Source organism: Pinus tabuliformis, chromosome 9 (assembly GCF_031772625.1).
Source record: "Pinus tabuliformis cultivar Carrire ecotype Pingquan chromosome 9, CPIR1, whole genome shotgun sequence".
Classification (NCBI taxonomy): domain Eukaryota; kingdom Viridiplantae; phylum Streptophyta; class Pinopsida; order Pinales; family Pinaceae; genus Pinus; species Pinus tabuliformis.
This window is the reverse complement of record NC_142307.1, coordinates 40,629,131-40,701,219: the sequence shown is the minus strand read 5'-3', so window position 1 is coordinate 40,701,219 and position 72,089 is coordinate 40,629,131. Positions and strand designations below refer to the sequence as shown.

The following is a 72,089-nucleotide window of genomic DNA, read 5'->3' as shown; positions in this document are numbered from 1 at the left end:
ACCTTGTCTGCATCACAAGCGTCCTTGAAAAGGTCTCGCTTTCATCTCCTTCACCTTTGTTCTTCAGAGCCTTAAGCGATGAGCCGACACTTGCAACCTTTGCAAACTATAGTACATTGTTTTTGCAAATTACATGCTTGACTTTCATGACCAACTAATGCCCCAAGCATCCCACACTTGCCATGAGTTTATAACACATACTCGGTGGTCAAGTTTACATCAAGATGGACACAATACCCCAACTACGACAACAAGGCCGAAATATCATTGTTGCTTCAAAAAGTGATGGAAAACACATCATCACCACAACACATGATTGACAAAAATAAGGCCAAACACTATTTTTGCTTTGAAAAGTGATGGAAACATGACATCACTTTCACAGTTTATCATGCAACTCAACATAAGACCAGACATCATTGTTGCTTAACAAGTGATGGAACACACATCATCACTTTTACATCTTAAAATGCAACAAGTGATTTACAAAAGCATGACCATGACAAGATAACATATCTAGAAACCATTTCTCACTTATAAATGTGAATGGGTCATCCCCTTGTGGTGGTTTTGCTTGTCGAACAATTGTTTCACCTGGTTTATGCACCGACACTTTGTCTTTAAGGTGCTGCTTTGGATGGAGCCTCCAACAAGTGGCTCTTTGATGTCCACCTCTATTGCAATGACTGCAATCCATTTTCTTCCTCCAGATCTGCTTAACATGTTTCTTTTCCTGCTGTTGAGAGGGTCTTTCACGCCTCATCCTTTTGTGTTCTGCCATTCTTTTCCAACACTTAGAAAATGTATGGTTATCTAATCCACAGAAAGTACCTGTCTTTCGATTCCATGATTTATGTCCATCATTAACAACATGATTGTAATTGAAATGAACATTCAAATATCGAAATTGGTTATACCTTTCCTTGCCGTCTTCGATGTCACTATGGTGATAAGAGCTTGCTTCGACTCTTTCCCTGCAATGGAAACTACCATGGAATGATGGGGATGTTTTCCCATTATTCTATGTCCTTGATAATTTCAACGATGTCTCAGAAGAATCTGACACCTTCGAGCATTCTCCCTCAGTGTATCTCAAGCTTGCAAATTGAGGTCTCTACACAACCTCCAATGGTTGAGTTATGCCTTGGTTATTAACACCAAGTTTTTTTTCCTCCTTGCACCTCATCCTAGTAAGAAGCCTCATGTTTGTCCCCGTAATTGGTATCTCCACATCTCCAACATAAATCATACTATGTGAAGATGAAACCGAAAGGAAATCAACATCTTTTACCTCCTCTGTCGAGTTGGAAAGAACTGATGAGGGCTTCTCATCATCTATTGTTGGTGGTTCGCTAGCTGTCTCAGCACATTCCCCAACTTCCTTTCCAACATACCCAAGTCCTGCCTGACGGGGTAATTCTTATACTTTGATGGGGTTGACAATGCCTTGGCCATTAATGCCCAAGCCTTTTCCTTCATAACCCATTTTCTTCAACAGTTTGGAGCCAATTCTTGTGGTATTATTTTCAAAAACAACGAAATCATCATCAGGACACATACATGAATTCAGAGAATTACTTTTTACCTCACATGGGTCACGCTGCAACTTTTCCAAGGCCTCGTCCTTTGCTTGCAACTGTCATAGCAAACTATGTTTCTCTTCTTTCTCTTCATGTAGAAGCATCTTCAATTCAACGTTCTCTGTTTGAAGATTTTGGTTGTTGTTCTTTAGTTCTTCCAAGGCCTCTTCCGTGGCTTGCAACTGAAGTTGTAATCGCTCCTTTTCCTCTATCTCTTTTTGTAGAGTTTCATACATTATTTCCACCCTTTTGGAAATTTTGAGCATGGTCTCGTACATCGTTTTTTCATCCTCTGTTTCTGCACGTTCCATTGTTCACACTTGCAATTCACATTCATGCAAAGACCGCTCTGATACCAAACTTGATCTGAGTTGATTCAACTCCCGGATTTAACCAAGATCTGTTACTTTCATGATGTGATTATAATTGCATTTAAAATAGCATAAAGGAATAGATATTCATGCTGTAAAGAAGAAGAAACATGACAATAATCAGCAACATAAAACACAAGACGTTGATAACGGAGTTCATTTAGGAGGGACTACATCTCCGGGCCCCGATGTCAAGATGGTGTAGGCCGTTGCATTAAGTGCTGGAAAGAGTGATGATGTACATGCATGTGTTTTCTCTATCATACAAGGAATATACCCTCATGCAGGAGTGGATCCAAGAGATGTTCCGCTGCAGGAACTCTCATTCAAAAAGGAATCCTATCAGTATGACATAATTTAACATGTGACAATAATGATTATCCCGCCAACATGGCATCAAAGGGATTTCAATTCAGACATACATGACTACAACATGAGTATTCCGTCAACATGATGACAAAGGGATCTCAATAACAACATGACAAAAAAGCACATCTCACAGATGATTCCATGTCACATCAAGCAGGAATCATGAAAACAAGTAAGAAGACAAGATCCCATATCAAACATCAAACAGGGATCTATGCAGCACAATGCATCTCATAACAAAAAGAAGTACATGAACACATTGCATATACCTCACATCCTGGGGCCATCTGAAGAAGAGGATGTCAAACTGCTGAAGCTGGTCGTACCATCAATCTCGCGGTGTCGAATCTCATGGAATGACTGCTCGCATGTTGAATGCTGACACCTATAATCCACTTTGAAAAGTGGCCGAAAAATAGAATGAGCAAATGGAAAATCTAAATGCACCATCAGATTTGTGGCGTCAAATAGTGTAAATTGGCTGTCAAATTTCTGAATTCTGAGAAAGTGGAAATCTAGGGCTTAAGGAATCTTTTAGATTCCCCCTAAATTCCTCAAAGATTCCCTCATCCGAGTCATCTACAAATTGGCTGCTCTGATCAGGAAACTGATTGCGCCATCAGATTTGTGTCGCTGAGAGGTGTAAGATTGCCATAAAATTTGTCCAATTTGGACACTGCAAAAATTTTACCCTCTTGGATATTTCGCTGAATCATGGTTCTACCTACAATAAATTAATTAAAAATTATCTCGATTTCCATGCACACTCCTCTGCTCCTCCATGCTGCTTGGCGCATTGACAAAAATATGGGTTTATATAAATTTTTGGTGGGTGAATATTTAAATGAGGTCAGTTGGGCAGATTGGTAAGGATCCCGAATTATAAGGAGGAGGTGGGGTGGTCAAACCCTGACCCCTCCATATTAAAACCTTTCTTGTTTTAAAAAAAATGCAAACATATTTGTTTTGGGGGTCGGGTCTGCATTAGGCGGCTCACCCCATAACCTCCGCAGATTTGGTTCGCTGTTTTTGGAATGGGCGTTGGGCGCATTAATGGTTTGTACATGGGTTGACCATTACATTACATGGGGCCACCTGGTGGGGGCTGGCCCACCTGGGCCGGGCGGGTTCAATCCCCACCAGCCCCGTATAAACTGTGCATACATTTTAGTGTTGGGGTGTGGGCCGGGTCTATCGGAGGTGGCCCGCCCACCCCTTATAACATATGTTATGTGGTTACGGTTGGGGTGTGGAAGGGTTCGGCGGGGTAATGGTCGCCGACCCAAATATAATATTATGTTTTGGAGGGTGGGGTTGGACTTGCGGGGGTCATGGCCCATCGGTCCTTTTTTTAATATAAATTATTTTTTGGTATGTAGTTTGGGGGTGGCGGGGGTGGTGGCCTGCCACCTCATTTATAATTTTTTTTTTTATTTATATTTATAAAACATATTTTTAAAATTTGTCTAATATAGGGGATATTATACAAATTAACAATCCAACGAATTCGCCCTCTTTCAAGAGCTAGGTTTCATGCCCTGGGGTCGGTCAAATTGTAGGACACTTAAACCTGGCCCACAGTCCACTTTGACCAAAACTTTGATTGACTCGTTCTCCCTCATACGAGCTTGGATTGACGAACCGTTCACACCGCCGCAATCAGGACGACAAGATCTACGCTTTGGTCCTAGTTCGAAACCATTCTAATAACTTTGATTTTCAAGCTTCCATAAGCCCTCTTTGTCCTCTGTGTGTCTCTGGAGCCACCTGGATCAGTAAGGCAGATACGTTAATAGCTCCAAGAACCTGCTAGTGTACTCATCATCTATCATCGATCCCATCTTTAGCTCATAGAATTCTTTTGCCCTGTCATCAAAGTATCTCTCTAATCGATATTTCTTCTCTAATAGCCATTCAAACTCATTCCAATTCAAGTCCTCTTCATGAATACATCTGAAATTCTTCACATCTTCCCACCAAATATTTTCTTTACCTTTGAGACTGAATGTAGCCACTCTAGCTTTCATGTTCTCTGAATAGTCATATAACCTGAAGAACTTACTCATGCCAAACAAAAATGCCTCTGCATCCTGTGGTTTCTTCATCTCTCCATCAAAAGTAGGTGGCTTTTCTTTCTTAAAATCATTTGGAAAGTATCCCCTATCACTCCTCATGTAAGAATGTGTTGTAGCGGCTACAACCACCCTCCAAAATTTTGCCTTAGCTTGTTTTGGAGCCTCCATACCAACCTTCACAAAAACTTGCCTTTCTTCGTCAAGTCCTCAAGCTTCATTGTCTTTCTTGCTCAAAGGAAGCTTGTCGATCACAATTTGATATTTTCTTTTCGCAGGCTTCTCACCCAGACTTGGTCTAGCTATAGGCTGGGCAACTTCCCCTTGAAAATTGTGCATTTCTGGAGGGCAACGAGCCTTCCCTCCAGAAATTGCGCAATCCTCTCTAACAGACTGTTGGGCTCCAAGATTGCCCAATCCTACCAGCCAACCTTCCCAGCATGATTTGCGCAAATTTTCCCAGCAGCAGCTGTTTAGCCCAGGATTTGCGTAAATCCAGGCAGCAGTCATTTTCTCTGCCCATAAATTGTGCAAATCTCCTGGGCAGCTAGCCCATCTCCCAACTAGAAATGCACATGTTTCTCCAGCAGTCGAGCAGTCTCTTGCATGTGCAGTTGAGTTCACTGGTTCTCTCCGGGATTGAGAAAAACAGACTTGCATGCATCGGTTGCTTCTCCCAAGGCAGCAGGCTGAGCAACTTCCCCTTGAAAATTGTGCATTTCTGGAGGGCAACCAGCCTTCCCTCCAGAAATTGCGCAATCTTCTCTAACAGCCTGTTGGGCTCCAGGATTGCCCAATCCTACCAGCCAACCTTCCCAGCAGGATTTGCGCAAATTTTCCCAGCAGTAGGCTGTTTAGCCCAGGATTTGTGCAAATCTAGGCAACAATCATTTTCTCTGCCCAGAAATTGTGCAAATCTCCTAGGCAGCTAGCCCATCTCCCAGCCAGAAATTCACATGTTTCTCCAGCAGTCGAGCAGTCTCTTGAATGTGTAGTTGAGTTAACCAGTTCCCTCTGGGACTGAGAAAAATAGACTTGCATGCATCGGTTGCTTCTCCCAAGGCGACATGCAAATGCATCCCTTGTTTCAGGGATCTATGTTTAGCAATTGGAGGTTACATGCAAGGAGCAATTCAGAAACCTTCCACCAAGTGTTGCTTCCCCTAGATTTGTGGCATGCGCGTCACAACCTCGATGTTATAAAAAATCATCAAACAGACACTGCAGAGCTCATTCCTCACATCAACCTTGCAGCTCTGACATCCCACATCACATCTAGGAGCAGTCGACACATTTAGCTCAGTTGTTTTGGGGCCATGCCTTGTGTTGCATTTCTGTCGCATTTTGGGTTTTCGCTTGTATGAGTACTATTTGCTTGATTTCTTTGAATGCTTGCTTTCATTTACATGTATACTAGCTTGTTCTAGCTCTGTTTTAGTTTTCATTGCTATTTCACTATTGTCGCATGCATGAAACTATTTTATACGGACGTTCGCCCAACCGACGAACTGCGTCACCCACATGCATGTTGATTTGTTTGCTGAATCTTTTATTCAAGTATCGCATGCACTGTTAATCACTTCTGCTATCACTTAGTGTTGCCATGCATTCATTGACTTACTTTCTTTCAGTTGCCCGTCGGCGAGTCGGGCCAACCTTGGCCCGAGCTCTGCCTTCACCAAGGTTTCATTACGCAATCTGGGAAACGAAGGCTCACCTTCCTCTCCAGATTTTCACATTCCTTTCCAAAACTAGCCTCCAAGACTGTTTTTCGTATTTTTGGAGGACAGTGGCTGCTTGGCCCAAGAAATTGTGCAAATTTGTCCCTGGGCCAGTAGTCCTTCCTAGCTGGAATTGGGCATTGCGCAATCCCAGTAGTCAGCAGCCAGCTTGGACTGTGCATTGCATAGTTTCAGCAGTCAACCAGTCTCGTAGCAGCCCATACTGTGCCTTGAGAAGTCTTGGCAGTCGATCTCTCGACCTCCCAGCCGAAATTGTGCAACCTTCATGATCATTCAACCAGGTATGTTGCAAGTCAAGTCTTATGTTCCTTTTGGTTTTCGGCTGATAGAATGCTTGCTATGAGTGTTGCAATGTCCCTAGGTATCACAAGTGTTCATCTGCCTCTCAACAATACAAGTACAATGGTTCCCAGGAGAGCAGAGACAAAGATACCGTTTAGAGCATGCTTGGGGATGCAGTCAATCAAGTGTCTATGATCTTGCCTACTCACGAAAACATCAAGTTGTTCATACAAAAGGACATCAAGCAGCAACATCACAGCAAGCATCATCATGAATAGAAGCTAAAGGCATCGTACCGAATGCAGCGAATGCAACGAATGAAAGAGGAAGGTTGTGGACAACACAGAGGCGGAACAAAGTTGCAAGATCAAGCAGGTCCATTGATGATGAAAGCAACTTTGGAGACTCCGGATATGAAGTAACGACGCGAATGAAGATCGTGCGAAGGTAGAATATGGAACAAATAAGGAGTTTCATGTGCTGAAGCAGCAACTCAGGAAGAACATGAAGCTGCATAGATAGACAAATGAGTTGCAACAGGAACAGGAACAGCAGTGGGTGCAACGTGCAGTCACAGATGAAACTGCACTCGGATAAGTTAGAGATCCATCCGAGTAGCTACCACAGAGCAGACATGGTGAGTAGTGTGGTTGATCGCATGCAAGGGATTCAACAACATGCATGTCATTGTGCACACACATGCAATCTAACCCATTCAATACACTCACCAAGGCGAAGAGAAGAATCAAGTCCAACTGGAGTTGAACGAGTACTTTGGCAAGTTGATGTGCATGACCACAAGCACACACTTGAAGATCAACACAGACACTATGCATCAGTGTGTTTCCAGTTCAGCCGCACCTAAGAAGACCATGCGCATGTTAGCAGATGAGTTGGATGAAGGGGCCAAACCAATGCACCGGTTGCAATGAAGCAGAGTTCGCTTCAGCAAGATGTCACCATGAGGTGCATGCACACCATCATGGATGACCAAGATTTGCATCAGCTCACTAGCTCCACCATCACAAGCATGTCAAAGAGTTGGTCTCACCACAAAGGACCGAGTGTCAGTGATGTCTTGCAAGGCTTAATCAAGCGATGTTGTCTCACATGAGTACATGTGCATTGTAATGTTGAGTCATGTCAAGTGTCAACAGTTGGATGTAATAGTCATAGAGTAGGTGAAGAGTCACGAGGGTAGTTGAATTGTCACAAAGGGTAATGTCAAGGGTCACTCCACCCTTTGCTATAAATAGTCCCTCATAACTCATTGTATAGGCTTTTGGTCAACCAAGCTTCTATTAAGACTATTTTGAAGAAGGCTTAGACAATATTGTAACGTGCCTTGGCTTCTCCACTGCATGGGGCTAGTATATCTCTTTGGAGGAGCAGGTGGATGTGGTTGTAAAGTTCCACTGTTGGGACTCCTACACCAAGGTCAAGGCATTACCTTACGACCCACTATTGGGACTCCTACACCAAACGGTCTAAGGTCTAATTGGGACTTCTTACTGGGGAGATCCCCTTGACATGTTGGCGGGTCTAGCACCGTCAACATTTCTGGTGCTAGAAGGAGGGCCTAATGACAAGTAGTGTCCTCTCTTCCAATTTTGAACCTTTGCATATATTTCATGGAGTCTTGCATTCTTCTTCCCCCGAGGTGTTTTCGAATCGTGAAGATGTCTCCACCTCGGGGAAGCTTTTTGATCTCTTGTCCACTCACACGTATGATGGTGAAGGTAAAGTGGCCTGGTCTGAGCACTTACATAACTTTCTTTCCATGATTTATGAGGAAGATGTGTTTACTGATGAACAGGTCGGTCTGCTACTTGCATTCACACTTCGCGAATCTCCATTTCGTTGGGTGCTCAGCCTATCAGCTGACACCGTGCACTCATTTGAGCAATTCTGTGATCTTACTGAAGACAAGTTCTATCATTTTGATCCATACCATATTGACCTGAAACTGTTACAACAACCGAAGGCTTCGCATGAATCCATTATTGATTTTTGGCAGCGCTTCCATGACTTGCAGTTTCACGCTCCGAGGAGCTAGATGAAGTTTGCTTATCTTTGGGATTGGTTAGAGTACTATCTTAAGAAATATTCCCGTCCCAAGAGAAAGCTTGATGTCAAGCCTCACTCAACCTTCTTCGTTGGTGGAACTGCGCAATCGCATGAGGGAGCATGCACTGTCTCAACGGACTATCCGCCCCCCTCTCATTCAACAATTCCACCATCGCTCAGTGATGCTGAGGATCATGTTCGCACATTTCTTCATCCTTCATACCCTCCCAACATCACTCCAGTCAATTTTCACGTAGATTTGGTTCTGATTCCTTCGAGTTCGCATGTGCATTCTTTTCTTTGACCTCCATCTTCACACTCAGGTGTTCCTGCGGATGATGATGTCTTGTGTTCATCCATTCTGGACTCTTCACTTGTTGTGAATGAGGAACAACCCATTGACAAAGTTGGTGTTGCACAACCAACATGAGATTCCATTCATGAAGAGTATGAGTGGGAGCTTGAACATCAACACTCGATGAAGGATGACTCCATTTCATCTGAGCCCCCTCCGTTCTTTCCTAGCCTCTTTGGTGAACCTACCATCCATGATTTTTCATGTGTGTCTTCATCCACGGATGCACCCATTGTTGATCACTCACAAGACTCACCAAATGTTAGTCCATAATTCGACAATGGAGAGGATAAGTTATTCATTGAAGATCCACTTGATCCTTCATCTGTCTTTTCCGGAAACATAGAGGATGAGTTTGTTTGCTTTTCATCTACCCCTCTATTTGATTTATCTAATCATGAGGATGCCGAAGAATTAATTGATTTTTATAATCGTGGCGGTCATGATCCATTTTCTTCCATTTTGGATCACGGTCATGAATCTATCGCAGTTGATCTTTCGAAGCCAGTGGTTTATGATGATCCATGTGATGATGAAGTTGAGACAGCAAAGACTCTCAGGCACTGCAGCTCGAGCTGATGGTTATGTCAGGCCCTCGTTCATGCCTGATGACCTCGACCTAATGTATCGAGTACCTCAAGTAAAATAGAACCCCGACAATACTTATTTTTGAGAAATTTATAGCAAAATAATGCACACCATATAAATTGGAAATGTGTAGATTGATTGAGGAATGGTGGTAGGATGAGAATAAGTTTCATCTTGAAGCTTCCAATTTATATTTTACTCAATCTTATAAAATCCCTACCATCATGGCAACTTCATTATAATGTAAGTTTTTTGGTGAAAAAGGCTCAAACCATTTCAAAACTTAATGGGTCCCCATCATGCACAAGATTATTGATGGGGGCACCATTTTTAATTGGTCAACAAGTAGTTTAATTTTAGTTTCACCTCCAATAATTTATTCACAGTTTGCAAGCATTCAAACATGACATACTCAAGCATATCAACCTTTTGTTGATCAAATTTAGTGGAAGAATTGCTATCTGAAAATATTATTATCGAGAGAGTTCAGTTACAAGTTGAAAAACTTATGGAAGACAAATTACAGTTAAAATGGGATTTACTTGAAAAAACCCATAGTGAACAAGCCCAACTATAGAAGACAAGGCATAAATTTTTGTTGTGCCTATTTAAGATGAAGAATGAGAAGAAACTACAACAAAGTAGTTTCATGAAGATAGCTCTCAGTGTGTAAGTATTTTACATCAACATAATCCTAGTTAAGAAATTAATACTCCTCCTTTGAAGGAAACACAGATGATAAGGCTAAGGAGAAAACGAGTATTGTAACTATGGAGATTATATCAAAAACACCTATCTCTTCTTTTCCCAATATCACTTCCCCTATAATTACATATGCTAACTCATTAGATCCTCTCCTTCTCACTATTCTACATGCCATTTTGGTTATGGAGGAGGAACATGTGCTATTTCGTACAAATGCAACATGGTCAATCTGAATTATAAGCCAATAAGAGAGATGTGAGATTTCCCATGCGAATCGAGGAAAATGAATCAAGAGTGGGGGCATTCTAACCTACAGTTGAGGTGTTCTGCAAAGGGGCGGGCACATGATGGTGCTCTTCAAGTTTGGTGTGTTGTTCCATTCTATAGTGACCAAGGTTGTTGCTTTAGCCATTATGGTTTTAAGGATGGTATTCATTTTGTGGTGCATGACTCATTGCCACAATGTTAGAGTATATAACTCCTACTTGCTTGATGAGTGTGATCATTTTTATTATTATTTAAATTTATTGTTCCTTATTGGTGGAGTTACAAACTCTAAAAGAAGGAGTTTGTTCCTGTTAGTTAGGAGTTTGTTTAGGCCTAGTGGGTTGAGAGATTCCCTCCAACTAGTTAGTCTCATAGATTGATGTATAGTTGAGATATTTACTCAACCAAGAGACTGCATCTTGAAACATAATTTAATGTTTTAATACGTGTAGAATTGCATTGTTTAATGTAGAGATCTCCATACATGTTTGTGTGTAATAATGATCTATTCTCCACCATCTTAGCATGGTACGAGGAGCACTAGACCGCTACTTTGCATGAGGGTTAAGGACATGTGAAGAGTAGAGTAGATTTCCTGTGATATGTTTTTTTGTTTATCCACCAAATTATGTATAGAGGGAGCCTCACGCTGGAAGAAAATAGAGTTTCCCATCCTACACCTGTCAGTGTATAGACAACCACATGAAGGAGAAGAGCTTGTATACTGATCTATATGGCTCGTAGAAGAAAAGAGGAATTTCTAGTGTGGAGAGAAATTCACAAAGAAAGTAAAAGGGACTAATGCTGTGTAGATATATGTGGATCATGTCGAAAAAATACATCATGGAAGCAGTGAGAAAATCCTTGGAAAAGGTGTTTGGACATGGTATCTTGCTACAATCAAGTTTCAAATCAATGAAGAGATGGGTAAGCTAGAGATTGACTGCAATGGAGTCGATGTAGTTCTCTTCGAGGCACATACTATCGTGACCCTAGAAGATCTTGAGATAGCCTAAAATTACAAGCCATTTTATGAGAAATTGGTTCCTCGCCTCTATTCAACATCATAACTAGACAATCTATTGCTAAAGTCGCTTGTGGTTGCTCAAAATTCATGGGAAAAGAATCCCCTTTGGAAATGGGTAAAGATTTTGCACCATGTGGTTGCATTGTTGAAAGAATAGAAGAATCCCACAACATAATGTCTTGTCAAAGAAACTTTCAAACTTACAAATAAATAATTTACAACTTGCGAGTATGTGTTGGAGTTTCAGTGTGGTTTAGGATCTTGGTTGTCTCGGTGTTATTGAAATTTATTAATGTCTCACTTTGGAGGAAGTGGCGTTGGGTGTGGAGCGTGATTATCTTCTTGAATCAAGGGTCTCAACCGCGTTGGACCCCAGTTCCTAAACGTGGCGGCAACGCCGCCTATATGATATCCGCTAGGGGGGGCGTCAACTAATTTTAAAGAGCCCCCCCTTGGCAGGGGTTCGGGGACTGCACCCTCGAAGCTAAAAATAGATAAAAATTGCCTTGTAAATTATTGTAATTTCATAGTCAATCTGGGCCTTTCATTAAGTGAATCATCTTACAGTAGAAGTTATGTTAATTTAGGATTTTTTTCCCTAGAAGTCAACCCTTGGTTTATATGAGGGAATCGTATTATGGTTTTGGATGGTTATTCTGAGAGATAGAGAGGAGGTTGTGTGAGAGCGAAGAGGAAACTACAACGAATTTGTTGTAGGTTGTATCTCTTCATTTTGATGGATAATATAAAAGGAAGGACTAGTTGTTTCTGCGTGGATGTAGCCCAAATTGGGTGAACCACATATATCTGTTTCTCTCTTGTTTTATGCGTTTTTGTATTTGTGTTTTTGAAATATTTTATTTGTTCCATTGCTCTGTAATATATAATTTTCTAACAAACGGGAATAAGTGCTACATGATCTAGAGGTTAAAGCAAATGGATAAATTTATCGAAGGAAGAGTATATCAAGCAAGACGATTTTGTTTCAAATTATGAGGCTAGAACAACCAAGTTTGGAGAATCCTAGTGCCTAAGTGAACCCATCTAATGAACCCATGTAATGCTTTTAGATTGAAGAGTAGGAGACGCCATTATAAAAAATCACATGTTGTCAAAGTGAGAAAGAGAAGCATGACAAGTGCATGGAGCAGCTCGAGGACGATAGAAGGAACACACACAGACACTAATGAAGACAACGTAAAAAAAAACTTGGGCCATATTTCTTGTCAATAAATAGTTTTTACCATGTATAGAGAAATTTCTAGAATTATCTAGCTCTGTGAAATTCTAGAGATATCTAGAATTAATTAACTCTAAAAAGATTGGTTATCTAAAAATAGTTTGGACTGATAACTAAGTGTCCCACTAGAGTTAACATGTAACTACTTATTCACTCTAGTTAACAGGGGAGATTGCTATACTTTAACACTCTCCCTTAGTCTAAATTGTTACATTTACTTACAATACCTAAGTTTTGTCTTTGAAACTCAAAAACATTTCTTCCCAATGGACTAGTGAAGATATTTTCTAGTTGATCTCTGGATCCACAAAATTGAAGAGATATATCGCCATTGTTGACAAGATCATGAACGAAGTGATATATGGTATCAATGTATTTACTTTCGTGGTGAACACATGATTTTTGGAAAGTGAAATCGCTGAATTATTATCACAGGAAATAGGAGTTGGCTCCTTTTTATTTTTAGACTCAAGATCACTTATTAATCTTCTTAACCTAACTGCCTGGCATGTTAAGCTTCTGTTGCTACGTACTCTGCTTCTGCTGATGAAATGTTGACCATGGGTTGCTTCTTGGATGCCCATTAAATCAACCATGAACATAAGTGAAACACATAACTTAAGGTACTATTTTTGTCATCAATACTTCATGTAAAGTTACCTTTCCTTTCCCATCTACTCAACCTTATTCTAATCTTATATTTATTGCTTGTTCTCCTTTCTTGTTCTTCTTTGTGATTCTTTTATCATGATGACAAATCATGTTACCTGATTCGAAATGTTGTCCAAAAACATACCTATTGTGGAGTCTACTCTGGAAGATCACAACATCATTACCCATTCCCACAAAAATCTTAGATCAACCATCTAAATGTCCCACTGGGGTTCACTAAATAGAGGCGCAAGGGGAAGTTGGTGTTGGAGTCATAAGCAAAGATCACCAAAGTATTTGTTCAATGGCATGAGGACCTTCTCGATGGTTGTGGCTTCCAGTTGCACAAAGATTCGAAGGGTAGATGTTCACGACTGCCGATCCTTCATAAGTGTGAAGTTGCACAACAAGTTTAAATGAAGAGGTTAACTAGTTGAGAGTGCATTGAGTTTTTGGTTCAAGATTGTGGACTGCATTAATGAGTTAGGCAATATTATTATTATGTGTGTCACTTTCCCTTGTCAATTGTGTAGTAGTGGATGTTGTTGTTATGAATACAAAGCTTTGGAAATGCTCTAGTGGTTGTTGTGAGTATGCTAGTAGAGATTACTAGTAATGAAGGTATCTAGGTGGAAAGAAGCATTTAGTTTGTAGTGAAATTGTGTTCTTGAAATTTCACGAGGTTTGTGAATAAAAACATGTTGAGCCTAGTCAACTAAACATGCGGGTGCATGGTTGTTATAATCAACTACTCTAACAATTGCTCTGTGAAGAAACTTCAATATGGTGATTGAACCATAATAACTAGCATGTTATATAACTCCAAAGACTTCAAGTATGTCTATGAATGTAAAAGAAGATGGTATTCCTATTATGTGTATATCTTGTTGATATATTTCATGCTGCAATATTTTTTTTATGTAAAGTCATTCTTGAGTTTTCATAGTGAAGAAGTAATGTGGAATGTTCCAACGACAAATTTTGCTTCATGAACTGTTTGTCAAATAGTGCACTTTAAGTCCTAATTTGCATGTACATAAAAAATCATAAGATTGAGATGGATGCATCATGCATCTAGATTACTTACCCATATAAATAGCAAGTACAACAGGAGGCATCCATGTATCTTGGTAAATGGAACTAAGTCCATAGGATGGCCAATTACTTAATCTTCATGGTTAGATTGGTGTTAGGCCCTATAGTATAGCAGGTTTTGGGTCGATCTAAGGTATAAATGGCACTTTGGTTTCCAATTAGTACATGATGACAATTCTTTAGGTGAAGGGAGAAGCATGCAAACTTTCTAAGATGGAACTAAGTTGCATTGTTCTCGTTGGAGAAGCAAAGATTACAAGCAATTTTTTTTGGAGTGGAATGATATGGTTGCAATAGAGAGGACGTAGAGGTCTTGGTTAAAACAAAGAGATATTTTGAAATTTGGTCCTAAGAATGTAGGAAATGATACTTGTGGCAGAATCAATGCTTATTGAAGCATGATGGGGGCAGAGGAGGATGGTTGGAGCAATAATCGAGGTTAGACAGTGGTGGAAAAAGAAAGTAAATATTTGTGTAAGTCATCTTGAATAAAGCATACTCATGACCATGTTGTTATGTGAGTCACACATCGTAGTTATAGAAAGTCTATATGTTGTTTTGACGTAGTGGTCCTTGAAAAGTTTTGTATCAAGTATCTTTATGAGATGGAGTGTGTGTTGTACCCGTATCTATGTAACATGAAAAGGGCATATCACTGTAAGACCTGGAGAGGCATGCATACCCATCTATCATGTGTCCCTGATGATTTAGATGTCTTTGTCTAGTTTACTAGCATTTGTTAGTGAGTTATTTAACACTTTGAAGAGTGGGCCATGTGTTGGTCAGATGCATTTCAATGAGCGATATGTTAGTTGTAGACTTTGAGAGGTGAAATTATGTATCAAGTATCTTTATGAGATGGAGTGTGTGTTGTACTCATATCTATGTAACAGGAAAATGACATATCAGTGTAAGACCTTAAGAGGCATGCATACCCATCTATCACGTGCCCTGATGACTTAGATGTCTTTGTCTAGTTTAGTAGCATTTGTTAGTGAGTTCTTTAACACTTTGAAGAGTGGGCAATGTGTTGGTCACATGCATTTTAATGAGCCATATGTTAGTTGTAGACTCTGAGAGGTGAAGTTTCACTTTTAGGGAGAGTTCATCAAGGAGTTGAATGATCCATGTACACAAAGATACATCCAAGTAGACTTGTGCCTGTAGCAATTAGGTACTCATGCATTCAGGTGGATGGTTGTTCCTTTGTATGGACATTGACAATTTCGTGATGTGTGCATGATCAAAGTACGTGATGATAGTACTATGATGGACCATATATTTAATTTGTTGACCAAGAGGTTCTTCAATGTCTATTGGAGTGTCTACTACAAAGAAGATGTAGACATCAATTGATAAGATTAAGACAAGTATTTGCTAAGGGGGAGTGTTGGACCTACTTTTCAATTTTTTATGAGATGATGATAAATACCTTGGATCAGTTTACAGTGCATGCTTAGTGAGCTTGAATTTGTGTCCTTACTTGGGATTTGTAAAAGATACATATCCAGCCAGGTCAACTCAATATCTAAATGCATTTTTTTAGAATTGATTATTCTAACAACTACATGGTGAAGTTGGGAAGATTCAAGATTAAGGCACCAAGTCTATGCATTTTTGTCATTACATTCTAGCTATGAGTTTTTTGGACCATATATTATTTATCAATGCTGCACTCTAAGCCCATTTAAGCATTTGTATAGAAAATGTAGGTTTGAGATGGATACATGCCATATCCAAACTACTTTTCTAGAAAACTAGTGAATACAATGGATGGCAATCGTATATCTCGATAGATGAAAGTAGGTCCATACGATGGTCCTAGAGTACAACAAGTTGTCAGTTAATTTGAGGTATCAATGGTATGATTAGTTTCCAACAAGTACATGATAACAATTTTTTAGGTGAAGGGAGGACCATGGACACTTTTTGAGGTGGAAGCAAGTTAACTTGTTTTCATTTGAGAAACAAAGATTAGCACAAAGCTGATTTTTTTGGAGTGGAATGATGAGTTTACAATGAGGAAAAAGATCTTGGATATAAGATAGATATCTTTGGAGTTTGGTCCAAGAGAAATAGGTGATAGTTCTTTTGGAAGGATTATGGCAATAGAGTATATTGGTTTGAGCAGCAACAATAGATGTTGGATGGTGATGGAAAATCTAAGGTATATTTGCATGAGTTGAATAATAACAAACTCTTGACTATATTATTATGATATATATACATTGTACTCATTACAAGTCTATGATGTTTTGATGTTTTTATCCTTAAAGAATTTTATACCAAGCATCTCCATGAGATGGAGTGTGTACCTGTATATGTAGCATGTAAAGGGCATATTGTTCTAATACCTAGAGAGCCATGCATAGTCATTTATCATGTGATCTTGATGATGACATATATATATTTTCTAGTTTAGTTCAATAGGCTATGTTAGGAAGCTCTTTACCACTTAAGAATGGGCCATGTGTTGAATAGATGCTTTTTGAGTGGACCATATTGTTGTTGTAAACTCTGAGAAGTGGAGTTTTACATTCGAAGGGGAGTTTGTCAAGAGGTTAAATGAACCATTATACAAAGGAACATCCTACTAAACATGTAGTTGCAACAATTAGGTACCCATGCATTCCAATAAATGGTTATTCCTTTATATGAACACCCAATAGTTTGGTGATGTTGCACTTTGTTAATAAGGAAGATCTTCAAGTCATAGTGAAAAAATGTTATAGAGAAAAGATTAAGAGGAAATATCTTATGTGGAATCCTATTTAATTATTAATACTATTATTTATTATTAGGTAAAGTTTATATTACTAGTTTCTATGGAGTGTATTTTCGTATAAAAATAATACATATAAAATTTTAATTTATGTCCTCGAGATAAATTTGAATACGACATAATAAATCAAAATAATTAATTTAGTTTGTAAATTTATATAAGTTTAATAATCATTAATATATAAGAATATTAATTTAGAGATATTTTTAACACACTCAAGTTCTTAGATTAATAAAGTCGAAGCACATATGACTAATACATTTTAGAACCAATTAAAATAAAATACACTTAATCGAAATTTAATTTATTCAAAGTTTGATGAGAGAAAAGATAATGTTTAAAAGTTTGTCAATCATGAACATATCAACGTAAGAACCTCAGCTGTAGTACCATCTTGCGTAGCTCCTCTACTGTAACAGCCATTGGATTTGCAATTTCCTCCATCTGATTTCTGTTTAGTTTCAAAAATGACTCGATTAAATCACCATCAATGAACTTCTTCGCATCTCTGGTGTACTTTTCATTACTGAATGACCGCCATTGCTCATGGCTTAAGCCCCCTATTCCTTTGATTACCTTGACAAGATTCATTTGCAATTTTTCGAGAATTTGATATTGCTCAAGTGAAAGAGGTGCAATAACACCAATCATACCGTTTATTGTCCCAAATATAACTGTAGCAATGTTGCTGCCCTCCGAGCCCAACGCAGGCAGAGCAAGAGATCCATGCCTGAACCTGTTCACAATATCTCCAAGATGGTATTCACCTTCAACTTCCAATTTTCGTTCCCCTTCAGAATCAGTTGCAAAACCGCTATTTTTTCTCACTGTGAAAATGTTGAAATCGTTCTCTGCGCCCAGGTATATGTCACCACTCAGAATTTCAACAGCCCTCATCCACTTTACACTATTATCACGAGCCCTCTCTTCCAACACAGCTCCCTGCTCCCCATCACTGTTGTATTCCAACAAGTATATAGATTTCATATGATCCCCAACTACGATAAAATCTCCACTACACTGAACATGCTGTGAGAGTATATGACCATGATGTCCACATCCATACTTCAACGTTCGCGAAGCATGCATCCATTGGTACACCTCAATTGTTTCGTTGATTCCTGCGACTAATTTTCCATTGAATGCAGTGAGATTGTAAACAGCTCCGTTTGTCCTGATCTCACTAACCAGTTGCAGTTGCCCATCTTCAAACTTAAATACCAAAATTCTGCCCCTGCGAGATTCACTGTCCACACGATAAACACACGCTGTCCCGACACAAATATAGAGATTGTTGTCATCTGCAAATGAACAACTCAGAATGCAAGATCCATGTTCATCAGTGCCAAGGGCAAATGATGAAATAATATCAAATGTTTTATCATTTAACAGATGCACGAAGCACTTTACTGTTTCTGTCATCATCTTGTATCTGTGATCATATTCATACTTCTCACTGCAAATGGCAAATGTTTGAGACACATCTTGATGGCAAATACGATAAGCACGTTCCCTAAGAGATCTTGAGGAGGAGAGAAATAACTGAAAGTCATCAATAGACCCAATAGTAAGCATATCTTTCTTGACAATTGCAACATTGCCAGGAAATGAAATTGAATTGAAAGAACACATATGATTAACATCTTCCAAATTGACATTACTATACACCAAACTCCCGTTGCTACTGGTAATAACTGCAGGCCTGTCCGATGCTGCGAACACTTGAGTTATCATCTTATTGCGAAGAGTCGTGAGAGTAACTGCTTTTGTACCCAATGAAATCTTGTTCCCATGATCAGAAAACTCTCCGTTGTTAATATTCAATGCAGGAAAGTAATATAAATGCCCATCAGCAAGACCACATAGCAAGTATGAAATCCCCTCAAAATCACAAAGGAGAACAGATCGGGGTGGAACGTTTTCCACAAAGTGGATCCTTTTAATGCACTCCAGACTAGGAAGAGAGTAAAGCCTAATGCTAAAGTCTTTCCACAGTCCAACAACTGCCAATTCACTCCGGTTAGGATTTTCACCAATAGGACGTATATCCAGGCAAGATACATCAAACTCAACGGCCAAACGTTTCACTTCTGTTAATCCTCTTTCTTCAATTTCCAAGTAGACAAGCTGACTCCCTCCAATGGCCAAAAAAATCTGAGTAGCATTAGCTGTAGCTACAATTATAGATAATCCAGTGGGTGCTCTCCATTCATACAAAAAAATTCTATACAATCCACTTACCAATCTCACAGAACCTGCTGTTACCTGAATAAGCTGGTCATGAATAGCAACTTGACAAAATAAGGAGTGAGCATCAGAGACAAATCCTTGTATTTCTGTTTCTTCTAGCTCATCTTTTGAGTTAAATGCAAGTATACGGGTCTCACTGACGAAGCTCACCACCAAAAAATTATCAAAACTGTCGAGAGTTGAGGATCTAAAGACCATATTCCTTTTATGCCTGAAATCTCTGCAGATGCCTCCTCTGTTGAATTTGTAATTTCAACCACGCTCGTACTACTCCAAAACCACCACAGTGAAACCACAAACCGCCCAGAGCATATCGCACCGCTTTTGTGTAAAAGCTGTTTCCGTATTTTTGGCTCCGATGCGATTTGGTGCAGACGAGTGTCTCTCACCTGACATCAACATCTCTCACATATCTGGAGGTAAAATTCAGCATTAAAGTGGGTTCCGATATCTTTCTCCACCGTCGGATCTGCTCCCGTGTTCTCCGTCGTTGATCGATTGAAGCTGCATACAAACCAACGTCAAATCAAATTGCGTGAAGAGTTTGAATTTTGTTGTTGACCCCCGAGAAGGGAATTAAATGTCTTTAATGTTTTTCGTAGTTTTTGGTGGAGGCCTTTAATTTTGGTTATGGGCATATGTCCCATAGGGTATACGTTATATGTTTTTACACGGCACGTAAAGTTTTTTTATGGGTGTTCGTTGTATGTTTTAATAAGTTATGTTTTGTATTAAGTTTTATATATATATATGAACCATGTGAAAGTGTGTTTAAGGTCGTAGCGTTGACCATTAAAAAAAAAGGGGAACGATGGAGCAGTAAAAATATAGTGTGCTCTGTATTATTTTGTATGGCACACGGGAGGTAAAGAAAAACAATATAGATATACTTTGTAATGTTCAGTTTTACTTTTGTAATGGAACGGTGAAAACGCAAGGTGAAATGAGAATGTTTTATGTGCTGAAGGTTTTGTAATATCCATGAGCGCATTTGTTTTGGATGCAAATGTAATTTGTTTTTGATTTACAACGTGTAAAAAGAGTTTTACACCAGTAAATGTGAATGGAGGTTTTACAGCAGTAAATGTTAATGGGAATTTTTCCAGCAGTGTAAATTCTCATATGGAGACAGAGTGAATGTTTTTTTTGTTTTAATGAATAGAAATCTTTTATGGTGGTGAAATACTCTGTTTCTCAGTGAAATTTTTTTTAAGCTTCTCTGTGCACAAAAGGATCCTGTGGAGGTAAAACAGAGCATTGCCTCTGTGTGTTTGAATCTTGGTTTTTGGTATTTTTCCCATCAAAAATATCCAACATTGGTATGAGAGCAGGTTTAGGCTCTTTGAAGGTGACAAAGAAGCTGAAGGGAGGAGTCTTTTGTTGCAGCAGTAGATCTTCTCCAGCAGAGTAAAGTCTCAGGCAAAGGATTCAGGTATCCCAAAAGTTTTTTTTATGTGTTGCTGAAGAAGCAGTGATTTGTTTTAAACATACAGTCAAGGATTTAGAGGCATAGATCAGAATGCAAGGAATGGCCAACACAAGCACTGGTATGGGTATGTTTAACACCCAACTCCCACAGTTTAATGGGAAAAACTATGACTATTGGGCAATAACCATGACAACCCTGTTTGCCTCTCAAGGTTTATGGGAAACAATTGAATCTGGGTTTGAAGAACCAGCAGATGAAAATGAGTTCAATGCATTAACTCAGGGAGAGAGAGATCAGCTGAAGAGCAATAGGAAGAAGGATTCAAAAGCCCGTATGTTTTTGTATCTAGCGGTAGACCAGAGTGTGTTTCCAAGGTTAGCAGCAGCTAAGACAACAAATGAAGCATGGCAAACCCTCAAGACAACCTATCAAGGCATGGAGAGAGTGAAGACAGCAAAATTACAATTGCTGAGAAAAGATTTTGAGAATCTGTGCATGAAGGAGTCAGATAACATTGACTCATTCTTCACTCATGTGATTGGTGTAATCACACAAATGAGAACTCATGGAGAAACCATTGAAGATAGAAGGATTGTGGAGAAAATATTGAGGGTCTTACCCTCAAGGTTTGATGCCATAGTCACCACCATTGAAGAGACAAAGGATCTCTCAAACTATTCAGTTGATGAGCTACATGCATCACTGATAACACATGAGCAGAGGTTGAGTAGGAATGAAAACTCATCTCTTGAGCAAGCCTTCAAGACCCAGATGTCCTTTGGAAGAGGAAGAGGTCAAGGAAGAGGAAACCGAAGAGGAAGAGGCAGAAGCCAGAACAGAGGTGGAAGGAACAGCCCATCAAATGCACAAGGAAGAGGCAGCAATCCAAATCAGAACCAAGGTCAAGGCAGCAGCCAACAAAGAGATCAGTATCAGGCTCAAGGACAAAGGTATGATAAATCTAATGTTCAATGCTATTATTGCAAAAAGTATGGACATTATGCTAGTGATTGTAGAAAGAAACAACATGATAAGAACAACAGACAAAATGCAAATGTTACAAGAGAAAACAACAGTCAAGAAAATGTCCTGTTAGCTTGTAACATGGCTGAAACACATAGCGAGGACATATGGTTTTTAGACTCAGGTTAAAGCAACCATATGACAGGAAACATAGCCTTCTTTTCTGCCCTAGATAAAAATGTGAAATCAGAAGTCACACTAGGAACTGATAGTAAAGTGTCTGTTATGGGAAAAGGAGAAGTAAAAATATTTTCAAAGCAAGGAGAAAGGAAAACCATAGCAGATGTATACTATGTCCCCGGAATGAGATGTAATCTCTTGAGTATTGGACAACTTGTCCATAAGGGGTACAATGTTTTCTTTAAAAATGATGTATGCACCATCATGGATATACCACCCAGCAAAAGATGCATTGTTGAAGTGAAGATGACAAGGAACAGGATGTTCCCTCTCCGGATCAGGGCAGACATGAAGAACAAAAGGGAAATGGCAGCAGTCACCCAAGAGGCCTTCCAAAGCGTGCCAAAGGATGAGAACTGGTTATGGCACTTGAGATTCGGGCATCTAAATTTTGGAGGTCTAAACTTATTGAGCAGAAAAGGAATGGTAAAGGGATTACCATTGATAGAGAAACCGGACAGCCTATGTGAAGGTTGCATTTTGGGAAAACAACACAGAGAAAGTTTTCCATCAGGGAAGAGCATAAGGGCAAAGACACCCTTAGAGATTATCCACTCAGATTTGTGTGGACCAATGCAAGCTCCATCATTAGCTGGCAGCCTATATTTCTTGACATTCATTGATGATTTTACAAGAAAGACTTGGATATATTTCTTCAAGAACAAAAGTGAAGTGTTTGAGAAATTCCAAAACTTCAAGGCATTTGTGGAAAACCAAAGCGGGCTGCATATAAAAGTTTTGAGAACTGATAGAGGAGGTGAGTATATCTCAAATGAATTCCTAAAGTTTTGTAGAGAAAATGGAATACATAAACAATTCACAACTCGGTACACTCTGCAGCAAAATGGAGTTGCTGAAAGGAAAAACAGAACCATCATGGAGATGTCAAGGAGCATGTTGAAGGCAAAGCATTTGCCAAATGAGTATTGGGCTGAAGCTGTACATTGTGCAGTTTATATATTGAACAGGTGTCCTACAAAAGCAGTCTTGAACAAAGTGCCAGAAGAGGCATGGAGTGGGAGAAAGCAAGGAGTCACCCACATGAGAGTTTTTGGGTGTGTGGCCTATGCACACATACCAGATCAACTAAGGAGGAAGTTGGACAGCAAAGGGAAGAAATGTATCTTCATTGGATACAGTGATGAATCCAAAGCCTACAGGCTGTACATCCCATCTACCAAGAAGTTTTTTGTCAGCAGAGATGTTTAATTCATTGAAGAGGAAGCTTGGGATGGAAGCATAGAGAAAACAGTGAATGTTAAAAACTGTTTGTCTCATGATGAAGATGATGAGGAGGTGGCTGAAATGCATCCCCAAACAGCAGCGCCAACACAAGGACAGCAAGGGACACCATTGAGGATAAATGAAAGTGCTTCTCCAAGCACACCACAAGGAGGAAATTCAAGTGCATCTTCAAGCACTTGCACACCAAATGAACGAGGTAAGAAGTTTAGAAATCTAAGTGATATTTATGATGAGGGAATGAATTCCTTATTTGCCTTGTATTGTCATGTTGATGATCCTATTCATTTCGAGGATGCAATTAAAGATAGGAAATGGATAGAAGCTATGGATGAGGAGATGAATGCCATAGAGAGAAACAAAACATGGGATTTGGTTGAGTTACCAAAAGGCAAAGAAGTCATTGGTGTGAAATGGGTCTATAAGACCAAGAGCAATGCTGAAGGCAAGATAGAAAGGCACAAGGCAAGGCTGGTTGTCAAAGGGTACAAGCAGTAGTATGGTAGAGATTATGAGGAGACTTTCGCCCCGGTTGCAAGAATGGAAACCGTGAGAGCAGTGCTGTCCATAGCAGCACAAAACAAATGGAAAGTCTACCAAATGGACGTGAAGTCAGCATTTCTAAATGAAGTGTTAATGGAAGAGGTCTATGTGGAACAGCCTCTCGGATATGAGAAGAAAGGTGAAGAGCACAAAGTGTGCAAATTGAAGAAAGCTCTTTATGGGCTGAAGCAAGCGCCAAGAGCATGGTACAGCAGGATAGATTCATATCTATTGGATAATGAATTTGACAAATGTGAAGGAGAGCCCACAGTCTACATCAAGGAAAAGGATGGTAAAATTTTAATTGTTGTCTTGTATGTAGATGATGTTATTTTCACTGGAAATGATATTTATCTTATTGAGAATTTTAAATCAGTCATGAAGGAAGAATTTGAAATGACTGACATGGGTTTGTTGAGATACTTCTTAGGCATAGAAGTAGATCAAAATGAAAAAGGAATTTTTATATCTCAAGCAAGATATGTAAATCAAGTTCTGGGCAGATTTAACATGCAAGAATGCAAGGCAGCCATCACTCCCACAGTGATGGGATTAAAACTCAGCAGAGAGGACAGCAGCAAGGATTTTGATCCTAGCTTGTATAAAAGCATTGTGGGCAGCCTTATGTATTTAACAACAACTAGGCCTGATTTAATGTATGCTGTTAGTTTGATTTCCAGATTTATGGAGAGGCCAAAGGAGGCACATTGGCAGGCAGCAAAGAGAATTTTGAGGTATGTCAAAGGTACCAAAATGTTTGGAATTTTATATCATGCCTCAGAACATTCAGATTTGGTTGGATACACTGATAGCGATTGGGCTGGAAGTGTAGATGATCGGAAGAGCACCTCCGGTTATGTTTTTCATATGGGTTCAGGAGCCATTTCATGGGCTTCTAAGAAGCAGTCCATTGTAGCATTGTCTACAGCAGAGGCTGAATATGTGACAGCTGCAGCAGCAGCATGTCAAGCAGTCTGGATGAGAAGGATGTTGAAGAGCTTAGGCCAAGAGCAGGCAAAAGCGACAGTGATCTTTTGTGACAATAGCTCAGCTATTGCATTGTCAAAGAATTCAGTGTTTCATAAGAGAACGAAACACATTGATACAAGGTTCCACTACATCAGAGAATTGGTGAACAATGGAGAAATTATCTTAGAACATTGCAGGACTCAGGAACAGGTTGCAGACATCTTGACAAAGCCATTGGATCAGAAAAGCTTTGAATTTTTGAGGAAGTGTTTGGGTATGACCGAATGCCCAGCAGTTGAAATTAAAGGGGAGTGTTGAATTTGTAATTTCAACCACGCTCGTACTACTCCAAAACCACCACAGTGAAACCACAAACCGCCCAGAGCATATCGCACCGCTTTTGTGTAAAAGTTGTTTCCGTATTTTTGGCTCCGATGCGATTTGGTGCAGACGCGTGTCTCTCACCTGACATCAGCATCTCTGACATATCGGGAGGTAAAGCTCAGCATGAAAGTGGCTTCCTATATCTTTCTCCACCGTCGGATCTGCTCCCGTGTTCTCCGCCGTTGATCGATTGAAGCTGCATACAAACCAACGTCAAATCAAATTGCGTGAAGAGTTTGATTTTTGTTTTTGACCACCGAGAAGGGAATTAAATGTCTTTAATGTTTTTCGTAGTTTTTGGTGGAGGCCTTTAATTTTGGTTATGGGCATATGTCCCATATGGTATACGTTATATGTTTTTACACGGCACGTAAAGTTTTTTATGGGTGTTCGTTGTATGTTTTAATAAGTTATGTTTTGTATTAAGTTATATATATATATATATATGAACCATGTGAAAGTGTGCTTAAGGTCGTAGCGTTGACCATTAAAAAAAAGGGGAACGATGGAGCAGTAAAAATATAGTTTGCTCTGTATTATTTTGTATGGCACACGGGAGGTAAAGACAATGTGTGTTCGCAGCAGCGAAAAGGAACCAGAGATGTATGCACAGCAGTGCACAAGATATACTTTGTAATGTTCAGTTTTACTTTTGTAATGGAACGGTGAAAACGCAAGGTGAAATGAGAATGTTTTATGTGCTGAAGGTTTTGTAATATCCATGAGCGCATTTGTTTTGGATGCAAATGTAATTTGTTTTTGATTTACAGCAGTGTGTAAAAAGAGTTTTACACCAGTAAATGTGAATGGATGTTTTACAGCAGTAAATGTTAATGGGAATTTTTCCAGCAGTGTAAATTCTCATATGGAGACAGAGTGAATGTTTTTTTTTTGTTTTAATGAATAGAAATCTTTTATGGTGGTGAAATACTCTGTTTCTCATTGAAATTTTTTTTTAAGCTTCTCTGTGCACAAAAGGATCCTGTGGAGGTAAAATAGAGCATTGCCTCTGTGTGTTTGAATCTTGGTTTTTGGTATTTTTCCCATCAAAAATATCCAACATCCTCGTTGATTCTTACACCATGTTTGAGCACGCGAAGAGAACCGTCTTTGAATCCTCCAGAACAAGTCACAATGTATTCCTCACGTTCAACAACACAGAAGTCCACAATTGGACCAATGTTAACAAATGTTTGCAAAACTTTCACATGTGAACCTCTTTCATCAGGCTGCAGATCCAGTTTAATAAGTTGTGAATCTCCATAGCTTGATCCAATGTACACAGCTCCATTATCCAAATAGGAAATTGTTGAAGCAGCAGATGTTGACCCCAGATGATATAGTTTGAGACCAGTAGCCCCAACTTGTTAAATTCTAATTTTGAACAGCGCGGCGGCTTCAGGAAAACCACCCCGGTTTCCCCGCACCACCTTTCGGCAAAGGCGGTTTCCGTAGCGGGGGTGCCTCCGCAATCACACTCCGCCACGCGTCCCTAGTACGACGCTGAAAACCGCCCTCTCCCCGACTGCTAAAGGTCTTTTTGTTTGCACGACCTTGACGTGCGAATTGCGTTGGATCGGGTCAGGAAGCTCGGATCTGCACGAAGCTGCGCGGACTTTAACGACCGGGCCCGACGAATGAGGTGGCGACACATGGCACCGAAGTGACATCAGCCGACCCCGTCCGCGTCAAAATGAAATTTTTTTTGGTTGACCGCCGCGGAAGAAAGGTCATGAAATTTAATGTGTCTACGTAGAATTAGGTGGCGGCTTTTAATGTGGTGATGGGCATACGTCCCATATGTTATTTTTATATATGTTTTTATATATATGTTATGTAAGTGGTGTGCGGTAGTAGTTCTGTGTAGTTTTTTTTTTTTTGTTGTGAGTGGTGGCTACGCACGATAGTGCGATTTTCTTTTGTAAATGCACAACAGTGCGATATAGAAATTGGAATGTAATGTCTTGATTTAGCCATTGAAGAACAGAGGGCTGTTTATGTAACATCCACAGCAGTGGAAAACAAAAGAGAAAGAGACAGAGTTTGTTTTGTAAATCCCTCTCTGCACAGAGGATGAAATATGTATCAGTCTTTTTGTTTTAAATCAATAGAAATGTGTTGTGACTGTGTAATGGACTGTGTTCTGAGTTAATTTTTTTTAAAAGAGGTTCTCTGCAAAAGATCCTGGACAAAAGAAACAGAGCATTGCCTCTGTGGTGGTTATTTTTATTTGGTTTTGGTATTTTCCCATCAAAAATACCCAACAGTGGTATCAGAGCAGGTCCAGGCTCTTTAAAGAAGTTAAAGAAGCTGAAGGGAGAAGGTTGTTGCTGCAGCAAAACTTCTCAGGCAGACAGAAGACTCAGACAACGAAGGATTCAGGTATTTTTCATAGCTATCTTGTTTGTTACTGAAGAGATAGTCAGTGTTTTAAATACACAGTCAAGGAATGGCTAGCACAAGCACTGGTATGGGTATGTTTAATACCCAGCTCCCACAGTTTAATGGGAAGAACTATGACTACTGGTCAATAACTATGAAAGCCTTGTTTGCTTCCCAAGACTTATGGGAAATAGTTGAGGAAGGTTTTGAAGAACCAGCAGATGAAACTGAGTTCAATGCATTAACTCAGGGAGAGAAGGATCTGCTGAAGAGCAATAGGAAGAAGGATTCAAAAGCTCATATGTTGTTGTATCTAGCAGTGGACTAGAGTGTGTTTCCAAGGTTAGCAGCAGCTAAGACAGCAAATGAAGCATGGCAAACCCTCAAGACAGCCTATCAAGGCATGGAGAGAGTGAAGACAACAAAACTACAATTGCTGAGAAAGGATTTTGAGAACTTGAGCATGAAGGAGTCAGATAACATTGACTCATTCTTCACTCATGTGATTGGTGTAATCACATAAATGAGAACTCATGGAGAAACCATTGAAGATAGAAGGATTGTGGAGAAAATATTGAGGGTCTTACCCTCAAAGTTTGATGCCATAGTCACCACCATTGAAGAGACAAAGGATCTCTCAAACTATTCAATTGATGAGCTACATGCATCACTGATAACACATGAGCAGAGGTTGAGTAGGAATGAAAACTCATCTCTTGAGCAAGCCTTCAAGACCCAGATGTCCTTTGGAAGAGGAAGAGGTCAAGGAAGAGGAAACCGAAGAGGAAGAGGCAGAAGCCAGAACAGAGGTGGAAGGAACAACCCATCAAATGCACAAGGAAGAGGCAACAATACAAATCAGAACCAAGGCCAAGGCAGCAGCCAACAAAGAGAACAGTATCATGCTCAAGGACAAAGGTATGATAAATCTAATGTTCAATGCTATTATTGCAAAAAGTATGGACATTATGCAAGTGATTGTAGAAAGAAACAGGATGATATGAACAGTAGACAAAATGCAAATGTTACAAGAGAAAACAACAGTCATGAAAATGTCTTGTTAGCTTGTAACATGGCTGAAACACATAGTGAGGACATATGGTTTTTAGACTCAGGTTGCAGCAACCATATGACAGGGAACATAGCCTTCTTTTCTGCCCTAGATAAAAATGTGAAATCAGAAGTCACACTAGGAACTGATAGCAAAGTCTCTGTTATGGGAAAAGGGGAGGTAAAAATATTTACAAAGCAAGGAGAAAGGAAAACCATAGCAGATGTCTATTATGTCCCCGGAATGAGATGTAACCTCTTGAGTATTGGACAACTTGTCCATAAGGGGTACAATGTTTTCTTTAAAAATGATGTATGCACCATCATGGATATAACACCCAGCAAAAGATGCATTGCTGAAGTAAAAATGACCAGGAACAGGATGTTCCCTATCCGGATCAGGGCAGACTTGAAGAACAAGAAGGAAATGACAGCAGTCACCCAAGAGGCCTTCCAAAGCATGCCAAAGGATGAAAATTGGTTATGGCACTTGAGATTCGGGCATCTAAATTTTGGAGGTCTAAACCTATTAAGCAGAAAAGGAATGGTAAAAGGATTACCATTGATAGAGAAGCCGGACAACCTTTGTGAAGGTTGTATATTGGGCAAACAACATAGAGAAAGTTTTCCATCAGGGAAAAGCATAAGGGCAAAGGCACCCTTAGAGATCATCCACTCATATTTATGTGGACCGATGCAAGCTCCATCATTAGCAGGCAGCCTATATTTCTTAACATTCATTGATGACTTTACAAGAAAAACTTGGGCATATTTCCTTAAAAACAAAAGTGAAGTGTTTGAGAAATTCCAAAATTTCAAAGCACTTGTGGAGAACCAAAGCGGGCTGCATATAAAAGTTTTGAGAACCGATAGAGGAGGTGAGTATATCTCCAATGAATTCCTAAAGTTTTGTAGAGAAAATGGAATTCATAAACAGTTTACAACTCAGTACACCCCACAACAAAATGGAGTTGCTAAAAGGAAGAACAGAACCATCATGGAGATGGCAAGGAGCATGTTGAAGGCAAAGCATTTGCCAAATGAGTATTGGGCTGAAGCTGTACATTGTGCAGTTTATATTTTGAACAGGTGTCCTACAAAAGCAGTCATGAACAAAGTGCCAGAAGAGGCATGGAGTGGGAGAAAGCAAGGAGTCACCCACATGAGAGTTTTTGGATGTGTGGCCTATGCACACATTCCAGATCAGCTAAGGAGGAAGTTGGACAGCAAAGGGGAGAAGTGTATCCTTGTTGGATATAGTGATGAATCCAAAGCCTACAGGCTGTATATCCCATCTACCAAGAAATTTTTTGTAAGCAGGGATGTTCAATTCATTGAGGAAGAAGCTTGGGATGGAAGCATAGAGAAAACAGTGAACATTAAAAACTGTTTGTCTCATGATGAGGATGAAGAGGAGGTGGCTGAAATGAATCCCCAAACAGCAGCACCAACACAAGAACAACAAGGTACACCATTGAGGATCAATGAGAGTGCTTCTCCAAGCACACCACAAGGAGGAAATTCAAGTGCATCTTCAAGCACTTGCACACCAAGTGAACGAGGTAAGAAGTTTAGAAATCTAAGTGAAATTTATGAAGAAGGAATGAATTCCTTATTTGCCTTGTTTTGTCATGTTGATGATCCTATTCATTTCGAAGATGCTATTAAAGATAAGAAATGGATAGAAGCTATGGATGAGGAGATGAATGCCATAGAGAGAAACAAAACATGGGATTTGGTTGAGTTACCAAAAGGCAAAGAAGTCATTGGTGTGAAATGGGTCTACAAGACCAAGAGCAATGCTGAAGGCAAGATTGAAAGGCATAAATCAAGCCTGGTTGTCAAAGGCTACAAGCAGCAGTATGGGAGAGATTATGAGGATACTTTCGCCCCGGTTGCAAGAATGGAAACCGTGAGAACAGTGTTGTCCATAGCAGCACAAAACAAATGGAAAGTCTACCAAATGGACGTGAAGTCAGCATTCCTAAATGGAGTGTTAATGGAAGAGGTTTATGTGGAACAACCTCTCGGATATGAGAAGAAAGGTGAAGAGCACAAAGTGTGCAAATTGAAGAAAGCTCTTTATGGGCTGAAGCAAGCGCCAAGAGCATGGTACAGCAGGATAGATTCATATCTATTGGATAATGAATTTGACAAATGTGAAGGAGAACCCACAGTCTACATCAAAGAAAAAGATGGTAAAATTTTAATTGTTGTCTTGTATGTAGATGATGTTATTTTCACTGGAAATGATATCTATCTTATTGAGAATTTTAAATCAGTCATGAAGGATGAATTTGAAATGACTGACATGGGTTTGTTGAGATACTTCTTAGGCATAGAAGTAGATCAAAATGAAAAAGGAATTTTTATATCTCAAGCAAGATATGTAAATCAAGTTTTGGGCAGATTTAACATGCAAGAATGCAAGGCAGCCATCACTCCCACAGTGATGGGATTAAAGCTCAGCAGAGAGGACAGCAGCAAGGATTTTGATCCTAGCTTGTATAAAAGCATTGTGGGCAGCCTTATGTATTTAACAGCAACTAGGCCTGATTTAATGTATGCTGTTAGTTTGATTTCCAGATTTATGGAGAGGCCAAAGGAGGCACATTGGCAGGCAGCAAAGAGAATTTTGAGGTATGTCAAAGGTACCAAAATGTTTGGAATTTTATATCATGCCTCAGAACATTCAGATTTGGTTGGATACACTGATAGCGATTGGGCTGGAAGTGTAGATGATCGGAAGAGCACTTCCGGTTATGTTTTTAATATGGGTTCAAGAGCCATTTCATGGGCTTCTAAAAAGCAATCCATTGTAGCATTATCTACAGCAGAGGCAGAATATGTGGCAGCGACAGCAGCAGCATGTCAGGCAGTATGGATGAGAAGGATGTTGAGAAGCTTAGGCCAAGAGCAGGCAAAAGCAACAGTGGCCTTTTGTGACAATAGCTCTGCTATTTCTTTGTCAAAGAATTCAATGTTTCATAAGAGAACGAAACACATCGATACAAGGTTTCACTACATCAGAGAATTAGTGAACAATGGAGAAATTGTCCTAGAACATTGCAGGACCCAGGAACAGGTTGCAGACATCTTGACAAAGCCACTGGTTCAGAAGAGTTTCGAATTTTTGAGAAAATGCTTGGGAATGACCGAACGTGCGGCTGTTAAAATTAAAGGGGAGTGTTAAATTCTAATTTTGAACAGCGCGGCGGCTTCAGGAAAACCACCCCGATCTCCCCGCACCACCTTTCGGCGAAGGCGGTTTCTGTAGCGGGGGTGCCGCCACAATCACACTCCGCCACGCGTCCCTAGTACGACGCCAAAAACTGCCCTCTCCCCGGCCGCTAAAGGTCGTTTTGTTTGCACGACCTTGACATGCGAATTGCGTTGGATCAGGTCAGGAGGCTCGGATCTGCACGAAGCTGTGCGGACTTTAACGATCGGGCCCGACGAATGAGGTGGCGACACGTGGCACCGAAGTGACATCAGCTGACCCCGTCCGCGTCAAAAATGAATTTTTTTTTGGTTGACCGCCGCGGAAGAAAGGTCATGAAATTTAATGTGTCTACGTAGAATTAGGTGGCGGCTTTTAATGTGGTGATGGGCATACGTCCCATATGTTATTTTTATATATGTTTTTATATATATGTTATGTAAGTGGTGTGTGGTAGTAGTTCTGTGTAGTTTTTTTTTTTGTTGTGAGTGGTGGCTACGCACGATAGTGCGATTTTCTTTTGTAAATGCACAACAGTGCGATATAGAAATTGGAATGTAATGTCTTGATTTAGCCATTGAAGAACAGAGGGCTGTTTATGTAACATCCACAGCAGTGGAAAACAAAAGAGAAAGAGACAGAGTTTGTTTTGTAAATCCTTCTCTGCACAGAGGATGAAATATGTATCAGTATTTTTGTTTTAAATCAATAGAAATGTGTTGTGACTGTGTAATGGACTGTGTTCTGAGTTAATTTCTTTTAAAAGAGGTTCTCTGCAAAAGATCCTGGACAGAAGAAACAGAGCATTGCCTCTGTGGTGGTTATTTTTATTTGGTTTTGGTATTTTCCCATAAAAAATACCCAACACAACTCCGTACTGATGGGCGATGGCCAGCAAATGAAGGGAGCCCATGTGGTCACCTAGCAGGAATCGAAAACCATCAACTCTGCCATAAGCTCTAGTTATAGTCATAGAGTTTGATCTTATTGGAATTGATCTTACTGGAATTGATCCAGAGTTACTGCAATAGAGAATTCTTTGCTCACCAATTATAATAAGCCCTCCTAAAGGCATGGGAACGGGTATTAACATACAAGCACCATCATCCACATTGGCCTGTGACCAAGGCCCCTCGTTAAAACCCTTGCCGTTTAGATCAACCTCATATGTCTTCACATGCCGTTGATCATTATGAATATTATCTTGGTATTGGTACAAAACCGCAATTGTAGGCTTTGAACAACCATACAAGAATTTCATATCCAAAATTTCAAGTTTCTGATTAAAACTGATATCGAAAGCTTCTTGAAATTGTCCAGTATTGTCCATTGGTATAACTTTGAATAGCCCATCATAGAGGTGGAGTCCTATGACCCTACGATCCGGATCTATGTTACCAATCTGCCCATGCTCTGGAGGACGCCCAGCACCATTTGAGACATCTCCCATTGTTCTCGTAATGAGCTCACCAACCTCGTTATCCCACTGAAGAACACAGAACTTGCGCTTTTCTGTGGAAACAAAAAGAGAATCCTGCTGCTCCCCAAGAGGTCGAAAAACCTCCAGCGTTGCGATTCGGCCATAAATGGGTACATCAAGAATTTGTTGCAAACGTCCAGAGGAGAGAGAATGGATCTCAATCCAGGTGCTTTTTGCAATGATGAGATTAATGTCGCGAGGACCAGTAAAGTTGCCCACGCAACAATGAGTCACAGCAGTGGGTTTGTGAGCCGTGACAACGTAGTTCCAGATACTCATTTTCTTCCCCCTCGGAGACTTGAAAATCCTATGTTCTGTTTTTAATTTACATCCACAAACAAGCCGTCAAACTCAAAGTCTCTCAAACACCAGCAACCGGGGAGACTTATATATATGATATAAAATGGGTATAATCTTTACACACATTCATCTATAGATAGAATGCGTGGGTTTGATGGGTGAGAAATCCCATAATTTTGGCCTTACACAGCCCAAAATTATTATGTAAATTAAAAGTCAACCTATGTATAATAATAATAATGGTCTTCAAATTGGCATTTGGTGCCAATAAGCAAGTTGGTATTGAAATTTATTGTAACGAAGTTGGTACAATTTATTTGGTATTGAAATTTACTGTAACGAAGTTGGTAATGTAGGGTAAACATAGTATTTTGGAGAGACTTATTATGAAATTGGCTTAGATTTATTTTCATTTGAATCCAATGATCAAATTTCTTGATATGTAAATTATTTTTAAAATGAAAATAAATTTGATCCCTGTAGATCTAGAGTTAAGATGGATCTAGATTGGTTTAATTTTTCTTTTAAATCAACTATATTCCACCAAAATACTATGAGTTCCCAATACCAAGGACCATTTTTATTATTATTTTTTATTTTAAAATGTTTAGTTTACATGACATTACGTGTAGATCTAGAGTTAAGATGGATCTAGATTGGTTTAATTTCCCTTTTAAATCAACTATATTCCACCAAAATACCATGGGTCAATACCATGAGTTCTCAATACCAAGGACCATTTTTATTATTATTTTTTATTTTAAAATGTTTAGTTTACATGACATTAATCTTTTTATTTATTTTTACTTTTATGTAATTTGACTTAGTCAAAATGTTAAACATTACTTTATATCATATACATTCGGTAATAAACAATCACAATGATCAAATTCCTTGAGATGCAAACCATTTTTAGAGTGAAAATAGATTTGATCCGTTTAGATCCGAAGTTAAGATGGATCTAGATTGGTTTAATTCCCCCCTTTAAATTGGCTATATTTCATAAAAATACCACGAATTCTCAATACCACGGGCCATTTTTATTATTATTTTAAAATGTTTAGTTTACATTACATTAATATTTTTATTTATTAATGTTAAACATTACTTTATAACATATACCTTGGTAATAAACAATCACAATTATAATTCATTGCAATTGTGAAACAAAAGTGTTCTCAATACCATGGGTCATTTTTATTATACATTACTTAATTACATATACCTTTGGTAATAAAGAGCCACAATCATAATTCACTGCAATTGTGAAACAAAACTTTTCGTAGACTTATACTTTCACCAAGAATGTACAAAGCTCAATTGACGCCCTTTGGGATAGTTTAATCCCCCCAAAGGTAGTGGATATTTTTACGCTGATAAATGTGTATATTTTAGAATTGGAAGAGAATTTATAAATTAAACAATGAATATGCATTCAATCATCGTACTCTTTTTTAATCCTTATTGTCCACTTTTAAAATTGTGGAAAAATTAACAACCCCACTCTCACCTAGGTTCTCTTCCCACATTCATGCCAAGAACCCTCTGGCACATTAGGAAAAGGCCACGCTCAATTGGTGTAGTAATCTTGGTTAGAGTCATTTGAGATTTAAGAGTAGCGATTCAATTTCTAGGATATTTGGACTAGACACACTTAGGGTCAATGGCACATTGAGTATAAAATAATATGAGCTTTGATGAAATATATATCTGAAAACTTTGTGTTTGAAATTCGCTTCGAATGCTTTATTTCTAGAGTGAGTTTCAGTTTATAAAACTAAGGCGCAAATACCATGATCCAGGTGGATATTGGTGGCCACCTACCAAGTCCACCTGGACCCCCACCGTTGTTTCTCTCAGCATTTTCAGTTTCCTTAATTGTAGCACAACTTACTATTTTTAGCAGTTTTTCGGGTCCTGAACTTCTGGAACCGTTTTGAGGCCCTAAACGACATTTTTTGGGAAATCTGGGGGCAACATGGGTCCATGGACCGATGTTGCCTTTCCCAAAGTGGTAGTGCTCGGATAGATATTTCTAACGAGCTATTGTACGCGTCAAACGGAGATCGTATGCCAAAGTTACGACCCCAGGAAGTTGATGTACCAATTTACCCAAACGGGGCCCACAGTTTGGCGTTTCATCTCCTAGGGTTAGGTTTTGGAATGTTAAGGGTTTTACATTGTTTCTCAACAATAAATAGGCCTTCGAGCCTCATTGTAACACAGTTCAGAGGCATGTAGCCACCACATCTCTTCTCAGAGATAAGCTACCATCGCCCTAGCTAGTTTATTTCCATTTCTGGTTGTAAGCATATTTCAGTATTTTCCATTAATGAAATGAAGTATTATTTCCGGTGCATCTTTGTGTATATGGTTATCTCTGTAGTTTGTTGCGTTCCTATTTAAATCCGGATCAGTGGTATCAGAGCGGTCTGCTTTTTCTCTGTTTTTCTTTGCATGTCCCCAACAAGGTCGGGATATAAGGAGTTAGGGCTTGAACTGGTTGAACCTTTGCAAGACCAGTCTCGTAAATCCCGACGGCCTCCCATGGCGGATGAGAAGAAAGACGAGGGGGCAGGAGATCCCATCAAAATCTTGCTCGAAGAAGCTCTCGAGCGACAACAGAACGCGATGATGGACAGCTTTGCCCAGATCCTTCAGCGGCTACCCAGAAGCGACGCATCGGCTTCTAGCAGCTACTCTGGAAATGCCACACCCTTTAAGGTACAAGTCAATTTTGAAATCCCCATATTCGAGGGTCAGATAGACGCAGATGCCGTAGATAAATGGTTAAATCTGCTAGAGGGTTATTTTTCTGTTCATGAATTTTCGAGTCGGGAAAAGATTGTTTTCGCTCTTCTCAAAGCAGCCCCCCACGTCAAGGACTGGTGGGAAACCTACTGCGAGCAGAAGGATGAAAGTACTGGCTCACTATTTTCAGCCGCACCCACCTGGAATTTATTCCGGGATGCCATCAAGGAGCAGTACTACCCTGTCGGAAGCTATGAGGATGAATACATAAAGTGGACCACACTGCGGCAGGGAAGGGACCAAGACGTGCCGGAGTTCACCAATCTTTTTCATACCCTTCGCACAAAGTTGGGTATCAAGGATTCAGAGCAACATTTGATACTCAAATACCGTGGCTGCCTGCATAAGTACATCCAGGAAGAAATACAATTCTTGAACATCTCCTTGCTCGGCGCAGCATACCGATATGCCGTCAAGGTCGAGCAGAAGTTTAAACAAAAGAAGCGAGACTTTATATCTGCGAATCCAAAGCACGGGCAAGGTGCCCCTAAACCACAGAACAAAGGACAAAGCCAAGGCGGGACAGCCCAAGACAACCCGCCGAAGCTGCAAGCAAAGAACAGCATCGCGAAGCCGAAAAAGGACACTGGAAAATGGTGTGAGTTCCATAAGAGCTCCACTCACAACACAAGTGAGTGTCGGGCCAAGCAGTCACTGGTGGCTGAGCTAAAGGTTTCAGAATTAGATGCATGTTCCGACTCTGAGTCAGAACCCGATAAGGGGAATGAAAAAGGAAAGCAGATCATTGATGCGGATCCCAACGCCACTGTTGCTACCGCCAAGATCCAGAAAAATGAACCCGAAGATCCAGAGGAGGAGGAGCGTCTCTTCCACTCCCAGATGTGGGTAAAGGGCTCCCCGATACAGTTCATTGTTGATAGCGGGAGTCAAAAGAACCTCATTTCGACAGAGGTCGTGAAGCGGTTGGGCTTACCAACCACAGCACATCCACAACCATACACCATTGGGTGGCTTCACCAAGGACGAGATCTTCGCGTGAGCCAGCAGTGTCGCCTTCCATACAACATCAAGCCCTTCACGGATGAGGTATTATGTGACATTGCTCCCCTTGAAGTTTGTGATGTATTATTAGGACAACCATACTTGTGGAAGCGACATGCTGTGTATGAATCAAGGCCCCGTGCTGTTATTATTACATTGGGAAATAAGTTGTACAGGATACCAGAGGTAGCGCCACCTACCGCCATCTCTTTGATTACTGCAAAACAATGCAGTAAGATCATTTCCAAAACTAGGAAATTTGTTTTCCTGATGATACGCCCTCAAGGAAAGAAGAAGACGGTGGTCGCGGCCTCCAGACGGGGTCCCTCTGCACGACAACTACAGATGGACAAGGTTGTGGAGGAGTACGAGGACATCTTCACCTCCCCTGCAGGGGTTCCTCTGCACTGTCAGCTCAAGCACTCCATCGATCTGACCCCAGGTGCGCCGCTACCCAATGGACCAATTTATCGGCGCTCCATTCTGGAGAACAATGAAATCAAGAGGCAGATTCAGGAACTCCTGCAGAAAGGTCACATCCGTCCGAGTTCATCGCCTTGTGGGAGCCCGATCGTGTTGGTACAGAAGAAGGATGGGACGTGGAGACTCTGTATTGACTATCGCTGAACAAGATCACTGTCCATAATAGGTACCCAATCCCGCGGATCGATGACCTCCTGGACCAACTAAAGGGGGTGAAATATTTCGGCAAGATCGACCTGAAGTCAGGATATCACCAGGTACCAATCGAACCCTCTGATGTGTGGAAGACTGCCTTCAAATCCAAGGAGGGCCTTTTCGAATGGTTGGTTATGCCTTTCGGAATGACGAATGCTCCTGCAACCTTCATGAGGCTAATGGATGACATCTTGCGGCCATTCACCAACTCCTTTGTAGTAGTATACTTGGATGACATTCTGATCTTCAGCCAGAGTTGGGAAGAGCACCTCCACCACATCCGACAGGTTCTCCAAACACTGCGGCAACACAAGCTATGTGCCAATTTGGAGAAATGCACTTTTGGCATGACCCAGGTTCAGTATCTGGGATACATCATTGATGAACAGGGGGTGCATGTCGATCCAGCCAAGATCCAAGTCATTCGGGATTAGCCCTCTCCAACCACTCTAACAGAGCTCCGCAACTTTCTAGCTCTTGCCAACTTCTTCCGCAGGTTCGTGTTGGGGTTTTCTCATATTACTTGGCCCTTGAGTCAAGTCACCAAGGGAGGGGCGAAAGCAAAATTCTTTTGGTCTGAATCTCAACAGAAGGCATTCATGGAGTTGAAGGATCGCCTCTGCACGGCACCAGTGCTCGCGTTACCAGATTTACAACAACCATTTGAGGTCGAGACAGATGCCTCTGACTATGCTATTGGGGCAGTCCTTACTCAACATGGACAGCCAGTGGCATATCACAGTGAAACACTTTCAGACACAGTCCGGAAGTACCCCACTTATGATAAAGAGATGTATTCCATTGTACAGGCCTGCCGACAATGGAAGCATTACATTTTGGGGAAGGAAACGGTCATCCACACAGACCACCGACCCCTGCAGTTCATACAGACCCAAGGGAAATTGCAGAATGATCGCCATCAGAAGTGGTCTACATACCTGCAACAGTTCCACTTGAATATCAAGTATAAGAAGGGCAGCACCAATAATGTTGCAGATTGCCTCAGTCGACCACCGATCATGGCGTTAACCACCGTGCTCAACTCTTGTGGGCACGTGACTTCTGATTGGCCACTTCTCTACAAAAGCGACCCAGAATTCGGCCACACATACTAGACACTCTTGGAGGGTCGGCATGTTCCAGATTTTCACCTCCAGGATGCCCTGTTATGCCACCTGGGTCACCTTTGTGTTCCTTCAAGCGAGCGTGCCAAGATGATTTGGGAAGCACACTACAGTCGGGTTGCTGGGCATTTCGGGGTCGAGAAAACAGTGGCAGTACTGCAAAATTATTTCTATTGGCCGAATCTTCGACAGGATGTTGGGAAGTACATCAGATCATGTACTGCCTGTGCCATTGCCAAACCAACCATTAAGAAGCACGACCTCTATACCCCGTTGCCTACCCCTAGTCGACCTTGGGAATCCATCTCCATGGATTACATGTCAGGCCTTCCTTCCACTAAGCATGGAAATGACTGTGTTTTTGTGGTCGTCGACAGGTTCTCGAAGATGGCCATTATGGTGGCCTGCAAGAAGAATATCACAGCAGAAGCCACTGCTAAACTCTTCTTTGAACGAGTGTGGGTGCACTTTGGGATCCCACAGTCTATCATCTCAGATCGGGACAGTCGGTTTCTCAGCACATTTTGGTCCAGTCTCTGGTCAATGCTGGACACCAAACTCACGAAGTCCACAGCCTTCCATCCTCAAACTGATGGCCAAACATAGGTTGTCAATAGGATGATTGTGCACATTCTGCGCATGTATAACTCAAAGCATCCACGCACATGGGACGAGAGCCTCCCCTATGTTCAGCACAGCTACAATTGAGCTCTTCACAGCTCCACTGGCCATAGCCCTTTTCAGGTGGGTTTGGGATTCCAGCCACTATGCCCCATTGATGTGGCCATGCCACTTGCAGCTACTCACATAAATTCATCTCATGTCCAGTCCGAAACAGATAAGGCCACCAGCTTCATTGAGCGCATCCAACATATTCGCCAGCAGGTCCATGACATTCTTGAGAAATCAAATGCCAAGTACAAGCAGCGACATGATCAACATCAAGTGCCACACAAGTTTCAGGTGGGCGACAAATTCTGGTTGCATTTGCAAAAGGAACGCCTTACTGGAGCCTATCGGAAATTGAGACCACTCCGATATGGTCCTTACGCCATTACTAAGGCTATGGGGGACAATGCATTTGAGCTCAGCATTCCCCCATTCCTTGGCCTGCACCCAGTGTTCAATGTGGACCGCCTTCGGCCATACTTTCCACCATTGCTAGACACATCCGACATTGCAGAACAGCTCAAACCCACGGAATTAAATCCAAATTGCATGGAACAAGCTGCAACTGATCGGATCATGGACACACAGATCAAGAACACTCGCCAACAGAATATCCAACTGTATCGAGTTGTTAAAGCAGGCCAACTCCTTCAGCAGGGCAAGTGACTCACCAGGGAACAAGTTCAGCAAAAGTTTCCTCATCTCATGGAGGAGCTCAACGCAATGGGGACCATTGCTTCCTAAGAGGGGAGGAATGATCCAAGTGGATATTGGTGTCCACCTGCCAAGTCCACCTGGACCCCCACCATTGTTTCTCTCAGCATTTTCAGTTTCCTTAATTGTAGCACAACTTACTATTTTTAGCAGTTTTTCGGGTCCTGAACTTCTGGAGCCGTTTTGAGGCCCTAAACGACGTTTTTTGGGAAATCTGGGGGCAACATGGGTCTATGGATTGATGTTGCCCTTCCCGAAGTGGTAGTGCTCGGATAGATCTTTCTAACGAGCTATTGTACGCGTCAAACGGAGATCGTATGCCAAAGTTACGACCCCGGGAAGTTGATGTACCAATTTACCCAAACGGGGCCCACAGTTTGGAATTTCATCTCCTAGGGTTAGGTTTTGGAATGTTAAGGGTTTTCCATTGTTTCTCAACAATAAATAGGCCTTCGAGCCTCATTGTAACACAGTTCAGAGGCATGTAGACTCCACATCTCTTCTCAGAATTAAGCTACCAACGCCCTAGCTAGTTTATTTCCATTTCTGGTTGTAAGCATATTTCAGTATTTTCCATTAATGAAATGAAGTATTATTTCCGCTGCATCTTTGTGTATATGGTTATCTATGTAGTTTGTTGCGTTCCTGTTTAAATTTGGATCAGTGGTATCAGAGCAGTCTGCTTTTTCTCTGTTTTTCTTTACATGTCCCCAACAAGGTCGGGATATAAGGAGTTAGGGCTTGAACTGGTTGAACCTTTGCAAGACCAGTCTCGTAAATCCCGACGGCCTCCCATGGCGGATGAGAAGAAAGAAGAGGGGGCAGAAGATCCCATCAAAATCTTGCTCGAAGAAGCTCTCGAGCGACAACAGAACGCGATGATGGACAACTTTGCCCAGATCCTTCAGCGGCTACCCAGAAGCGACGCATCGGCTTCCAGCAGCTACTCTGGAAACGCCACACCCTTTAAGGTACAAGTCAATTTTGAAATCCCCATATTCGAGGGTCAGATAGACGCAGATGCCATAGATAAATGGTTAAATCTGCTAGAGGATTATTTTTCTGTTCATGAATTTTCGAGTCGGGAAAAGATTGTTTTCGCTCTTCTCAAAGCAGCCCCCACGTCAAGCACTGGTGGGAAACCTACTGCGAGCAGAAGGATGAAAGTACTGGCTCACTATTTTCAGCCGCACCCACCTAGAATTCATTTCGGGATGCCATCAAGGAGCAGTACTACCCTGTCGGAAGCTATGAGGATGAATACATAAAGTGGACCACGCTGCGGCAGGGAAGGGACCAAGACGTGCCGTAGTTCACCAATCTTTTTCATACCCTTCGCACAAAGTTGGGTATCAAGGATTCGGAGCAACATTTGATACTCAAATACCGTGGCTACCTGCACAAGTACATCCAGGAAGAAATACAATTCTTGAACATCTCCTTGCTCGGCGCAGCATACCGATATGCCGTCAAGGTCGAGCAGAAGTTTAAACAAAAGAAGCGAGACATTAGATCTGCGAATCCAAAGCAGGGGAAAGGTGCCCATAAACCACAGAACAAAGGACAAAGGCAAGGCGGGACAGCCCAATACAACCCGCCGAAGCTGCAAGCAAAGAACAGCATCGCGAAGCCGAAAAAGGACACTGGAAAATGGTGTGAGTTCCATAAGAGCTCCACTCACAACACAAGTGAGTGTCGGGCCAAGCAGTCACTGGTGGCTGAGCTAAAGGTTTCAGAATCAGATGCATGTTCCGACTCTGAGTCAGAACCCGATAAGGGGAATGAAAAAGGAAAGCAGATCATTGATGCGGATCCCAACGCCACTGTTGCTACCGCCAAGATCCAGAAAAATGAACCCGAAGATCCAGAGGAGGAGGAGCATCTCTTCCACTCCCAAATGTGGGTAAAGGGCTCCCCGATACAGTTCATTGTTGATAGCGGGAGTCAAAAGAACCTCATTTCGACAGAGGTCGTGAAGCGGTTGGGCTTACCGACCACAACACATCCACAACCATACACCATTGGGTGGCTTCACCAAGGACGAGATCTTCGCGTGAGCCAGCAGTGTCGCCTTCCATACAACATCAAGCCCTTCACGGATGAGGTATTATGTGACATTGCTCCCCTTGAAGTTTGTGATGTATTATTAGGACAACCATACTTGTGGAAGCGACATGCTGTGTATGAATCAAGGCTCCGTGCTGTTATTATTACATTGGGAAATAAGTTGTACAGGATACCAGAGGTAGCGCCACCTACCACCATCTCTTTGATTACTGCAAAACAATGCAGTAAGATCATTTCCAAAACCAGGAAATTTGTTTTCCTGATGATACGCCCTCAAGGAAAGAAGAAGACAGTGGTCGCGGCCTCCAGACGGGGTCCCTCTGCACGAAAACTACAGATGGACAAGGTTGTGGAGGAGTACGAGGACATCTTCACCTCTCCTGCAGGGGTTCCTCTGCACTGTCAGCTCAAGCACTCCATCGATCTGACCCCAGGTGCGCCGCTACCCAATGGACCAATTTATCGGCGCTCCGTTCTGGAGAACAATGAAATCAAGAGGCAGCTTCAGGATCTCCTGCAGAAAGGTCACATCTGTCCGAGTTCATCGCCTTGTGGGAGCCCGATCGTGTTGGTACAGAAGAAGGATGGGACGTGGATACTCTGTATTGACTATCGGGCACTGAACAAGATCATTGTCCGTAATAGGTACCTGATCCTCCGGATCGATGACCTCCGGGACCAACTAAAGGGGGCGAAATATTTCAGCAAGATCGACCTGAAGTCAGGATATCACCAGGTACCAATCGAACCCTCTGATGTGTGGAAGACTGCCTTCAAATCCAAGGAGGGCCTTTTCGAATGGTTGGTTATGCCTTTCGGAATGACGAATGCTCCCGCAACCTTCATGAGGCTAATGGATGACATCTTGCGGCCATTCACCAACTCCTTTGTAGTAGTATACTTGGATGACATTCTGATCTTCAGCCAGAGTTGGGAAGAGCACCTCCACCACATCCGACAGGTTCTCCAAACACTGCAGCAACACAAGCTATGTGCCAATTTGGAGAAATGCACTTTTGGCATGACCCAGGTTCAGTATCTGGGATACATCATTGATGAACAGGGGGTGCATGTCGATCCAACCAAGATCCAAGTCATTCGGGATTGGCCCTCTCCAACCACTCTAATAGAGCTCCGCAGCTTTCTAGCTCTTGCCAACTTCTACCGCAGGTTCGTGTTGGGGTTTTCTCATATTACTTGGCCCTTGAGTCAAGTCACCAAGGGAGGGGCGAAAGCAAAATTCTTTTGGTCTGAATCTCAACAGAAGGCATTCATGGAGTTGAAGGATCGCCTCTGCACGGCACCAGTGCTCGCGTTACCAGATTTACAACAACCATTTGAGGTCGAGACAGATGCCTCTGACTATGCTATTGGGGCAGTCCTTACTCAACATGGACAACCAGTGGCATATCACAGTGAAACACTTTCAGACACAGTCCGGAAGTACCCCACTTATGATAAAGAGATGTATTCCATTGTACAGGCCTGCCGACAATGGAAGCATTACATTTTGGGGAAGGAAACGGTCATCCACACAGACCACCGACCCCTGCAGTTCATACAGACCCAAGGGAAATTGCAGAATGATCGCCATCAGAAGTGGTCTACATACCTGCAACAGTTCCACTTGAATATCAAGTATAAGAAGGGTAGCACCAATAATGTTGCAGATTGCCTCAGTCGACCACCGATCATGGCGTTAACCACCGTGCTCAACTCTTGTGGGCACGAGACTTCTGATTGGCCACTTCTCTACAAAAGCGACCCAGAATTCGGCCACACATACCAGACACTCTTGGAGGGTCGGCATGTTCCAGATTTTCACCTCCAGGATGCCCTGTTATGCCACCTGGGTCACCTTTGTGTTCCTTCAAGCGAGCGTGCCAAGATGATTTGGGAAGCACACTACAGTCGGGCTGCTGGGCATTTCGGGGTCGAGAAAACAGTGGCAGTACTGCAAAATTATTTCTATTGGCCGAATCTTCGACAGGATGTTGGGAAGTACATCAGATCATGTACTGCCTGTGCCATTGCCAAACCAACCATTAAGAAGCACGACCTCTATACCTCGTTGCCTACCCCTAGTCGACCTTGGGAATCCATCTCCATGGATTACATGTCAGGCCTTCCTTCCACTAAGCATGGAAATGACTGTGTTTTTGTGGTCGTCGACAGGTTCTCGAAGATGGCCATTATGGTGGCCTGCAAGAAGAATATCACAGCAGAAGCCACTTCTAAACTCTTCTTTGAACGAGTGTGGGTGCACTTTGGGATCCCACAGTCTATCATCTCAGATCGGGACAGTCAGTTTCTCAGCACATTTTGGTCCAGTCTCTGGTCAATGCTAGACACCAAACTCACGAAGTCCACAGCCTTCCATCCTCAAACTGATGGCCAGACAGAGGTTGTCAATAGGATGATTGTGCACATTCTGCGCATGTATAACTCAAAGCATCCACGCACATGGGATGAGAGCCTCCCCTATGTTCAGCACAGCTACAATTGAGCTCTTCACAGCTCCACTGGCCATAGCCCTTTTCAGGTGGGTTTGGGATTCCAGCCACTATGCCCCATTGATGTGGCCATGCCACTTGCAGCTACTCACATAAATTCAGCTCATGTCTAGTCCGAAATAGATAAGGCCACCAGCTTCATTGAGCGCATCCAACATATTCGCCAGCAGGTCCATGAAATTCTTGAGAAATCAAATGCCAAGTACAAGCAGCGACATGATCAACATCGGGTGCCACACAAGTTTCAGGTGGGCGACAAAGTCTGGTCGCATTTGCAAAAGGAACGCCTTATTGGAGCCTATCGGAAATTGAGACCACTCCGATATGGTCCTTACACCATTACTAAGGCTATGGGAGACAATGCATTTGAGCTCAGCATTCCCCCATTCCTTGGCCTGCACCCAGTGTTCAATGTGGACCGCCTTCGGCCATACTTTCCACCATTGCTAGACACATCCGACATTGCAGAACAGCTCAAACCCACAGAATTAAATCCAGATTGCATGAAACAAGCTGCAACTGATCGGATCATGGACACACATATCAAGAACACTCGCCAACAGAATATCCAACTGTATCGAGTTGTTAAAGCAGGCCAACTCCTTCAGCAGGGCAAGTGGCTCACCAGGGAACAAGTTCAGCAAAAGTTTCCTCATCTCATGGAGGAGATCAACGCAATGGGGACCATTGCTTCCTAAGGGGGGAGGAATGATCCAGGTGGATATTGGTGGCCACCTGGACCCCCACCATTGTTTCTCTCAGCATTTTCAGTTTCCTTAATTGTAGCACAACTTACTATTTTTAGCAGTTTTTCGGGTCCTAAACTTCTGGAGCTGTTTTGAGGCCCTAAACGACGTTTTTTGGGAAATCTGGGGGCAACATGGGTCCATGGACCGATGTTGCCCTTCCCAAAGTGGTAATGCTCAGATAGATCTTTCTAACGAGCTATTGTACACGTCAAACGGAGATCGTATGCCAAAGTTACGACCCCGGGAAGTTGATGTACCAATTTACCCAAACGGGGCCCACAGTTTGGCGTTTCATCTCCTAGGGTTAGGTTTTGGAATTTTAAGGGTTTTCCATTGTTTCTCAAAAATAAATAGGCCTTCGAGCCTCATTGTAACACAGTTCAGAGGCATGTAGCCACCACATCTCTTCTCAGAGATAAGCTACCATCGCCCTAGCTAGTTTATTTCCATTTCTGGTTGTAAGCATATTTCAGTATTTTCCATTAATGAAATGAAGTATTATTTCCACTGCATCTTTGTGTATATGGTTATCTCTGTAGTTTGTTGCGTTCCTGTTTAATTCCGGATCAGAGTATTTGAGGCCCCAATTTATCCTCGTCTATTAAGCCCTCTATAAGACCCATATTAACCCAAAACCCTCTTATTAGTCCTTAGATATAAATATATTATATTTCTATTGATACATTGTTACATAGGCTAGAACCTTTCATGGTCTCATTTTATTATAATTGTACCCTTTGTCTCACATACACATATTGTACACACACACGCTAAGGAGACCTAGTCCTACTATCAACAAATATTGTATTCTGCATTGTATTCATTATGTTAGCACTCCGTAATTTCTTAAGGCTGTAAAAGATATCGCAAAGGTAACCACAAAACCACTTTTAAGTTTAGAAGCTAGCCCTTCTAAACTTAGAGAGGGATCTCGCTATCAGATTTAGCTTTATTTGCTTTGTAGGATTTTAGGCTCGATGTGGAAGTTTAGAGTTTGGTTTTCAAAATGGTTTGCTTGGAAATCCAGGAGCTTAGAGTGATCAATTTGCAGAAATATCAAGCTTGAGTGTAACATCGCAAGGTAGGCATGCTGTTGAATCTTTGTAGTTTATGAAATGGAGAAGGAGGAAAAGATTAAGAATCACTTTGAATATAGAGCATTGTTACCTGAATTCTATATTTAAACTTGAGTGGAAAACATTGATTATTGCTTTAAACCAAAACAGAGTGTGTTGAAACAAATTATGTACTTAATCTTCTTAAAAAACAATAAAGAAACGAAAGACATATGAAAACAGAGAAAAGATAAGATTACAATAAGAAGAACTTCACCACACAGCTATGACACATGAATCATGTAACAACTTTCTTTTATTAATGCAAATGGCCACTTGATCTCAGTAAATAACTTTACAATGAATGGTAGTCTTTCTGAGTACGAATCCCAACATCAATACTTCGAATTCTAAAGTATTTGTACAAATTCTATCTAAAAAATCTTGACATAAAATATCAATATTTATTACAAAATATCTCAAAGATTTTTTACAAAAATAGAGCAAAATTATAGCAGATATGAAATTGTTGTGGCTACTGGCACTGTTCCCAAGGGTGGCTGTTGATGATTGGGCCTGAAGAAGTGTTGTCTTGTTGTCTTGTTGTTGGAGGTGAAACTGTTTTACTCCACCAGTTCACATAATTTATCCCAACCCTCTACACTTGTGGTAGAAAACTTTATTAACTTCCTATAAGTCTCATCTACCTCAGTATACTTTTGAAAAGTAGGCTTGATGAGAAACATGTGCTTGATCTTGTGCTTGATGAACATGTCGAACTCTATAGCCTCTAGAAAAGCCTTCCCTATGATGCTTCCTTTAATGCCTGCAAAATTTGATTTATCTCAAGAAATAGTGTATAGCTTATGGTAGTAGTCCTTTAAACTGATCAGTTGGTCTCCATTTCCTATCAGTCCTGGTAGTCCTTTTAGATTAAGTGCATTAAAATTTCTATGAAATTTCTAGACACTAGACTCCATGTTGTGGCATTTGTTTTCTAATTGTAGCATCAGGTTCCTCTTAGTCATGATCCTTCTCACCTCTAAAAGTGTTTATATTCTATTTACGACTTCTAATTCTTCTAACTCCTCCTTGGTTTTTGAATTTAAGATCCTTATCAGTGTTGTAGCTTCTCCAGGATTCTGTCCCAAATCTGCCTTTACCTCTACAACTGCTTCTTTTGATTTCCTAATCAACTCTTGTTGTTCAAATATAATTTGAATTGAGGGCCATATTTTGTTGATGGCCTCATTAATCTCTATCCATATAGTCTCTTTTTCCTATGCCAAAGTCTGGGCCATGGCTGACTCACTTTCTTACTGTTCAATATTTAGAGTGGGCCTACAAGTTTTTTGCAACTCTATTACATAAGAATTGTCTATCTATATTTTCCGATCCCGCAGAGTTTTGAGCTGAGCCTTTAACTTTTCAATTTCTTGCCTTTGAATGGATAGGTCTTCCATGGCTTTAACTAACTCATTTGGAGAATCTATACGTTGTGTTGGTGTTGTGGTCAATGTAGATGCTCCTGTTGTTGTTGATACTAAAATAGGGACTGTTGTTAGAGGCACTATAGCTAGTTGTGATGACTGCTCCTTTTCCTTAAGCAGTTTTTCCATCTCCACTTCCATATCCTTAATCTGGCTGCTTTGTTCAATTATTATCTTGAACATGTTCTCTTTTTATTTTCTAGCTCCCCAACTTCTTTAGCTTGGGGATCCTCAGTGGAGGGAAGTTTGAGTTGTTTCCTTAATGATGCTATGTCTGCATTTTTCATCCTCACAATTTCCTCCACTACTTTTACATCTTTAGGTTCATACCCCAGTTTAATTACCAGGTCCTCCAATGATTTGATCCTGGTGTCCTTAGCCAAAGATGAAATATTTTCAAGCTTCAATTGTGACTGTATGTTGCTAAGTGAGGCTTGTAACTTGGAAGTTGTCATGGCAGTGTTGGTCAAGGTACAGTATAACATTTCTCCATTTTGTTTATGCAGGTCTATTTGGTCAATGGGGTGAATCTGCTCAGCATCAAAGGATAAAACAAATTTCTTGTAATCAACTAGTGTCTTCGGAAATGGAATGTGTGCTTGAAGGAAATGCAATTTTCATTTTCCCCTTTTTTGTATCAAAGGTTGAAAGAAGCATGTGCGTTGAAGAAGTTGTTTGCTTCCAGAATTGGGTGTATGTGGAGGCTTTGAGCTACTCATTCTTCTTCTTAAATTCTCTATATCTTGCAAAGATATTTGGTTCATCCTGGTCCTGAACCAATTCTGATGTTTGAGCTATATCTGGGGGATCTTGGGAAGTTGAGGAAGCTGGAGATACTGTGAAGATATCTTCTCTTCTTATAGAAGAATGATGGCCTGTCAGGACTATGGTGGCCTGCCCCTAATCCTTATGTTGAAAAATTGGTTGAGAACTAGTCTTGTGCTTCTTTTTATATATCATAAATTCTTTAACTCTAATCTCCGTCACTGAAGGGGAAATCTCCTCCCTTGGTATCTTATATTTTTTCTCTTGAGGTACTGGAGTCTGTGAGGTTGTTGTAGATATGACCTATTCTTCTACCTCCTGTAGTGTGTTCTCCTCCCATTGACTTTGATTCATGAACTTCTCTATCTCTGGTCTTGGAGTGTGAGTGTAGGGAGTGGTTTTTTGTTCCACTCTCAGCTTGGAGATGATTCCAAAAGGGTCATATGACTAGGTAAAGCTCAATTTGAAGTTCATTTGTTTAAGGAGTGAATCTGCCTCTTTACCTGCTGCCCTGGTGTTACAAATAAACGGTCCCACCTATGCCTTGATCTTGAATTGGGACTTCTTCTTTGCTGCAACAAAATGTAAATCATCCATATGTACCATCCGCCTGATATATTTCAATGAGATTATTATCATGGGAACAAACGTAGGAAGCAGGTAGGGTGGCAACTGGCACCCATAAACTTTTATTTCTGTATAATTTTGGTATAAATACCAATCCCTTGTTTTAGTCTACTCACTAAGATGCAAAACTATTTGTATTTCTGGTCCTATCCTAGGCTGTACATCACTGTTTAGTAAGTTGACAACTATATGTAGGAATTGATCAACATAATAAGAGAAGGTGTACTCGGTGGAATTTTTCCTCAATAGGGAGGTCCAAAGGATTACTAACTGTGGATTACTCTGATCATCTAATTTCTACAAAGGGAATCAAAACCTCTCTGCTTGATGGTAAAGAAATAAATACACCAACTATGAAGAATACTTAAAAGTCCCCTCAGTAGAGAACTTGAGGAGTTGCTCATGAATTAAATTTGCAATGAATTCATTGTAATTGAAAATAGGGGTTTTTTCACTAGTTGTAAAGACTGATAGGAAACCAACAATGGCCTGATCAACCCACTGAGCCTGGTATGAAAAACTAACTAAGCATCTTCTGAAACTCAATTTCAAACATTTTGATCTTGATGATGCAAATTTATTTGTCAAGAAAGTTGGAAAAACAGTTGTATATCTTGTGGTATATGTAGATGATCTTTTGATGACAGGGAACAATGAAAGCTACATTGCATCCATAAAGAAGGAATTGGGGAAAAGTTTTGAAATGACTGATTTGGGCTATGTTCATTACTATCTTGGCATTGAAGTAACCCAACATCCAAAGTCCATATTTCTTTCTCAAAAGAAATACATTGGAGATCTGTTGAATAGGTTTGGCATGACAGAGTGCAATCCTCTTACTACTCCAATGAAACAAAACTTAAAGCTCACATCTATTGAAGGAAAAGAATTTGAGGATGCAACAAAGTATAGACATCTTGTAGGAAGTCTCAACTACCTAACTACTACCAGACCAGACATTTTGTTTGTTGTTGGAATCCTCTCCAGGTTTATGCAAAAGCCTTGTGAGGGACATTGGTCTGCTGCAAAAAGAGTTCTAAGGTACTTGAAGGGAACTCAAGACTTTGGAATCAAGTATACACAGGTGGACGAATTCAGTTTGATTGGATACTTTGATTCAGACTTCGATGGAGACAAAGAAACTGGGGTATCAACTTCAGGATATGCTATGAGTCTTGGATCAAGATCTGTCTCCTAGAGATCACGCAAACAATCAGTCCCAGCAGATTCCACAACATAAGCAGAATACATGGCAGTAGCTGAAGCAACAAAAGAAATTGTGTGGCTCAGGAAAATTCCTGAAGATTTGTAGGTAAAACAAGTACAATCAACTCGACTCATGATTGACAATACCTCTGCAATAAAGCTAGACAAGAACCCAAAGTTCCATGATCAAACGAAGCACATCAATACTAAATATCATCTGATTCGACACCATGCTAAGGCCAAAACAATCTATCTCCGTCATTGTTCCACAAATGAGCAAATTGCAGACACCTTCACCAAAGCGCTTGGAAGAGAAAAGCTTGAACAATTCAGAATGATGCTTGGACTCACCAACATCCCTTCAGATTAAGGGGGGGAATGTTGACACCTAATCCTTGTGATTAGGTGAATTTATGCAAATAGATAAATAGGAAATATGAACAGTCATTGGGTGACGAACTGAATAGTCTCTCCCAAATATATATAATGAAGACCTACTTGATGGAATATTACAGTCGAATCATTTTTTCCTTATGGAGTTACTACCTGGTCTGACAGAATCTAAGAGAGCTACATCAAAGGAAACCACTGAGATCAATATTACGGAAGAAGTTGAGCAAACATCATTTTATTTGCTAGTATATGAAGATACTTAGTTGTTTATAGAGGAGGGATCATCACTGGAATGGAAACAGATTAAAGACACTTTTGCAAAGGAATTTGAAGCAAACTTAGAGGACCAACAAGTTTATCTTGGAATCTGGCAGTCAGGGTTATACAAGGTTTCAAGCAGCTATCCCTCCTTCCTTTTCGCGGACATCACTAGCGGGATTGTCTTAGACATGGATGAGAAGACTATGCCATTGAGTGGTGCCAGTGTGTAGAAGCTTGACACCTTCCACACAAAATATTTTCAGCAGATGTATCACTTTCCTGAGCCAATAATGCGCATGGACTCACTCTTCTATGCCACCCACATCTATATGAACATAAGAGATATTATCAAATGCTGGGTGAAAGAGACATCGAAGTTTTGACAGACACCCACCCATGTGTATAAGATAAAGTCCCTCAGGAAGGCTTACCAACTCTTGATTATCTTTGCTTGCAGAATCCATGGTCAAGAGAGCACTGAAACCTTTCCTGAAGGGTGGGAAGTCTTATTGGATCAGTTTGTGAACGATGGGAGGTCTTTCAACTGGTCAAAATCATTGGCTCAACAATTGAAGGCCCATGTAACACATGCTCAAAATCCACCCAAGGGTGAGCGAGTAAGGTTTTATATGTATGCACACTTACTGGATGCAATATATGCGCAACGACAGTTCCTTGGCATGAACTGGACATGGACACCACGAGAGACTACCATGAACATCAATTACAAGTTGCTTTCAGACTACGGTTGTCAAGGATTAATGGAATGACTAACTGACCACTTTATCATCCCATTGTACAATATTATATTTGAACAAGATCCAACTTGCATGTCACGAGAGGCAATAGAGGCGATAGTATACATTGCATATTGGTATGCCTCACCAAGTACCACCTTCATTAGAGTGTTTGGTGGAGAGAAGCCTCTACATGTCTTACCAAGTATGCCAATGACAAACTGATCATGCAAGAAGTATGATACCATCTCGCTACAGGGTTGTCAACAACACTACATAAGAAGAAGAAAGCATCATGGCCCACTCTTCCTTTGTAGATTGGATTATACAAGATAAAGAACTTGAAAATCGCAGATGCTTAGGTTAAGGAGATATTCATATTTGAGTTCGGCACTAAGGACTTTAATTCATATTATCCTCGTAGTATTTGCAAGGATCACTATACGATAGTCTACCTTCCACAGATCGGCGGGGAATTTCATTGGCCAGAGAAGGATCCTTGGAGGTACTGCTACAATGCCTCCAAACTTAATGATTCGGTCAATCTGGCAAGGAATTCATAGTCCACTCCATAGAAAATGACAGATCCGGAAGCAATGACAACAGAAGGTAAAAATCCCATGCAAGACAAGGGAAAAAGGAAGATTGCTGACAGTCCAGAGGGAGAACAAAGTTGCAAAATGAAAGTAGATCCTATGATGAAGAAAAAAACTTTGGTAGCAGAAGCAAAGAGGAAGTTGAAGGAAGAATAAGAGTTGAGGAGGATAGAACGAGAAAAGAAGAAAAAACAAGAGGAAGAACAAAGGAAATGCTCAATGACATATGAAACAATGTTGATACAAGTTGAGGAGAAGAAACAACCAACAATTGAGGAGGAAGGTGAAAAGATGCAGGATTGAGAGCTTGCTTAACAGATTGAGCAACTGATCGAAATGACAGAAAAGGAGTTGGAACAGGAGGTGCAACATGAAGGTGTTGATCTAATGCTGAGAGCACCACAGGCCATCCCTTAGTCTCCACCACCTCTAACAGTAGAGCCAACCCCGAGCGAGAAATGAGATGTTGTTCTCCTTGATGATGATCCAATCATGGATGTGTACAATATATCATTGGATGAGTTCCAAAAGAGGATTATACAGGTGTGGAGGAAATACTTTCCGGATGATCATGCATCACATGCATTCATTAAAGAAAGGGTTATAGTTTGAGACACCAAGAAGCATCCAAATTCTATTGTCGAAGCCAACTTAGCCTATGCAGGAGCAACAAGATCAAATGTTCAATATTTGATGGTCGAGAATAAGCAACTGGCACAGAACTTATATATGTCTAGGGAAGAGGGAGAACAATTATGAGCCGCAGTGCAAAATGCAGTTTCCACACTGGGAGAGATGAGAGAAATGATACTTGCTAAAGTATCAACACTTGGAGAAACTATGTGAAAGCTCTATGATGGGTTTGTCATTATACATAAAGTAGTTTTTCATTTGCATGGCTTACAACAGCAGAGCAAAGAGTTTGTTAAAGCTCTCAAAAAAATACAATTTGTCATCGCCTATGTGCAAGAGTGGATAATGCATTTCAAAGGGGCCCTGCTTGACTTAGTGAAGAAACTGAAGCCACAAGCAGAGTTGGAGAAAGCGAAGGTTTGAATGTTGATTCAAAATAACAAGAAGCTCGCCTCATTCATTGGAAGCATACAAGCCTCATATGTGCAGTTGTACAGTAGTTTGGATGTCTTGGTGAGAACACACCAGATCCCATCAATCGGTTCCCTCACTAAAGCTAAACCCAAGAACCAAGTCCGACAGGAGGTCAAAGAGTACTTGGAGCAGCTAAGACAAAATGCCACCAGGGAAGACTTGGAGTTGAACGCACAAAACATGTAGAAGTTCATCAATGGTCCTGTCAAAGTCAAAACAATGTTGCTCATGCTTCAGAATGAGTTGGACACAGGTTCCAAGACAGTGTACCCGGATGCCATGGAGGCTAGAGTCCGCTTCCAACAAGACATCGTTAAGCATTTTGGGGACACCATCACAAAATACCAAACTTGGCACCATTATGTGACTGAGAACCAACAAGTGGAGATTGTTGAGCTAGACTTTTCCCAAATTCCAGCATTATAGCGTTGTGTCTTGTTAGGCTGTCAAGTCGTCTCTACCTTATTTTGTCTTATATGGGTACAAGTGTAAAATGCAATATTATTTGTAATTATGTTGTAAGTGAAATTCCAAGTGTCAATATTGGAATATGAAAAGTCATCATGTAATATAATGTGTTATTTTGTGAAGAAGTTGAAGAGTAATGCAGGTAGTCCAAAGGTCACAAAGGGTAGTTGAAGAGTCACCCCCTCTTGTTATAAATAGAATGTTATGCAACCATCTCACAAAATAGAAGAAAATATAGATCATGGACTTCAAAATCAGCCTCTTCGAGGGGGAAACCACCTTTACATTACACAAATGAACAATTCTTGGATGATATAAATGACAAGACCTCTTTTCTATATATAGGAGTCTAAGGAGTCACAATATAATCAGAGTCGACAAAACAATAATAATGTAAGGGCACAACAATAACAATAGTGGGCTTCTATGGGGCACAATAATAATAATATGGGGACAACATGGGCACAAAAATAACAATAAGGGGCTACAATGACAATAATAATAAGGGAATACACTAGTATTATAGGGACCTAACATGCCCCTCTCCTTCAAAAAACTGTTGTCCTCAACGCTTGAGTAGTTCTGGATGCTTCTGTATAAAATTCTCATCCTCCCATGTGGAATCTTCAATGGGTAAGTTCTTCCACTTGATGAGATACTCTGAAATTGATCGATTTCGTAGTTGTCGAGTTCTTGTTTCAGTGACTACTTCAGGTTCCAATATGAGTTTTACTTTCTCATAAAGTTCTGGTAATATTGTTTGAACTAGGAGCTTGTCACCTATAACCTTCTTTAAGCATGAAACATGGAAAACTGGGTGGACTCGAGAAGATGCAAGAAGTTCCAATTTGTATGCCATAGTACCAATCTTTTGCAACACCTTGTACATACCATAATACTTTGGTGATAATTTATTATCCTTCTTAGCTTGTTTGAGGGAAATTTGTTTGCATGGTTGTAGTCATAGAAATACCCAGTCACCTACATCAAAACTTCTTTCGCTACGATGTTTATTTGCTTGTTGTTTCATTCTATTCTGCACCAAAGTTAGGTTATCCTTTACGAGTTGGAGAATTTTTTTTGATGTTCGATGTGATCTTCCACTGCTTGAACCTTATAATTTTCTATTAAATATGATGTGATGGATGGTGGATGATATCCATAAAGTGCCATAAATAAGGTCATTTTTTCTGCAGTATGGAAGGAATTGTTATACCACCATTAAGCTAGAGGAAACCATTTGAACCATTGTGTCTATTTATCAAATACAAAGCAACGAAGATATCCTTCCAAACATTTGTTCACTATCTCAGTTTGCCCATCAGATTGAGGATGATAAGAAGAGCTATGAACTAACTGAGTACAGAGACAAGAAAATTATTTTGTCCAAAAATTTCCAGTGAAAATAGGATCTCTGTCGCTTACAATAATATTTGGGTTTCCATGTCACTTTTGAATTGTTTCCATAAATCTAGTAACAATTGTAATATATTTAAATGGATGAGATAATGCACAAAAGTGTGCATACTTGGTAAGTCTATCAACTACCACCATGATGACACTCTTTCCTTCTGACTTGGGTAAACCTATGATAAAATCCATTGAAACCTCCTCCCAACGTTGACTTCGAATTGATGAAGGCTGTAATAGACCTAGGGTCTTAATTGTATCAACTTTATTTTGTTGGAAAAACAAACATTCCACCATAAACTTTTGAATATCAGATATAAGGCCATCCCAAAAAAATTCCTTCTTAACCATGTGGTAAGTTTTTAAAAATATTGAATTCCCTCTTAAGGTACAGGTGTGCAATTCCAGAAGAATATTTTGTTTAAGTTGGGAATTCTTACAGAGGTGTAAGCAATCTTTGTACCATAACGAATCATTTTTCCAACTAAATGAATCAGATGTACTTGCATCTTGATGCAAATTTTGAATGAGTTCCCACACTTCTTCATCATTCTTCCATTCATCCCTTGCTTTGTTATCCAATCTGGTTGGATAATAGAAATGGCACAGAGAAATGCTTCCACATCCTCATCCTTTCTTGAGAGTGCATCTGCAACAATATTTTGCTTCCCTTTTTTGTATATGATTTCAAATTCATAACCCAACATCTTTGTGACCCATTTTTTCTTCTCTTTTGAAGATAATCTTTGTTCTAAAAAGTATTTAAGACTATCATGATCCGTTTTTACCTTGAAGTGTCTTCCCATTAGGTAAGGTCACCATTTCTTAAGTGCATGTAGTATTGCCAACATTTCCTTCTCATAAATAGCTTTGTGTAAATACTTCCTTTGATTGGATGAATTTAAAAAGAAATGGGTCTTTCTTCTTGCATTAAAATAGCATCAATTCCATTTCCTAAGGCATCACATTCCACAATAAAGGTTTTTGTGAAGTCTGACATAGATAAGACTGGTTCTTGGACATTGCCTCTTTAATATGTTCAAACGCTTTTGTTGCTTTTGGAGTCCAAGAAAATGCATCTTTCTTCAGTAATGTTGTTAGAGGAGCTGCTATTCTCCCATAATTCTTAACAAACTTGCGATAATACCCTGTCAACCCGAGAAATCCTCGTAGATGCTTTATGGATGTGGGGGTTTTCTATTCCTTAATGGCTTTAATTTTGCTAGGGTCTACCCTAACACCTTCATGAGATATAATATGACCCAAATATTCCACCTCTTGAACTCCAAAGAAACATTTGAAGGTTTTTGCATATAATTGATTCTCCTCCAATAGTTTGATCACTCTATCAACATGTTGAACATGACCCTTCCAAGACTTGTTGTAGATTAGTATATCAACAAAAAATACTAACACAAATTTTTGAAGGAAGGGTTTGAAATGGAATTCATCAAACCTTGAAATGTAGAAGGTGCATTGGTAAGGCCAAAAGGCATGACCAAAAATTCATAATGAACCTCATGAGTTCTAAATGTTGTTTTCGGAATGTCTTCAGTCTTCATTCTAATTTGATGATATCATGAACAAAGGTCCAACTTGGTGAAGTAAATTGCTCCATGCAATTCATCCAATAATTCATGAATGACATGAATGGGATCTTATTGAGCTCCCTATAATCCAGAAACATGTTCCATGATAGAAAGAAATTTAACTAGGTTGAATTATACCATCCTCTAGCATTTCTGCAACCATACACTCAATTTCACTCTTTTGGGCATAGGGATATCTGTAAGGTTTGATGTTTGGAGGAACACTTCCTAGAATCAAATGAATAGCATGATCTGATCACAAATAGGTGGGAGGCCTTTGGGAGTCTCAAATACCTTAGAATGATTGTCCAAGACTTTTTGAAGATCTAGAGAAATAGATGATTTCAATGTGGGAACCTTTGGCTAATATAATTGTGCAATTACGCCACATTGTTATTTCTTTAGAAGCATTGTCATGCCGTTAGAGCTTATTATATTTCCCGATTTTCCTGCGATACCCCTTAATTCAACTTCCTTTCCTTCTGTGGTAAAAAAAAAGTTCTTGGAAATTAAAAGCTATCATACCCAAAGATTGTAATCATTAGAATCTTAGTACAACATCAACACCATGCATTGGAATGGAAAGAATTGGACTATTCAACACGTATTCTCCCATGGAAAGCTCGATATTATGGCACTTTCGAGAGCAATTTATGGTTCTTCAATATGCAACCATAACTTGACACTCTGATGCTCGATATAGGAAGCAGTTCAATTCCTTTGCTATCTTACAATGAATAAAATTATGGGCATTGCCCGAATAAATCAACACTATTACCTTTTTCTTCTTGATATGTACTTCTATCTTGATAGTTTGAGAAGTGGTAATTCCGGCCAATGCATTACAAGATATGGTCAGATTCATTTCTTCTTTCTCTAGGGTTTGTTCCTGGTGTGTAATATCTTCTTTAGATGTTTCTTGTTCCTTTTCTTCTTCCTCTTCACAATCTATGTAAAAGAATTTCTTCTCAGCACACTTATGACCTTTAGTGTATTTGCTATCACAACTGTAACAAATCCCTTTTGATCTTTTTTCTTCCAATTGTTATGGTGTAAAACTTGTAGGTTATGGAAGGCTAGGGGCAACAACAATTCCATCTTTATAGTTGTGATTGGTAGGCTTCCTTGTTTCTATAATTTTGCTTTCAATTTTTCTTACCAACCTGAATGCCTTCTCCAATGAATCAAGTTCCCAAACGTGAACCTCATGTTGGATGCTATCCTTTAAACTCCCTATGAACACATCAATCCTATGCTCCTCTAGAATATATTTTACCCTTATATTCAGTTTTTGGAAGTCCTCAATGTGCTCCACCATTGAACCCTTTTGTTTGAGATTTATCAATTGGCTAAAAAAGGTTTTGTTTTTGTATCCTCATAATGTGCTATCATTTCTTCCGTAAAAATTGCCCAAGTGACAATTTGTTTACGAGAGAAAAACCATCGATACCATACAAACTTATTGGGTTCCAAATATAAAGTTACAATGTGTACCTTTTGTGTGTTTTTCACATTATGGAGATCGAAATATTGCTCCATCTATAGTATCCATGTTACGGGATCCTTTCCATCAAACTTCTTCATATCGATCTTTGGAACATGATGGGTCTTCAATACAACGTTAGAGTCTATGAAATCATGACTAACATTTCTTTTGTTCTCATTATGAGTTTCCTCTACTAACTTTTCGCCATTAGGAAGCATTTCTTGTAGCAGCTTTGCCAAACCTCCTTTCAAACCTTCCATGTCTTTCTTCAAATATTCAATGTTTATTTCTAAACCATCCATATTAGCTTCCACGCCTTTATTTAAACCATCCATCTTAGTTTCCATGTCTTTCTTTAAACCATCCATATTAGTTTCCACGACTTTCTTTAAACCATCCATCTTAGCTTCCACGCCTTTCTTTAAACCATCCATCTTAGCTTCTGTTACTTTTTGTGAGAGTGAATTTTGTTGCACTTGGTCTTGTAATTTTGATATATCATGTTGCATTTCTTCCTCTTCTTCATGATTCATGCTAGAGATTTTAGGTTTCTTACTAGGTGTTTCCATTTTCTTTCTTAGGGGCATCAATTAATGATAATTATGCTTCACTATGCCCTTTGAATTCCTTCAAACCAAACTTATGCAAAATTTCAAACTAATTTTTCAAACAAACTTATGCAAAATTTAAAAAAAAATTACACACCTTTTTTCACTTTGTAGGAGCTCGATATTGAATATGTTGTATCTCTGTAATTGCGGATATGAAAGGTCTGAAATTTCTTCTTGCGGTAGCCCTCGAAGTCTTGTTTCTTGTTAGAAAATTATATATTACAGAGCAATGGAACACATAGAATACTGCAGAAATATAAACACAGAAAATGAATAAAACCAGAGAGACACAGATATATGTGATTCACCCAGTTTGGGTTACGTCCACCCCGAACAGCCAGTCCTTCCTTTCTATTATCCAGCAAAATGAAGAGACACAACCTACAACAGATCTGTTGTAATATCCTTTGTTTTCTCTCACAGTCTCGCCTCTCTATTTCTCGCTCGAAGAATACACATATATTACACAACCTTAATACAATGCCCTCATACAAAGAGAGGGGTTGCCTTCTATGGCAAAAAAACATAAACTAAACATAAGTTCTATCGTCAGATCATCCGCCTAATGAACGGCCAATATTGACTAGAAATTACTATACTTTTACAAGGCGATTTTACATATGTTTTTAGCTGCGGGGGCGCTGCCCCCGAAATCCCTGTCGGGGGGGCGCTGGCCCCTGGACCCCCCAGCCGAGGGGGATCGGCCCCCCAAACCCCCGCGGGGGGACAAGTCCCCCCCACACCGCCCTACGTGGAGGGGTGTACAAACTTCCTGGGGTATACATCAGGCTGAAACAGAGATCTCTAAATAATCATGCTCCACACCCAACATTTCCAACCCCGCAACTCTGATCAAGATTGGATTCTCAAAGGAAGAGTTATGAAAAATCTCCCCTGATGACCTTATTATAGACTAGTTTAGTAGACAGAACTTGTCCAAAATGCCATGTGTCACTATTTCGACCTTCGAACCTGAAACCGATACAAAGAAAACTATAGACCGTTCTCTTTCTGTAATTTTTTACAAAATTTCAATCTGATACTCAGAGAGAGTTATGACAATTTTCCCCAAGTCACCTATTTGAGATATAATTCAGGAGCCTGCAAAAACCCTAACTTCCTTGGATCTTATCTCCTAAAATATAGAGAGACAAGATCTGAAATTCGTACTCGAGGTTCATAAAAAGTTCGACTCAAATGGGTTTTAATTTTAGCTTCTGAAACATCGTAGAATTTTTTTTATAGCGAACATTCCACGATGACCGGTTTGAAGCAGCGAAACCTTAGAATCCAAACCTTTGATACCAATTATTATGCAACCAGCTCACAAAATAGAAGAAAAGGTTGATCAACGACTTTAAAATCAACCTCTTTGAGGGGGAAACATTCTACATTAAACAAATGAACAATTCTTGGATGATACAAATAACAAGACCTCCTTTCTATACATAGGAGTCTAAGGGGTCATAATATAATCACAGCTGACATAACAATAATAATGTAAGGGCACAACAATAACAATAGTGGGATTCTATGGGGCAAAATAATAACAATATGGGGACAATGTGGGCACAACAATAACAATAGTGGGCTTCCATGGGGCACAATAATAACAATGTGGGGACAACATGGGCACAACCATAACAATAAGGGGCTACAATGACAATAATAATAAGGGAATACACTAGTATTATAGGGACCTAACATAGAACCTCATAACTCATGTAAAAAGATTTTGGGAGCCAAGCTTTTGGCTAGGCTTAGGCTTATAAAGATCTTGGGAGTATTGTGATGAGCCTTGGCTTCTTTTTAGCGTAGAGTGAGTATACTTCTTTGGAGGAGCATGTGTTCTTGACTGTAATGTTCCCCTATTGGGGTTAGTGGTCTTCAATGGTGTATGTATGGATGAAACTTTCACTTATAATAATAAATTAGAGCCAACACGCTTTCATGCATATGTCGTTAATATAGTAGGACTATTCTTTTTGTATTGGCAATGTATGTTATTTAACTTACACATATGCTTATGAACTATTTTATTTGCATTTGTATGAATCTTGTTGAATGTGTTTTGTTGTCTTAATTCATCACTTTAACTTGTGGACTATTTTTCATCTTAGCTTATGATGTCATTACGCTCATGTGCTCCTTTCAAGATGTGTACTATTACAGGCTTCCAAGGGGTTCACTTCCTTTTCCTTTCATGTGTTGGAACCTTCATGCATCACACTTGATCTTACCCAAAGTTATCATACTTTCCGTTGTGTGTTTCCACAATCAAGGCATAACATTACCACCCACTGTTGGGACTCCTACTAAAACAATTTGAGGTCTAGTTGGGACTTCATATCGATGATATCCCCTTAATGTTGGCGGGTCCAACATCGTCAACATGTCTAGCACTAGAAGGAGGGAAGATTAGAAACTAGGCCCTTGAAGTCTGTTTTGAATTTCTGCACATATTTGATGACTTCTCACAAACTAATAACCCCAACGAGTTTTTCTAACTCTGCAAATCTGAAAGTGTCGGCGAGCATTTGAAATGATTTGTTCAATTTCAAGTTCAATGGCGAGGGTGAAACAACCTTACGCAAGCACACAATTATTTTTCTTGGTTTTTGTGACAGGTATGACATCCAGTATGAGGATGATTCTTGTAGGTGGTGCACTATCACGTTCGAAGGGTGAATGAAGCAATGGTGTTACACATTGCCTGAAGCCTCCATTCACTCTTTTGAATATTTTTTTGTAGAATCATGTCGTACCTTCGATCTCTATGATCGTAAAGCCCTTAATAAGTAAGTTTTAAAATTGTGAAAATCACCTGATGAATCTATTCATAATTTTCATTATTTTTTTAGTCATTACTGATTTGAATTTCCTGAAAATGAAGTTGATTGGGAGTTATTAACTAGAAGATTCCAATATCTTGTTCACATTTCTGAAAATCCACACTAGTTAGAATCTTTTAAACCTCTCCCAACATACCTCGGTGTTAGAGCTTCTAAATCTCAGATGAACAAGGTTGTTGTTCCAAGTGACCCTCTGTCCCCTTCTCATCAAATAACTCTAGCTCCGCGAGACGAGGTGGGAGAAGTTGAGAAGTCACTTGTTGATTTACCACCACCTCCTCCTACCCCACTTAGTAAGAATTTCAGTGCAAAGTTGGATTGTGACTCTGATGGTTTTGATGAAGTGTTATCTCCTCATCCTCCATCCTTTGGTTCCTCCGATCCTCTAGATTTGGAAGTGTTGCGTTCACCAGTTTCAAATTTCTCTTGTGATGTTCACGAGGATCAAGTTCTTTATGGAGTTGGTGTTGAACAACCAACTTGCGATATCATTTTTTATGAGTATGTGTGGGAGTCTGAACAAGAATCTGTGGTGAAGGATGACCTCCTTCTATCCGCACCTCTTCTGCATTATGTTGACATTTTCCATGATTCTGTCATTCCGGTTAAATCTTTTGAAAATTCATTTTCGGATGTTACTACTTTGAATCATTCGTAGAACACGTGGAATGCTAGTTTTTCATCTGAATGCAGAGAGGACAAATATGTTTTCCATAATCCTCCCAATCGATCATCTTATATTTCTAGGAATATAGAGGGTGAAATTTCTCATTTTCCATCATCCCCTTTTTATGTTCCATCAGATCATGAGGATGCCTCTATTCATGACCCTGAACTTTCTGATTGTCGTGATCTTTTCGTTCATTCATCTGATCATGATTTTGATTCTTCCACTATTTATCTTTCTAAGCCACCGGTCTTTGATGATCCATGTTCTGATGAATTGAAACCTCCCCAAGTTGTCGAGGCACTTAACCCTGAGATGATGGTTATGTCAGGTTCTTGTAGCCTTGAAGTTAGTTCCACGTATGATCATAAATGTGTTGAATCTTTCTAGGCTCCTCATCACTCTATTTCTCACATTGAAAATCAATGTATCTTACAATTTTTGCATCCTCCATTTGTATCACATGATCCTATCACTCAATCATCGGAGGAGTCGTATGTAGCAAGCATTTTTGTAAAATGGAAATTTTATTCTTTCTTCATGTTTTCTCGTTTTTCAATTTCGAAAGTGTGTACCTGCTTGTCTTCTACTCGCAATGTGTTTGGACACCATGGTACATCCGTAGAGTGCCTTTCATGCGCTTTCCATTTTTACTTCTCTGCATGTCCATTCAAGCTTCGAATTTTATAGTTTGTATTGTATTATCTTTCTTGTTTTTTGGTTTGCTTGTATATCCTTTTTGACGTACATGCTCTCACCTACATAGGCCAGCTAATGCGTCGATGGCTGTATTGGAAGTATCACTTTGCATAAGATGGCCTATGTTCTGCTTAGGTTAGGAGTAGGAGTAGTTGTTTTCTTTTCTTGTTTGTTTCTATGATTTGATTTACTTTGTTTTTTTTACCCTGCTTATTTCCTTTAGTTTGCTTTCTTTGCAGCTATAGGTTAGTTTTTGCGTGAATCAGTGTTTGGCTTCTAAGACAAGCACGGTGAAGTTCAAGAGGAACTTGTACTGCTATCAACACTTGGTTATATGTCTATTACCTCTCTTTATGTGAATCTTGCATTTATTTTAGTCGATGATACCCTGATGGAAAATACATTCCTTTCAGAGAGAGTCATAGTGAAATCACAACGCTTGCATTTTTAACTAGTACTGCCTACTCTAATCGGTCTTCTATTTTCGGTTAACCCTTGTCAACTAAGTCAAGTAGAGTAAGGAGAGGGGGGAAACCTTAACAAGTATGTCAGAGGTATATATAAATATCCTTCCCTAAAGGGACAACCTCTTCTGCTCTCAAAAAGTTAGGATCCCTCTTCCACCTCATGAAATAAATAAATGCTTATGCACAGTTCATTGAACAAATGAAATAAAGGGTGAAAGAAGAGAAAGCCTTCTTGCACGGAGAGGTGAAGCAAGTAACTCTGTCGGGGTATTGTACTGGCTCGTTGGCAGCAGAGCAATGCTTGTGTTCTTGAAGTGACTCCACAGGGGAGTAGTCTAGGCCTATTGGCAGCAGAGAAACACTAGATATGAAACTAAAACTCTGGCAGTCTATTTTACTTATGCATCTATATACCCTTCATCCCCAATCGAAACAACTCAGTTTGAATTGTCTTGGTATGTGTGCTCCTGATGAAGAGAATGGTAGGGACTACAACTTTAATCAAAGAACTGAACAATACTTCCAGGTGAGTTAGAATTGATTTGCATGAGACAAGATCCATACAGAGAGTTGGAGTTCTACCAGTGTGTCGCCATTGTTGTAGCGACTACAACCACCCTCAAAATATTTACCTATGCTTTGATTTGGAGCCTTCATTCTTAAACACAACAAATTATATCACACTAACCCAGGTATTTGTGCTTTGACTGGGACTTATCTTTTCATTTTTGCTTGTGTTTGCTTACTTAGTTGGTTTTTCTAAGTCACAAACTGATCTCCCAACTTGGTCTTACAACAATTCTTGTCTTGCCTCGAGATAGTGCGCAATACTTGAGGGAAAGCAACCTTGATGATTTGAATTACGTAGTCCTGACTACCAATGAGCATTCAGCTCAGGAACTGTGAAGTCATGGGAGGTAGGGTAACACTGAGCCCAGAAATTGTGCAACCCTTATTGAGCTTAGAAACTGTGCAGTGCACTAAGTCCAAAAGTTGCCCAGTTCCCCATAAATGTGGAGTATTTCCTAGTGGTGTGAATGGCAAGTTTCCCAAGGAAAAAGAAAAAAAGAAAAAGCATCCCCAAAAAATAGGGATCTATTTTTAGTATCCCAAAGGAGGCACTTGCACTATTTTTAAATTTTTTTGCCATGTGTCATTTTTTCCTTGATTTTAGGGATACTCGTCATAAACCCTAATTTGTCCAAATCTATTTAATCTATGCTTCTAGAGCTCATTTGCACACTCAATCTTGGAGCTCTAGCACTACCAAGGAGATCAAGAAACCTTCGGTGCGATCATCGACACGTTTCCTAGTGAGTTTTGCTCTTTTAATCTTTTGTCCCTTTTTCTGTCTCTTTTTGTCATTTGGCTTGTGCGAGTGTTGTTTCACTTGTTTCTCTTCATGGTTTCTGGATTTTTTCCTTGTTTTAACTTGTAGGAGTGTTTTTTTAAGTTTTAGATTGCCTTTCCCAAGTCTCACATTAGTTTTCTTGTTTTTGCACCAATAGTCATCTTTGTGGTGATTCTCCTCACTTACTTTGTTTTCCTTTTGTTTGATCAATTTTTGCACTTGATTCACATGCATTTATCTACACTTAGTCAGTTTTGCAGTCATCTTCACACTATCTCTCATATATTATTATTTTTCACACTTCCCTTAGGCATACCTGGGTTTCCCTTGGCCGGATTTCACTTTGCACAACTGGCACTACGCAATCTGCAGGGCTCAAGCCACAACCTTTGCCTCTAGAATTGTGCAGTGCACAGATCAAGCTGGCTCCAACTACACACTATGCAGTTCCAGGAGCCAGCCTCTCAGCTTGACCACTGAGACTGTGCATTGCAGTTTCAACAATCAAGCTTCCACCTTGGCTGATGGGACTGCGCAGTGTGCAATTCCCACAGGCAGCCAGTCCCCCTTGTCAGGAAAAATTGCACAATCCTTCCCATCTAGTGCCTAGTTTGCTGCTTGAACTTGCCTTGTAAGTTTTTTTTCTTAAAACTGAAATTTTCTTTCCATGAGTGTCCTTTCTGTCCCACAGGTACAACAGTTGTTGAGCACCTCTCCAATAGTCATTGTTACCATGGCATCTAAGAGAGATTCTTCAAAGGAAACCACCAAGAGTAGTATTGGGGAAGCAGTTGAGAAAACATCAGTTGATTTTCCAGTATATGCAGATACTCAACTATTTATAGAGAAGGGATCATCATTAACATGGAAACAAATTAAAGACACTTTTGCAAAGGACTTTGAGGCAGACTTAGAGGACCAACAAGTTTATCTTAGCATCCAACAGTCAGGGTTATACAAGGTTGCATGCAGGTATCCCACCTTCTCATGTGTAGACATCATCAACTGAATTATCTCAGACATGGATGAGAAGACTATGATATTGAGTAGTGCCAGAAAGCAGAAGCTTGCCACCTTTCGGGCAGAAGATTTTCAGTGGATGTATCACTTGCTCAAGCGAGTAAAGCACATGGACTCACTCTTCTATGCCACCCAAAATTATGTGAACACAAGAGACATTGTCAAATGGTGGGTGAAAGAGCCATCAGGAAGGCTTACCAGCTCTTGATTGTCTTTGCTTGTAGAATCCATGGTCAAGAGAGCACTGAAACCTTTCCTGAAGGGTGGGAAGTCTTATTGGATCAGTTGGTGAACGATGGGAGGCCATACAACTGGTTTAACCTGTTGGCTAAAAAATTGAAGGCCCGTGTAGTACAGGCTCATAATCTTCCACAGGGTGAGCGAGCAAGGTTCTATATGTTTGCATACTTACTGGATGTAATCTATGTGCAACAATAGTTCCCTGGTATGAACTGGACATGGACACCACGAGAGATTGTCATGAACATCTATTGCAAGTTGATTTCAGACTATAGTTATCGAGGAGTAATGGAACGACTAACTGGCCACTTTATCATCCCATTATACAAGCTTATATTTGAAAAAGATCCACCTTACATGTCACGAGAAGCAATGTAGGTGATAGTAGATATTGTATATTGATATGTCTCACTAGGTGGCACCTTCATTAGAGTGTTTGGCAAAGAGAAGTCTTCGCATGTCTTACCAAGGTATGCCACTGACAAACTGATCATGCAAGAAGTATCATACCATCTCACTACAGGGTTGTTGATCCAGGTGGATCTACAAACACCAGTGGCATGGAAAAGGCTCAAAATTCAAAGTGGCAAAAAGATGATTAACTTGACATCAGATCGAAGTGATCGTCGCCTTGATTCCAACGGTTTGAATGACACTCCAATCCAAGTCCGGATGAAGGAGATAGAGGCAGTCAAAGTTGGGTTGACTTTTTCTAACTAGGGAGGATTAACAAAGACACAATTTGAACTTTTTCGGCGGACGGAATCTAGCCAACTTCGGCCAAATTCCGAGCGAAATTGTCACCTAGTTCAAACGACTCCTTCGATCAAAATCCGAATTTTCAAAAAGGGTTGGGTTGTTTTATTTAACAAAAAAAATTATAAAAAAAGGGTGGCGGGTCACTAACCCCACCACCCCAAACCGTATTAAGCAATGATTAGTGGAGGGGCGGGCCACTACCCCCAGCCCCTCCCACAGAACCAACAACTTAAATAAGAGGGGTGGGCAGCCATGACCCCGCCACTCCCCAACCCACATAAAGGAGCGTATTAATATAGTGGGGGGAGCGGGTTGTCAACCCCGTCGCCCCTCCACATCACCCTATCATCAAAGGTGGAAACAAAAATGGGGGGAGCGGGCCACCAAGTACGGCAGACCCGCCCCCCAAACATAAACTATTTTAGATTTCATGGATAAAAGGGGAGGGATGGGATTTGATCCCCCGACCCCTCCTCAACAATTCTCCAATTTTACCAAAGCGCCACAACTGATTGTTGTGTAATCCACCCATCGTTTATTATCTAAATTCAGTTTATCAGTGTGCCCAGGCATAGGAGGCAGTGCACGCAGTTCGAGGCAAATATTTGCGGTAGGGCCGAATTTTCACTTTGTCAGATTTTGACAAATTTTATATGGTTTCAGCATTACTCGACGCCACAAACGCAATGGTGTTGTCCATTTCTCCATCAGAGTTCTGCATTTTTCAGCCATTTTTCAGTATGGAGGTATAAAACTCCTTTTTTTGTAACTGATGCTTGTACTCTTCTTTCTCATGCCACTTAATGAATGAAGGCCTCCCCATTGATCGAGCAGGGCCCGGAGACATAGTCCAAGTTAGACAAACTCCGTTATCAAGTTTTGTTGTCTTCTTTAATGCTTTATGTGTTTCTCCTCTTCTCTCATGTGCACGTTAAATTTCTATGTTTAAGCTACAATTTATGCATGTGATTCTTTAATACATCTATATGTGAAAGATCTTGGATCAAGTGGTATCGAAGCAAGTATTTTTAGATGTGAATTGCATGTTTGTATGCTAACAAGAAACAGGCTCCGAATAGGTGCAGGGAAACTAAAGTCTTTCGATCCCGAAGCAGGGCGTGCACATCGAAGGAGAAACATGGCGGATGAAGAGGCTCGTCATGAAGAGGAGTGCAATTTCCGCAAAACCTTCCATACAATGGCAGAAAATGTCGATCATTTGCTTTCAAGGATGGAGAAAGTAGAAGAGGGAAATCTAGAAGAACAAGGTTCAGTGCATGGAAATGGTGGAGAAGAACCCCCTCCTTCTCCTTCCACGAGTTAAAGTTCTTCTTCCTCTCATCACCATCATCATAGAAATTCAAGGGACGCATCTAAGAAACCTTTCTTTAAATTAGATGTCAAATTTGATCTTCCCATGTTTAACAGTGAAAGTTATGCAGAAAAGCTTAATAACTGGATTAGGTAGATTGAAATCTACTGCAGGATTCAGCAAATTGAAGAGGACTAGGCAAAGATTCAGTTGGCCTCTCTTCGGCTGAGTAGCACTGCTCTCATTTGGTGGGAGAGAAAATTGCGAAGCAGTAAGAGTGTGGGTAATCTTCTTTCCTCATGGCCTAGTTTCATTTCTGCATTAAAGGAGAAATTTTATCCCTTGGGTTATAAACAAAAATCCTTAATGGATTAGCAATACTTAAGACAAGGCAGAGGTCATGATGTTTAAAGCTTTGCAGAGGAATTTAGAAAACATACACTTAATTTGGGCATTGCACTTGACTCACCTGAAGTAAAAACTACATATATTGGAGCATTACATAGTTACCTTAGACATTCATTATTATTGTTTGAACCAACTACTATTGACTCGGCCAATGTAAAGGCCATCCATCTTGAGAACAGGGGAAAAATGAAAGAGATGATCATTTCAAGAAACCACCTTTCAAACCTCCAAATGGAAAACCCAAAGTGAAATGAAAAGGAAAGGAGAAGAGGACGACATCAACCAAGAAAGATGAAGGAGAAAGACCTTATTGCACCCACTGTAAAAAGGAAGGTCATGACGACGATCATTGTTGGAAACTGTACTGGAAAAGAGACTAAAGAAGTATGTAGGAAAAGGCAAGCAGAAGACAGTGGCAATTGTGCAGTAAGACCTTGGATCCGATTCCAGAGATGAAGAATTGATCACAACAACAGAAACAAAAGGTACTCTTACACCTCATGTTAATTCTGAATCACATGAAGGCACTAGTTCAATAGATGAGTCTCTCCCTAATGAACGAAAGAGAATTGATATATTTCATATTAGAGTTATCATAAATCATACAAAAGTGGAAACTCTATTTGATACTAGATCCCAAGCAAACTTAATTTCAGAGTCCTTGGTAAAGAAGCTAGGCTTGGAAACCAAACCACATCCAAAACCTTACCCACTTGGATGGATACATGATAAAGCAAAATTGAATGTAACTAAGCAGTGCAAGGTTAAATTTGTGATCGCTTCTAAGTTAGTATATGAGGTAAAACTTGATGTGATACCATTGGATATCTGTGGCATGGTGTTAGGGAGTCCATATCTATATGATAGAAAGGCAATCTTCTTCCGTCGTGAAAACAAATACCAAATCAAAAAATATGGGGTAGACTATATTGTAAGGGCTCATCAAACTAAAATCAATGCCAACCTTGTAAGTGCAGGACAAATGAAGAGGTTGGTAAATTCCAGTAAGGGTTGCATGCTTATGGTTGTAAGGGGAAAAGATGCAGAATTATCCGATGCTTTCCAAGGTTGTGATCATGTGCATAAAAAAAAAATTATGTGAATTGATTTCTAACTATGATGAGATGTTTCAGGAACCAAGGGGATTACCTCCGAAGAGGGAAACCCAACATGAGATCCATTTGCAGCATGACGCTCCTTTACCAAATATTGGCATGTATAGGATGTCGACCATTGAGATGGAGGAGATCAAAAAGAAAGTACATGAACTATTGAACCAAGGGGTCATCATACTGAGCACTTCTCTATGCGGCTCACCGATTGTCTTAGTGCCGAAGAAATATGGAACATGGAGGATGTGTGTGGATTATCGAGCACTAAACAAAATCACGGTGAAAAATCATTACCCTCTTCCCCGCATTGATGACTTATTAGATCAGTTAAAAATGCTATCTATTTCACCAAATTGGATTTGTGAGTGGTTATCACCAGGTCCGAATTGTAGAGCAGGATGTGTGGAAAACCGTCTTCAATACCAAACAGGGGTTGTTTTAATGGATGGTGATGCCATTCGGACTTTGCAATGCTCCAGCCACTTTCATGAGGGTCATGAATGATCTCTTTAGGCCTTTCATTGATGAATTTGTTCTTGTATATCTAGATGATATTCTTATCTTTAGTAAAAGTTGGAATGAACATGTATGCCATGTGAATAAAGTGCTTGATGTATTGAAAAAAGAAAAAATCTATGTAAAATTGTCAAAGTGTGAGTTTGGGAAAACATCTTTGGTTTACCTAGGTCATATTGTTGGTCATGGCCAACTAAAAATGGATCCTTCTAAAGTTGAACCAATTGTAAATTGGCCTAAGCCTACTATTATAACCAAGGTTCGCAAGCTTTTTAGGTGCAGTACAGTATTGGAGGAGATTTATTGCCAATTTCTCTATTATTGTAGCACCTTTACACGCATTGACAAGTGTAAAGCAAGTCTTTCAATGGGGAGGAAAGCAGAAAAAGTCCTTCGAAACATTGGAAGAAAAGATCAGCACTGCATCGGTCTTGGCCTTACCAGATCTCCAACAGCCATTTGAGATCGAGACAAACGCCAATGGATATGTCATGGGAGTTGTACTGATGCAGCAAAAGAAGTCGATATGTTACCATTCAGAGAAGTTCTCTCAGGCTGTGATAAACTATCCCACTTATGACAAGGAATTATATGCCTTGGTCCAGAGTGTGAAAAAGTGGAAACACTACCTGATTGGCAAGGAGACCATCATCCATACGGATCATCAGCCCTTGCAGTATCTTCAGTCACAAACCAAGTTGCAACAATCTCGTCATTTCAGGTGGATGGGTTTTCTTTAGCAGTTTCATTTGGTAATAAAGTATAAGAAGGGCACTAGCAACAAAGTGGTCGATATGTTATCTCACCCTCCTATTTCTACTTATGTTATTTTGCATAATGCTTTGTTATCTTTTGAAAGTTACGCTGAACAATATTCTAACGATGATGACTTTAAGGAGATTTATGCAAAACT

The 72,089-nt window shown here is 40.3% G+C and overlaps 1 protein-coding gene across 1 annotated transcript; it reads right to left on the bottom strand.

Moving 5' to 3' along the window:
* Positions 1 to 17,556: 17,556 nt before the first annotated feature.
* LOC149147048 (DNA damage-binding protein 1-like) lies at positions 17,557 to 33,624 on the bottom strand. The gene is given in 5 exon segments (XM_089441697.1): positions 17,557 to 19,631; positions 19,634 to 19,673; positions 26,275 to 26,587; positions 32,744 to 33,203; positions 33,264 to 33,624. Coding segments are annotated over 5 exon segments (3,249 nt in total).
* Between the last annotated feature and the right edge of the window lie 38,465 nt (positions 33,625 to 72,089).